The sequence below is a fragment of the Pongo abelii genome, chromosome 15 (genome assembly GCF_028885655.2).
Source record: "Pongo abelii isolate AG06213 chromosome 15, NHGRI_mPonAbe1-v2.0_pri, whole genome shotgun sequence".
Taxonomy (NCBI): Eukaryota; Metazoa; Chordata; class Mammalia; order Primates; family Hominidae; genus Pongo; species Pongo abelii.
This window is the reverse complement of record NC_072000.2, coordinates 24434181-24495128: the sequence shown is the minus strand read 5'-3', so window position 1 is coordinate 24495128 and position 60948 is coordinate 24434181. Positions and strand designations below refer to the sequence as shown.

General features: G+C 45.1%; 6 protein-coding genes across 18 annotated transcripts in view; 2 read left to right on the top strand and 4 right to left on the bottom strand.

The window, feature by feature from the left end:
• Positions 1–3446: 3446 nt before the first annotated feature.
• On the bottom strand, positions 3447–4578 carry LOC134760033 (ribonuclease 8). Its single transcript, XM_063715445.1, has one exon. The coding sequence runs from the start codon at positions 4414–4416 to the stop codon at positions 3859–3861; it is 558 nt and encodes a 185-aa protein (XP_063571515.1). The 5' UTR covers positions 4417–4578; the 3' UTR covers positions 3447–3858.
• Positions 4579–16904: 12326 nt separating this feature from the next.
• On the bottom strand, positions 16905–20164 carry RNASE7 (ribonuclease A family member 7). The gene has a single exon (XM_063715322.1). It carries the CDS (start codon positions 19245–19247, stop codon positions 18777–18779), a length of 471 nt encoding a protein of 156 aa, XP_063571392.1. The 5' UTR covers positions 19248–20164; the 3' UTR covers positions 16905–18776.
• Positions 20165–27926: 7762 nt separating this feature from the next.
• RNASE13 (ribonuclease A family member 13 (inactive)) lies at positions 27927–28397 on the top strand. Its single transcript, XM_063715469.1, has one exon. The coding sequence runs from the start codon at positions 27927–27929 to the stop codon at positions 28395–28397; it is 471 nt and encodes a 156-aa protein (XP_063571539.1).
• A 1643-nt stretch (positions 28398–30040) lies between these two features.
• TPPP2 (tubulin polymerization promoting protein family member 2) lies at positions 30041–32059 on the bottom strand. Of its 2 annotated transcripts, none has more exons than XM_063715467.1 (4): positions 31912–32059; positions 31462–31703; positions 31055–31208; positions 30041–30325 (listed from the first exon to the last, which is right to left on the bottom strand). In XM_063715467.1, the coding sequence occupies exons 2-4, from the start codon at positions 31632–31634 to the stop codon at positions 30140–30142; spliced, it is 513 nt and encodes a 170-aa protein (XP_063571537.1). In that variant the 5' UTR covers positions 31635–31703; positions 31912–32059; the 3' UTR covers positions 30041–30139. The 2 variants fall into 2 exon arrangements, with proteins under 2 accessions (XP_063571537.1, XP_063571538.1); XM_063715468.1 differs by having other exon boundaries at positions 31871–31958.
• A 4124-nt stretch (positions 32060–36183) lies between these two features.
• Positions 36184–45127, top strand: NDRG2 (NDRG family member 2). 12 transcript variants are annotated; one of them, XM_063715289.1, is made up of 18 exons: positions 36280–36636; positions 37825–37890; positions 38606–38686; positions 38991–39032; positions 39384–39489; positions 39699–39819; positions 40002–40064; positions 41037–41097; positions 41296–41382; positions 41919–41975; positions 42153–42256; positions 42735–42779; positions 43081–43132; positions 43232–43268; positions 43374–43438; positions 43656–43691; positions 43858–43909; positions 44133–45127. In XM_063715289.1, the coding sequence occupies exons 1-18, from the start codon at positions 36553–36555 to the stop codon at positions 44297–44299; spliced, it is 1326 nt and encodes a 441-aa protein (XP_063571359.1). In that variant the 5' UTR covers positions 36280–36552; the 3' UTR covers positions 44300–45127.
• Positions 45128–60764: 15637 nt separating this feature from the next.
• SLC39A2 (solute carrier family 39 member 2) overlaps positions 60765–60948 on the bottom strand; it is a 5013-nt gene continuing 4829 nt past the window's right edge. Inside the window, exon 4 of the mRNA XM_063715470.1 lies at positions 60765–60948. This exon is cut by the window's right edge and continues 1010 nt beyond it. The gene's annotated coding sequence lies outside the window, so the exon portion shown is untranslated.

Here is a 60948-nt window from a genome sequence, read left to right as displayed (position 1 = left end):
GTCCAACAAAGAGTATTTAGAGGCCATTTGGCTTTTTAACATTTATGTTTCCTATGTTAAAGTTATAAATCAGCTTCCTTAAGCTTTTATGTTTAACTTACATAGAAATATATTCTAATAATCACTTTAAAGAATTGTATTCACTGACTTTGATCTTATTTGTAAGTAGTTAATGAAACTCTTTAAATATTAAAAGAGATATTTTATAAATTCAATATATATTCCATATCCTTATAAAGTAATTTGGCCATTTGAGCTAACCAGCAAAACATTCCTGAATACCTAAAAACCTTTATAAATCTAACAATTTATAAATAGGATGATTCAATTTCTATGTTTTCTTAAATGATCCAAAACTAATTTTAAAGGAAAGTCTCATTTCAAATCATGTGCATTTTAAATTAGAATGACAAGCCTAATACAAATTCCTTAATACAAACATGTTAATGCTATGTGTTGATCCTTTTAAACATTTCTATACTTAATTCTAAATTTTCTGGATATTAGAACATACTTACCCACTTGAAAATACTTATGTCCTCCCAAATGGCTGAGGAGCCCCTTCTCAAGTGATTTTTGGGAAACACGTTCTCAGGGGCCCAGAGAACATATCCAGTAGAGATTCTGTCCCAAGGCTATTGGGCAGCTCTTCTGTGGCCCCAGCTGCCCCACCGAGCCCTGTTTTATGGGCGCTGTGTCATTACCTTCAGAGTGGGCCAGTTTTACAGCCCATGACCCCTAGATTCAAGTTACACTCCATCTAATTCTTCAGCCTACACAAGGAAGTCAGAAACTCCTACCCAGGTTGCTACCCCCACTTGTTTGGATATAATTAGTCTACTTAACAATTCATTCTATTCTGAATTCTTTTCACACTCTTCCCAGCTTCTGGGGCCACAACTCTTACAGATGTTGAATGGTTGAACTTCTCCTGGTGTTGCCTAACCCTGGCTACAGACCTAACGCTATGCCAGAAATATGCAATGGGAAAATTAACATTCAACGGAGAATGAAATTTAGGTTAGGATAAGTGAACTTTAGGATGAATGAAACCCTAGGGGAGATGGGAGAAAAATGTTACAGGATCCATTTGGTTTCTTCTTCTTTTCTATCTTATTACTTGATAGTTTCATATGTACTATTTAATCTTGCTCTCTAAACAAGATAGTGAATCTGCGGTTGTACCAACCTACGTATATTTGCCTAGCTCCAAATCACGGCCCCCTCCAAGGCCATAATGTGTATTGAGCACAGGTTAGGAATCCAGTGCTATTTGGATGAAAGAAAATAAAACTCAATAACTTTTATGCCCTCTTGAGGTAGTTCCTGGGATAAGGTGGGCAATTACTGGAGAAACAGACAAACAAGCACACGGAGTTGACACAGATGTGTCTTAGATTAGGACTTTGAATGATTGAGTATGATGTTTCCACTAACGAACACTGAGAGACTGCAGGAGTAGAGAGGGGCAGGTTTGGAAGCCAGGCAGATTATGAACTTAGTTCTGAGTGTTTTGGGTTGAGATGCCTGTGGGACACTGACTAGGCTAGTAACAGTATGAAGATGGACATGTATGTCTGGACTTTGGGAGTTCTGGGCTGGAGATATACCTGTCTTTGGGAGTAGGTTAATGGTGGTTGGAGCCATGGAAATAAATCAAGTCACTCAAGTAGAGTACAGTGTGGGAAGCAAACAGAGCTCAGAATAGGACCCTGGGAAACACCGTCATTTAAGGTGCAGCCACAGGAAGTGGAGCCTGCCCGCAACACTGGGAAGAAGCCAGGGGATGAGAGAATGCTGTTTCTCTCACTTCCAGATGTCTTCCAAGATTATAAGCACAAGGGTGGGTAACACAGTGGTAGTGATGGGTAGAGCAGTGTGGAGGGGGCTGGAGGCTGTGGGGGAAACTACGCTTGGGGTGAGATGGTGTTGGTGTGAGAGGCTACATTGAGTTCTAGTTCCAGAAAGCACAGAAGGGGGCTGGGATTTTGAATTTCTGGATTCTATGCTTTCTCTGCCACTTCACGTTTCACCAAACATCCTTTCCTTACTCTGAATCATAGCCTGTGTAGGAAACTCTCTTTCTAAATATGGGAAGGGAGGTGTAATAAGGAAGCAGAGACAGCATGGGGAAGAAGAGGGGGTGTCTTGTTGAGTGTGAGTATATGAGTAGGTGTGGCTGTTGTGCACACAGGCGCACATTGTGACTATGTGTTCCTCTGTATGTATATGCATATGGGGGTGTGTATGTGTGTGCCTTATCTTGGTATGTAGGTATGTATGTGTGTATATGTGTATAATATGTGTGTTTTTCTCTCTGTGAATATCTATTAATACAAGTACAGAAATTGAGAGGAAACATTAAGAAACTCTTATGGGCTGAGCGCCATGGCTGACGCCTATAATCCCAGCACTTTGGGAAGTCCAGGTGGGTGGATCACTTGAGCCCAGGAGTTGAGGGGTCGCTTGAGCCCAGGAGTTTGAGACCAGCCTGGGTAACATGGTGAAACCCTGTCTCTACAAAAAAATGCAAAAATTAGCCAGGTGCGGTGCCATGCTTGCACGTGTAGTCCCAGATACTCAGGAGGCTGAGATGGGAGGATCACGTGAGCCCAGGATGTCGAGGCTGCAATGAGCAGAGATTGGGCCACTGCACTGCAGCATGGGCGACAGAGTGAGACCCTGTCTCAAAAAAAAAAAAAAAAAAAACAGACAAAAAAACCCCCCAAAAAACCCAGTAACTTTTATGGCAATTTGACAGAGTATTTTGTATAAATTGAATCTAGTAATAAAACAATTGGGCTTGTATTTTCTATAGTTATATGTTCTATTTCATTTTCTAGTAATTCATTGTATTGTATTTTACAAAAGTATTGGTCTATGGCCGATTGCATATAAAACTGCTCCTTTACCACAGTTAGTCTTCAGCAATGATTAAGACCAGATCAGGATTCTTAGTAGGTCCTGATTCTGAAATTCCCCAAGGAGGGAAGTTCACTCCAGAATGCTGAGGGTCCTGCTCTGGGTCACGTTGATGAAGCATGAACTCTGGTCTTGTGCACACACAAGGGGGTCAGGCCTCAGACCTGACTGGCATCCCAGGGCTCAGCCTGTGCTTCCTGTCACTCTACCCCTTCACATGAGAGGGGGCCACCAGAGAGCCCTCAAGGGGCTGGAGGACAGAATCAAGCCAGCTTCCCAGACTGTGCCTGCTCAGGGTGCTGCTCTCCCTCCGGCCTGCAAGGCAGGTGGAGCTGATGCCTCACAGAGGTAAGTGTTTCAGGGCCTTTTCAGGGCCTCGGAATTGGAGCTCCAAACCTCTCCACTTACCCCAAGACAGTAACACAAACTCCATCAGCAACAGCAGAGTCTTTATTATAGCGAGATCATATGCATTTCTTTGCCCAACACAGGGAACACAGCAGAGATTCCCCTTCCTTCCTTCCTTAGACAATTACCCCTGTCTGGGATCTCCCTGAACTGTCCAGCCACAGCCCTTCCAAGAATCTGACTTATTTACATTTGTAATTTTATATTCTTTTTCTTTAAGAGGGTCTTCAAAATTAGATAAGCCACAGGCCTCACCAAACCCAGATCCATCCCTGTGGGAATCCTGAGTGCTTGACTCTGGAAGGGCTGCAAAGTAAGCTACAATGAAAGGCTCAAGAGAATCTGCCCTCTTCCCTCATCATTTGGAGCATCTGTAAAACTCCCTAAGAAACCAAGAGTATGTGAGGTTGGGTGTGTGGGAGGGAAATGGCATTTGCAATGGGGAGCAAGGATTAATAACGAACTGGAGGGAGGAAAAGCAGCAGCATACAGTCTGCAGAGTGTGAGGTGGAACATGGGCAACGGGCGTTAGACAACTTTATCCAAGTGCACAGGAACAAGTGGGTACCCTGGGTCACCCTGTTGTGGAGGGTCACAGGCCGCTATGTAAGGTGCGTTCAGGTGCTTCTCTTTGTACCTGCAGTTTGGGTACTTCCCTGAGGTGAGCTCACACATGGTCAGGGACATGGGCCCGTGGCTCTGGTGGCAGTTTTTACGGCTATTCTTGCAGGCTATGTTGGGGGTCTGGCAGGTGGTGGCCACACTGGAGAAGAGCTCATGCAGGAAGGTGTTGAGGTCTTTGCACTGTTCTGTGTACTTATTGATGTTGTTCATGGCTGAGTTGCATGCTTGAGGGCTGGGCTGCATATGCTGAGTTTTAAACCACTGAGATGATGTCATGTCCTTGGGCTTGGCACTGACTGGGATCTCTGCCACCCACAGCCCCAGAAGCAGCAGCAGCAGGGCGCAGCATCCTGCTCTGGCTGGTGCCATCTCTCTTAAGGGAGACAGTGGAACAGAGTGGGGAGGTAGGTGGATGAATAGGTTGTCATGGGGGAGCCTTGCTAGTCCTTCTAAGAATTTCATACCCTAAGCCAGTTATTGCGGGGCAACGTGCAGCCTAAGATATTGAACATCCCTGGCATTCTATTGTTTAGTACCAGCAGATAATGTGCCTTTTTGTGCCTCTAATAAACACTTACCTTCTTTACCTCTCACAACAGTTTTATGGGGTATGATTACCCTTCTCATATATATATATATATATATATATATAATATATATACAAAATGAGGCTCAGAAATATATATATATATATATTTATATATATATAAAATGAGGCTCAGAAAAGTTAAGAAAATTCCTATTATCCCACAGCTAGAGCGTATCAAATACAAGATTTTAACCAGGACCTCTCAGGTTCCCTAACTCCTATTCTTCCCACACTCCCAGGTATCTTTCCTGAGACTGTGAGAAATCACAAAGAGAAACTAAATCTTTTTTTTTTTTTGAGATGGAGTTTGGCTCTTGTCGCCCAGGCTGGAGTGCAATGGCGCGATCTCGGCTCACCGCAACCTCTGCCTCCCAGGTTCAAGCAATTCTCCTGCCTCAGCCTCCCAAGTAGCTGGGATTACAGGCATGCACCACCATGCCCAGCTAATTTTTTCTATTTTTAGTAGAGACTGGGTTTCTCCATGTTGGTCAGGCTGGTTTCGAACTCCTGACCTCAGGTGCTCCACCCGCCTCAGCCTCCCAAAGTGCTGGGATCACAGGCGTAAGCCACTGCGCCCGGTTAAGAGAAGCTAAATCTTGAAGAAAAACCTGTGAAAGGTCAACACCCTACTCTGCTGGGCTAGCTTAGGTGTCCCTGAAAGAGTTGTTATTAAGGTCGTGGAGTCAAATGCTTTGCTCCCCATCCCATAGTCCAGTTTCTCACTGAAGTTAGAAAAAATGGTCACTCCTAGTGAAGGGATCGCAGCTCCAGCTGGCAAAGCAGCACGGCCAGTTGGGTTCTTTCCACGCCTGACATTTTGCCCTGCTGGAGAACGTCTTGGAAGGATAGAGGGTCAGGGCTGGAAGGGACCTTAGAGATCATCTCAGTTGACTCCCTTATTTTAAAGATGAGGGCGCTTGAGTTCCTGAAAGGGCAAGTACCCTTTCCAAGGCCGCTGAGTGAGTGGCAGAGCTGGGGCTAAGAGCTTCCTGATGTTCAACCCATCCCTTTGGGCTGGCGCCAAGCTAAAAGGGAAAGAGGAAAGAGTTTCCCATAGGAACAGAGCATAGTGAGTGCGTCTCTGTTTGTGGTTTTAGGTGGTGTGTGCTCATTGCCTTAATTTCTTCAGACCCTTGTAAAAACATTTAAGAGAAAGTCTCCTCTTAGAGCAAAGGTGAGTTCTTTTACACTTTCCCGTGTTTGTTTCTCCTCCTTTTCAATAACGACAACAGGCCTCAGGCTGAGTTTTCAGCTGAAAACAATATCTGGATAGAATTTTTAAAAGTTAGATGATATTCATTATATTATTTTTACTTCTGTTTACAAAGTAACACTAGTATTCTTTGAAAGATGGCATTACTCAGTTTCATTTTAAAAGAATGATTTAAAATAAATGAGTAAATGTATATTTAGCGTATTATTAATATAATAGAGGTGGTAAGCAGATATTGTGAAAATTGTCAAGGGTTAAAGCAAATGACTGCAGTTGGGGAACTGGCTCTGCACTGCAGTTTCTCAGGTCGGTGACAGTGTGTTGGACTCCACTCAGTCTCTCAACCTCTGGGATTTGTGTACCTTCTCTGCCTTTGGGTTAAAGTGCTCTCCAAAGTGGCAAAATTCACCGAGGCTCCTAGTATCTGCATTTCTGAATGTAAAAATTCTGAGATGTTTGTCATCTCAGGCAAACATGGTGGAGGAGCCTTGTTTGCCAGTAGAACTCACCTTTTCCACAGCAGGGATCCCTTCGTGCACTCCTCCCCACAAAGCAAACAAAACATTGATTTTTGAACCCAGGAAAACATTACCCAGAAAGCAGTTGACTTGGGTACCCTCCCTCCCTCTGCACTACTCCCTGCCACCACCCTGGCCCGGGAAGTCATTTCTCTCTTGCAGGCCCTCAGCTGAGCCTCTCCCATTGGGATGGAAGGGCTACCAAGTGATTATTCATTAACGGTTATAGACCCAAGCTGCCAAGCTTTGAAGTGAGAGGGTGGGGACGGTAGCAGGAGCCCAGGGCTGGCCTAAATGTTTACTGCCAACCAAGATGACTGACCAGAGACTTTGCAAGCTCTGATTCCAATTAAGTTGCAAACATGCTTTCCCTGAAGTAGGTGCTGGCCCATGCAGCTGGCCAGCCTCACTCAGGGAGGCCTGGGGATGGGGTTCCTTTGATTGTGTATTTTGATCCTAGTCATTCATCATGAGTTTTCCCCACTGCCACAGCCTCAGGGCTGTTTTATCCATTAAGCACTAGAGGCTCAGTGCTTAGAATCTGGGAGGTTTCCAAGGGCCTACAACATTTGAGACTGGGAAAAATATATTGGCTCCAATACAGGAAAAGTCAAATATAGAATCAAATAAAAAAATATTTACTTACCTGCTACTAAAGTAACATGAAGTTGATTTCAGTTATTTTGAAATTTGGGACACAAAAAGCTCACTACATTGGAAAACAATCTTTGGTTAGTTTTCTCATTTTGTAGGAATTCCCAAGTACCTGGAAACCTTGAATGCAGAAGGAACAGTGCCAATCACAACTTACTTGCCGTCAAATAATTTCAAAAGTAAAACTTTAAAAGTCTTTTCAGATACATTTCTGCAGAAACAATATTGAATGAGGAAGATATATCTTACATATTCAATGTAGTGTGGCGAGTGGTAAAATGCTTAGGAGTATGGTAGGATAGAGTATACTATTTACTACCTACTAAAGGCAGCCAGGATAACATACACCACATTACTTATGGTTCAGGTCAGCACAGGGCTGTACAGCAGCAGCAGGAGGAAAGAGATGCTACCAACCATCATTTAATGAACATCTAAAATGTGCTCGGTACAGTTCTAGGGTCCTGGTGGAAAGTAAAGAACCTCATTTTAAAAGGTGCTTCATGAGCCAAGGCATTGTGCTTTGTGTACAACTTTTTATACAAACTGTATTGTGTGTTCCACAATATTATCCCAATTTTACAGAAAAGGAAACTAAGGTTCTGGCAGGTTAAGATCCACAGATTTAGTAAGTGGCAGGGCCAGGGTTTGAAATTCGGTCTGTTTGGCTCCAAAGTTCATGTTATCTTTCCTTGCCACACTGCTTTCCTGTTTATTGATAATTCATTAACAGTTACAGACCCAAGCTGCCAGCCTTTGAAGTGACAGAGTGGGGATGGCAGCAGGAGCCCAGGGCTGGCCTAAACATTTCCTCCTCTTGTGGGCTAAGAGTCACCTTGTGTGCACTGGTATGGAGATGAGCCAGTCTTGGCTCTGATTGGTCAATGCCTGTTCCCACCAGATCACAAGCTAAGAAGACTGAATGTCATCTCTAACGTCTACTATGTTCTTGACACTGAACTCAGCAGTGTGTGTGTGTGTATTATCTCTTTTGTGATCAATCTATCTAAAAACATCTCCTTACTTATCTTGCAGCATCCCCATGAGATAGAAATATTTATGCTTATTTTATAGATAAGGAAACAGTGTCTATGTGTGTGGAAGTTGAGTAACTTGCCCACAGACATACAGGAGTGAGTGACAGAGCCACTTCGATCTGATCCTCAAATTTACAGTCTGTACACTGTGTCAGGCCGTGCTGCAGCTTTGTTTCGTTTCAGAGCCAATTTTTACTGATCTTGTTTTTATATGGGGTTTCTGGTCACCCCTGAGAGTACAACTCAGAGTACAATCAAAGTTAAAATAGTTTAGTGGTAAGAATACTGAACCAGACACGAATAGCCCTAAATTTTGGTCCCACCTCTTTCACTAATTAGCTGCATGACCTTGGGCAAGGCACTTCACTAGCTTACATGGACCCAGTTTCATAGAATATCAAAGCAGGAAGACACTTCTGAGTTTATTGAACCTTAGCTCTTGCTCTGATCAGAAGCATATTTTTTTTTTATTTTTTAAGGCAGGGTCTTGCTCTGTCACCCAGGCTGGAGTGCAGTGGCACGATCATGGCTCCCTGTAGTTTCTACATCCTGGGATCAGGTGATCCTCCTACGTCAGCCTCCTGAGTAGCTGGGACTACAGGCCTGCACCACCACGTGTGGCTAATTTTTCTTTTTCTTTTCTTTTTTTTTTTCTGAGACGGAGTCTTGCTCTGTCGCCTAGGCTAGAGTGCAGTGGCGCGATCTCGGCTCACTGCAAAACTCCGCCTCCTGGGTTCAAGCGGTTCTCCTGCCTCAGCCTCCCGAGTAGCTGGGATTACAGACGCCCGCCGCCGCACCCGGCTAATTTTTGTATTTTTTAGTAGAGCTGGGGTTTCACCATCTTGGCCAGGCTGGTCTCGAACTCCTGACCTCATGATCCACCTGCCTCGGCCTCCCCAAGTGCTGGGATGACAGGTGTGAGCCACCGCGCCTGGCCAAAGTGAGGCTAATTTTTCTATTTTTTGTAGAGATGGGTTTTGCCACGTTGCCAGCGCTGGTCTCAAACTCCTGGACTCAAGTGATCCACTCGCCTCAGCCTCTCAAAGTGCTGATATTACAGGTGTGAGCCAATGCACCTGGCAACAACGTTACCAACAGATGGTTTTTGGGCTTGAATACCTTCAGGGACATGAATCTTCACTACCTACCGGTTATGTCAGGCACCCAGTTCTGTTGTCTGAGAATTCAACTTTTCTCAAAACCTGATTATCCCCTTGTAAGGCCCCGTTTCTGTTTTTGGCACTTCCAGTTGAAAATATTGGTCTCCTTTGACTTTTTCTAGTCTTTCATCCCCATATCGATTAGTAGGCTAACAGACTGAAAACTTAGCATGGTCAAAGCATGGGGGCACTTGAGTCACTTAGTCTTATTGGTTCTCTTGTATATATTTCTCTCCCTTTCCACTGCCTGTCTGGATGACTGTCACGACCTTCTAAATGCCTCCTTGCCTACCCTTTCTCCTGAGTTTAATTGAGCATGTATAATAACGTTGGATGGATCTTGTTAAAATATTCCTTCTCCTGCATCATTTCTCTAAAGAACATCTGTTTATCTCCAGCGGTTCTCTTGCTTGCCAGGTAACATCCAGCCTTCCCAGCCTGGAATCAAAGCCTTCTCCTACTCACCTTGTGTCCAGTCTACCCATTCCGTATGAGTGACCCCCCTATCTTCCCTCCGAACACAAGCTATTCTAACCAAATTCTATCCTAATAGCCTGATTTTCCTTTTGTCTCCAGCACATGTTTTGCTGTCTTCAACTTTGCTTCTGTTTCCCTCTTCTCTGCGAGTCCTCCCTCAAATATTATTCATCCTTTAGAACTCATCTTGACCATATTAGCTTGCTCATGATCACATTTACGAACCATCCCATACAGCTCCTAACCTCCTTTAGCATTAACTGTTTCATAGTATCACTCCTTTGGGTTCTAAATCATGTACTACCTTGTTTTGCTATTTAAATCTTTTATCCAGTAAGAGCATCCAGTCTGCCCAACCAGACGGTAAACTCGTGGGACAGGAATCAGGTACTTCCGTGCTTCTCTATCTTCATAGTGCCAGGCACATTGCTAGCTCTCAGGAGCACTCAGTAACCATGTGTTGAACTCAGTCATCACTCTGATCCTCTCAGTCTCCTTACTATTTATAACACAAGGAGTTTCAGTTGAATAATTTCTAAAATGCCCCCTGGTTCTGACACTTGTGTGACACAAGAAAAAACATCAAAGTGCTGGTAAGTAGCCAGCACCTTACTAGAATGTAAGGAGAGGCCTAATAGTAGACTCTGAAGGTGCCTTGAAAGAAGGGGAGCAGAGAATAAGCAACTATCCCTCAAAGACCCATTCTTTCAGGATACCCCAGGAGGGGTGAGCGAGGGTGCCAGAGAAGTTTGCATGGGTTGCTGGCCTGAAGGACAGCAGCACTATGAGGGTAGTCTTTGAACTACAAGTGCCACCCCCATAGGGTTTTTCAAGCTTCAACCTTCAAACAGCCTCCTGGTGGTGAGAGACCTGTGGTCTGAACCCTGGTTTATGGCTCTGAGAAGCAGAGCTCCATCACATGGAATCCAGTGGCCACACTCCTTTTGGGAAGCCCTGCTCTGTTTCCAGTGGCTAATCCTGTCTCCTGCCAGGTCCATTTTTCTTTTCTATGTAGTTCTTTGAGGCCTTCCTAGGGTGCCCATTTGCACTACGAGCTTGTCTCTGTGGGAGGACTGTCTCCCTTTGTTCCTCACTCCTGGATTCATCTTCATGAGGGAGAGGATGTAGTCTTCAACCCAACCAGAGCTGAGGCATATGGCTCCCTGGGTACGCCAGCTCTCCTCATAGGCCAGCTGCCCTCCTAAGACCTCTGACTTACTACAACAAGCCTGCATGCAGCCTTCAGCCCTCCTAGGAATGATAAGGGTCATAATGATAAAAACAATCATAGTTAACATTTACTGAGGATTTTCTATGTTCCAGTCACTGTTCCAAGTGCTCTTGTCTGTTTTCTCATTTTTCAGCATGAAAAGGACTTTTCCAATGCCCTAGCCACATGACTATCCTATCGTCCTCAACCAGTTCTCGAAAAGAAACACTGGTCAGAGATAGAAACCCACAAAGAGCAAGTTAAGGAAAACATTAGAGCCAGTGTACTGCTACCCTAGGTGGAACACAGATGTGTGCAGAGGGTACACAAAGTCACAAGATAAATGTCTTCTTTACAATTTTACTAAAACTATCTTTTTAGGGGATTGGAAGTAATTTAAGGCATTATTTTTATAGAAAATAACTTTGTATGATAGAAAAATTCAAATGAATTACATTAATTTTTTTTAACATTTTCACTTTGAAATAATTTAAAATGTATATGTTTCAGAAAGCATACACAGAGCTCCCCTATATGCTTCACCCAGTTCCCCAATTATTAACATTTCTGAGCTATTTGAGAACAAGTTACAGACATGATGCTCATTACCCCTTAATACTTCAGTGACTATTTCCTAATTACAAGTAGTCTTGCGTGCATAACCACAGTACAGCCACCAAAAAGAGGAAATTGACATTGATCCGTTATTATTATTACCACAAACGAAATTTTAAGATAGCATATAAAACACTCCTATGCACAGCTATTTTATGAATATTAGTTAAGTGAAAGAAGGAGACTTCAGAGAAAGCCCAAGCTCGTTGGGCACTACTTTGGGTGTTTTAGTTAATCTTCCTCTGTGGTTACCAGCACTTCAGGGGAAATTCTGGGAAGCATTGCTCTGCGGGTTCTAGTTGACCATGAAGATCCTGTTCTGGAAATACCAACTTCAAGGGTAAAAAGTGGTAACCCTTACCAAAGATAAATGCTTGGGATATCTCAGGCCCACCCGGAGCTCCACCAAAGAGGATCTCTGTAATGTTTTCACCCTGGTCCCGAATAGCAGATGGGAGGTCCAGGCCCTTTTTCTTGTTGCATATCCTTATTTATGTTTCCAGCAGCCAATGGCGTGGCCAGGGACATGCTTGACTAGTTTGCCATCAATTCCTCATGTACTATTTTTTTTTCCATCTCGATACAATATGAGCATTCAGGTGAAGGTCAGAAATGCAACGTGTCAGGATTGTGGGCACTTAATACTCTTTTGGATGAACATGCTTTTGTCTCAAATCCAGGGGTCTGCCTATTTGCAGATTGATTTGCCAGTACATGTATGATTCAATCTTGAAAGATATCTGGGCCGGGCGCAGTGGCTCACCTGTAATCCCAGCACTTTGGGAGGCCAAGGCAGGCAGATCATGAAGTCAGGAGTTCAAGACCAGCCTGACCAACATGGTGAAATGCAGTCTTTACTAAAAATACAAAAATTAGCCGGGCATGGTGGTGCATATCTGTAATCTCAGCTACTCAGGAGGCTGAGGTAGGTGAATCGCTTGAACCTGAGAGTTCCAAAAAGCTCAGCAAGGTTGCATTGAGTCGAGATCGTGCCACTGCACTCTAGCCTAGGTGACAGAGCAAGACTCTGTCTCAAAAAAAAAAAAAAAAAAAAAAGAAAGATATCTGAGATCCATTTGATATTGAATGCCACTTTGGAAATATCACAGGGCTTGTTCAAAAAAGCCCGAGTTCTTCCTTAAATTATTCATGTAATCTTGGGCAAGGTGTTTAAGTCCTCAGGGTTATTTGGCTCATTTGCAACATGAGGAAGGCATGACTAGATGATCTCCGAGAACACCGGACAAGATGTCTTGCAGCATTATAATGTTATGCTTATCTACTGGAAGAGCCCTAAAGCTATGGAGATAGGAAATTTTGTCTTGTGCTAAATGCCATGACCCAAGCAGGAATTTGTACTAATTCACACCACAGTTAGTTTATGTTTTACATGTGTAAGTTCAACTAAGTTTCTATGAAAAAACCATAGAAAGTAATGACCACAATGTTTTTCTGCTATAACCAATCCACTGGACGTGATTCACAGGCATTGGTGGAGGTTTTGAGTGATGAAAAATGAAGCAGAAAATGGAGCTGAATCAGAGGGTGGGAAAAGTATAAGAGGTTTCCACGATGGAAGTGGGGGGATAGTAAGCCTTCCTAAGGACTAATTTAAATATCTCAGGAGGGGAAGTCGGAAATGTCACTAGAGCCCTGTCTCCATCAATTGCTGCAATAATCAAATCCTTTGGATGGGAGGGAATACAGAGGGCACCCTCAAAAGTTAGTGGTCCTAAGTCCTCCAACTTATTTTCATATCTTTGGGTTCATAAATTCACAGAGGTTGGAGTGAGAAAAACTTCCCTTAAGTAATCTTAACAGAAATTCTCCAAAGCCCCCTTTTACTTCTCCTTCAACTCAAAGTACCCATCCATTCCTCCCAAATAACCTTATCTAGAGAAACTAATACATATTGTCCTTTTTGTCCGACCTTGAACCTTACCTTATCTACTCTTGGCTAGGAGCTTTTTGGCAAGGGGCGGATGAGGAGGAGTTTGGCCTCCCTTGTTTAAATCCTTTGTTCTTCTGTCACGGAAGTCAGGCCTGCTCCATTCATCACAGGTTTGGCCACTCAACATTTGACACCACAATGATAAATAGAAATGCTAACACCATTCAAACTTTCCCTACATGCTAGTCACTGTACTAAGTGCTTTATATGTATTGTTACTTTCAATCCGCATTATACTCTTGTGAAGTGGTAGTGAAGATCCATGTCCCTGAAGGTATTCAAGCCCAAAAACCATCTGTTGGTAACATTATTGCCAGGCGCATTGGCTCACACCTGTAATCTCAGCACTTTGGGAGGCCGAGGAGAGTAGATCACCTGAGCTCAGGAGTTTGAGATCAGCTTATGTAGATGGGGAAACTCCCACCTCCCTAAGCTGAGAGGCGTGCTATCACAGTGTGTATTTTCATCACGAGCACACATTTTTCTTTACCTTTCCTCTTATGAACTGTGGACTTCTTACAAGATCTCATTAGCAATGTGGGCTTTCTCATGTCCCTGTGGCTCCATGGATGTTCCCAACACAGGTAAGCATCCTGATAAGAGCTATAACTGCTCTTCTTTTTGCCCATTCATGGTGGGGTGGGGGTAGGGGGAAGATATTAGAATGAGGCTCTGAAGTCTTTGAAGCACTTTTGGAAGCCCAGTTGTGCAGGCGCATGGAAGAAATGTGATGAAATGAGTTGAAGCTCTCCTAAGGAGAAGAGAAGGCCCCCTGGATGTTGTTGCTACTGGTATGTTTTTTGGTGCCATAGCTCAAGGGTTACCCCCCAGAGCCCCAGACACTACGAAGAGGGCCATAGGGTCCTGATCTTAAGGGCAGGGTGTCGGCAGAGGAAATCCCTGGAGCTGAGGATCCTTCTCTTCACAGTGATTCTGTTGGCCCTCTTCATGGTGTCTAGGGCTCATTTACTTCAGTGTGTGGAGACTTCTGGGAAACAGAGTCATGTAGAAAAGTCTCCTCCCCAGTCTACCTCAGATAGTCTCCCTTCTAGGAGAGCCAGCTCATCTAGCTCCAGTTCTTGGGTTACTTTCTTTACTGAACTCCATTTCCGCTCCTTTACTCCATGTTGAAACAATTGAAGTCCATCTGCACAAGAGTGGGCAAAGCTCCCCTGGACACCATCCTCCTCTCTCCAAGCTCCCAGCCCTAGAAACATAAATATCTCATAATTAAGCATTCTCCTTTTCCCATTCTTCAGCTTTCAAGTAGGAATGCATCACGGTTCAGCCAGCCTTGGTATTTGGCCCAAATTATTATCTTCTGGTATCTCAGCTTTGGCTTTTGGAAGGCTGAATAGTCAAATTCCTATTTCATCACTATTCCTGGCATCCTTTAACTTGGCTGTGATCAAGTTCACACCAAGGATTGAGTGACTGTCAAATCTATTCAGGTAGGGCACCACTAATGAGACTAGGCCAGGCCGTTCGGATTTATTATTAATATCTGAATAGTTACTTCCAAATATTGGTGAGTATTCTAGATGTAACCTGGAGTGATATTTTCCTTGTGAACTTAAAAAAAAATTCTTATGTTGAAATTCTGCCAGCCAGTGGAAGTATAAATGGATATTTATTATTATTTATTATTTTAAGAAAGATGCTATTATTAATGGTTGTGAAAGCTTATATATGAAACAATTATTTAAAATTTCCACATGGTTAAAAAATAGGAAATTAGTTGGCAGATAATATAAATAATAGGAGAGGGTGTGTTAGCTAGATAACTTTAGGAAGAACCTTATGTCCCTTGATCAACAATGATTTGAACTGTGCAAGTCCACTTACATTCAAATTTTCGTCTGCTTCTGCCATCCCTGAGACAGCAAGACTGACCCCTCCTCTTCCTTCTCCTCCTCAGCCTTCTTAACATGAAGACAATGAGGATGAAGACTTTTATGATGAGCCACTTCCACTAAATGAATAGTAAATATATTTTTTCTTCCTTATGATTTTCTTAATGACAATTTTTTTTCTCTAGCTTACTTTATTGTAGGAATATGGTACATAATACATATAGCATACAAAATATATGTTAACTGAATGTTTATGTTATTGGTAAGGCTTCAGGTGATCAATAGGCTATTAGTAGTTAAGTTTTGGGGGAGACAAAGGTTATACTTGGATTTTCGACTGTACAGTAGGCACCCTTAACCTCCATGTTGTTCAAAAGCCAACTGTACCTTCTGACACCAAGGTATGTATATATGTATGTATGTATTTATTTGTTTTGAGACAGGCTCTCATTCTGTTACCCAGGCTGGAGTGCGGTGGTGCCTAGGCTGGAGTGTTACCCAGGCTGGAGTGCAGATCATGGCTCACTGCAGCCTCAACCTTCTGGGCTCAAGAGATCCACCACCTCAGCCTCTGGAGTAGCAGGGACTACAGGCATGTGTCATCATACCCAGCTAATTGTTGTATTTTTTGTAGAGATGAGGTTTCACTATGTTGCCCAGACTGGTCTCAAACTCCTGGGCTCAAGTAATCTGCTCTGGTTAGGCCTCCCAAAGTGCTGGGATTACAGGTGAGAGCCACTGTGCCCGGCTGAGCCCAATGTATTTACAAGAATTTAATAAACACCACAAGTAGTATTTAATTTAACAAATAGTACAGAACAGAACAATAGAAATTAGATTATATCATAATTCTATCTATGATTTAATTACTCTTTTTAGAATTGATTGGTGTATTATCATTTATTATGTAAATAAAATATTCCCTTGAGAAGTATACATATCTGAAAGACTTTTTTGAAAATGAGATATAACTTACATAAAATACACAAATCTTTTTTTCCTATTTATTTTTATGACCACCTGCTGCCTCTTGAAACAAACCTTAAGTGTACAGTTCAATGAGCTTTCACATAGGAAACATATCCAGACCAAGAATAGAATATTTCCAGGTCCTCAGAAGGCTCCCCCATGCCCCTTCACAGTTAGTACTTCCCCAAGGCTACAACTATTCTGACCTCTATCGCCACAGGTTACTTCAGACCTTTCTAGTTATTTAATGCTATTTAGGTCAACTTTTAATGCTATATTAGGTCAACTTTCAAGAAAAAGTTTTATTTGGAAATTCTTATTTTGGGAGGATGCATTGAAGGCATACTTTTAGGCACTTTAAATTTTGTGAGGGGAATGTCTCTAAAACCATATTATCCATAAGAAAGATCATCAGTAAAGAAGATAGAGTTGTGAAAAAAGAATAAAATGAAGAGAAAAATCAGCTGCCCCAAGTATCTTGCTTTTCTATGCTCCACAAGTGAAAAATCATCTCTTTAGGATGATAAATGTAGTATAGTGACCACAAGAGTCCAAAACAAATTCAGATTTTGGATAAACTTCAGATTTATTCAAGAATCCCAGAAGTCCATTCGATGATGGCAATGTTCTGTTTTCAGGTAACAGTTATTTTTACACTCAGTCGTTTGGCTGTGGTGACCAACTCATCCACTTATTGGCCCTCATTCTGTTAGAACTGTTTAATAATCTGCTCTCCTTTCTTTTAATCATCCTTTCCTTATTTTCTCTCCTCATCATCTCAGACAACCTGGCTGCCCTCCCAGGACTCTGCCTGCGGGCTTGTCCTCTAACCCACTCATGATCATCACTCTGGCAGAAGGAAGTCTCTGGGGAGACCTTAGTGGGGGTGTTTGCCTTGGTCTGCGTGTTTTCCAAAGATGGATATTGCTACTACTAGTTATGGTCTAACACCTATCAGTACTTGGGGCTGACAAGAGTTTCATAGATATCATTTCCACATCTTTACCTGGAATCCTATTTGGCAGGTAGGATTCCTCACATTTTGCTGTAGAGAAACAGACAAGCCAATTGCTCGAGCTCATGTAGACGGGAGTCAGGATTTACACCTGATTCTGTCTGGCTCCAAAGCTTACTCTGACTCTGGTCAGTAGTAAAAAAGCACAGGAGTTGATGGGGAGGGATAGGTAGAGTGGAATCCTCAGCAGGGTCAGGAATGTCTTATAATGAATTTGGGTTTGAAATAGAACAGGCATAGGACACAATGCAGCTTGTTTGGGACTGAGATAAAGGAAGAAAGAAGGGGATGGTGCTGGTCAGGCAATGCTGGAGAGACCATCAGGACTGGCCAATACCAAGCCATACCTTCTCCAGCTCCACTCACCAGAGCGAGAGAAATTGTATCTGTAGCCCAGGGAGACAGGGAAATGGCATTTTTGCATCTCAACCCCTCAGGCCTAGGCAGACTGCCAGAGTGGAGAGCCAGGGTAACATTGAGGCAGGGGAGATCATTATCAGGAGGAAGGAAGCTCTGGCAGCTCCCACCAGCCTGTTTGTGACAAGCAGGCTCAGGGCCACGGAAGTCCCTTAAGGTCAAAGGAAATGTGATCCTGGATCTGGGGGATGAAGCTGAGACACTCCCTTTACCTTATGTCTTCAGGCCAAGGGGATCTGGCCAGAGCCAGGCCCAGGGCCTAGGTTGGAAGAGCAGTGGTCTAGAGAAATGGGAGGGGCAGTTAGAGAGGAAGAGAGAGAAGGAATAAGATGCCAGAGCACCTCATAAACAGTCTCTTGGCTAGAGAGGTAATGACCTTTATTGCAGCCAACACAGGGTAACTGGCTCTTCAGAGCACTCATTTCTTCATGGGTGAACTCTTACCTAGTTCACCTCTTGCCTCTATAACAGTGACTTCTTTCTTGTCCAACTGGTAGAGTAGAAAGTACACTGTATTTAGAGTAAGGGGACCTAGGTTCAAGTCCAGGTTCTGCTACTAACTAATTAGACAAGCTCTTTAATTAATTAAGCTTTCTAAAATCTAAATTTCCTCATCCATAAAGAAGGCATACAATCCCTGTCAAGTCTATGTCACAAGGGATTAGAGGATTCACGTGGAAGCTCTATACAAATATGAAGTGATATTTATTTATATTTTTCTTTGCTTCAGGTCACCTCACTGCCACGTCAGAGCTGGGGAAGACTTCTAGTTCAGGAACAGAAACAGCTGTGTCCACAAATCCCATATGTCCCCTTTCCATTTATTTCCTCTCCTTGTCATGCTGCCCTAATGCCAGGGGGCAGGGGAGACATGTGCAAAGGCATAGACCAGGGAACCCACGGCCCTGAGCTTGCTCAGCCCCTTTCTTGGGGATAAGCATCTGGGAAAACAGCAACAAAAAGATGAAAGGCCATCCCTCTAGAACTCAGCTCACCAGAGTGTCAGCTTCAGCCTCCCAGGAGAGGCAGAACCAGGAAGAGCCCCAAGAGATGAGGGGAAGAGAATGCTCTGGGTGTAGCAGAGTGGCGCAGAGGCCTGGAGAGGGAATTGAAGCTCAGCCAAAGAGCAAGGCAGTCTGGAAACCTAAAGGACTCTGTCCAAGTGCACAGGAACCAGGTGGAATTTCTGAGAGTCGTTTTTCTGGGGAGGCTTACAGGCCACTATGTAAGACTTGTTCTGTCGCTTCTCTTTGTACCTGCAGTTCGGATACTTCCCTGAGGTGAGCTTACACATGGTCAGGGACACGGGCCCGTGGCTCTGGTGGCAGTTTTTCTCGCCATTCTTGCAGGCTTTTTTGGGGGTCTGGCAGGTGGCGGCCACACTGGAGAAAGGCTCGTGTAGGAAGGTGTTGAGGTCTTTGCACCGTTTTGTGTGCTTGTTGATGTTTTTCATGGCTGAGTTGCATGCTTGAGGGCTGGGCTGCACGTGCTGAATTTTAAACCACTGAGATGAGGTCATGCCCTTGGGCTTGGCACTGACTGGGATCTCTGCCACCCACAGCCCCAGCAGCAGAAGCAGCAGAAGGGGGCAGAATCCTGCTCTGGCCGGTGCCATCTCTCTTAGGAGGAGCAGTCAGAATGGAGGGCAGGGGTCGCTGGGACAGAGGTGTTCAGTCGAGAAATTAGTCCTCGTATACCTGCTCATATGAGCTAATCACCCATCTCCCTACTCGGTTGTCTCCCTTCTTCACTTTGTGTCTCATCTCTGCTTCTTCTTCTGTGTGTCCACATCCACCGCAGCCCCAACATCAACCCTGTGGCCCCATCTCTCATCTTGTATTTCTGTTCCCTTCATTCTGTCCCTGTTGCCTGTCACTCTTTGTCCTCTCCCCTTTCCCTTAAGTCTCATCCCTTTTGTGTCTCCATGTTCCTGTGTCTGTGTCTCATCCTCTCCCCATTCCCATCTCGTCTGTGTTCCCATTCTTTTTCATTTTTCACCTCCATCCCCAACATCACTCTCCCCTTTCCCCAATGCGTTTCCTCATCTCCCCTAAATCCAGTCCCTCCTTTATCCATTTTATCACTCACCCGAGTGTACTCTCAGGATCAGAACCCATCCCTCTTTCTCTGTCCTCGCTCCTCCCCAGATCCTGCCACAGCCTCACCTTTGCGCTTGGTCTTCGTGCTGTGACCGCTCAGTGGGCTGAGGTGGTGTCCACGCACTCCTAGGCTGTCAGATCTCTGAGGGCCTCTTCTCACTCCTGAACTCCTTAAGAGCTGGCCCGGGCTATGTTGTGTCTGTTTGGGGGCGGGCTGGGAGCATCACTGGATGAGGAAATGAATCAGGTTCATGCCTCTCCACTTACATGTCCCAAATACATGGACACCTAAGGATGCCTGTACCTGCCTAAACATGTTCAGCAATGAGGAAGCTTGAATTGTCACATTCGAAGACTGTATTTGTTTCCTGGCCACATGGTTTTAATGACTCTTTAATAGAGCACCTGACCCAGGTGTCAACTGAAATCAATTTCAGGAAGAGTTGTCATTTATATCCTCTCATATACACCTCTGGCCCATGATCCTGGGAAGAGTCAATCACTGTGGTGTTAATGGTTGCTTTTTCTCTGACCTGAGGTACAGATAGGACAGCCTAGAAAGATGCTTTGTCTGGTTCCTTGTCATCTGGAGATACTGGTTATCTTTCAGAGGAGATGGAACAGACACGAGGGAAGTGGGTGAATCATCACTGTCACGAGGCCTGGCACCATCCCCAATAGTGAAGCCATTCCACAATGATTCATGGGCCTCTCCAGTTCCAGGTACCAATCAAGGCCACATGGCTTTAGCTGGAGAAGGCAGCCAACACCTCTCAATTTCACTTGTTCCCTCCCTTTTTTATTGAAAATTGCAAAACTTTAATACTGCCCAAATGTTTGCGTTTAAAATGCTGTTGGTGTTGCTGCTCTCGACATCCTGCCTTAGTGCTTCCTTCACCTTGTATGTCCGTTCCTTGTGGTGGTTACAGCTGTGTGGAGCATCTGGGTCAGTGCTACTCCAAGCTCTTGTGAGCTTGGAATATGACACTCAGGAGAACCGAGACGCCAAGACAGAGAAGCATCACCCTCTGTGGGTGAGAAGGCCTGTAAAACTGAGATGAGTAATATTTTTGTTTTCAGAATTTACCTGTAAGTAGTAGGTAATCTCAGAATCTTGGGCATGCTTCATTCATGTGGTCAACAAACATTTATCGAGCACCTACTAAGTGTCAAGATACTTGGGATGTATCACTGAACAGAAAAGGCAAAAATGGCCAGGTGCGGTGGCCCACATCTGTAATCCTAGCACTTTGGGAGGCCACGGCAGGAGGATTGCCTAAGGCCACGAATTCAAGACCAGCCTGGGCAATGTGGCGAAACCCTGTCTCTACAAAAAATTTGAAAAATTAGCCAGGCATGGTGGTGCATGCCTGTGGTCCCAGCTACTCCAGAGGCTGAGGAGGGAGGATTGCTTGAGCTTGAGAGATAAAATCTGCAGTGAAAATCATGATTGCAATCACTGCACTCCAGCCTGGGTGACAAACAAACAACAACAAAAAACAAAGACAAAAGTCCCTGCCTTTGTGGAGCTTACATTCCATTGGAGAAAGACAGTTAAAAAAAAAATATGTATACTTTGCTCAAAGTGATAATTGCTAGGGAAAAAAGTGGAACAGTATAGCGGTTGGTGGTCAGTAATTTTACGTAACATCGTTGAAATCGCTGACTCTGGTGCAGAGACTTGAAGATAAGAGTGAACTTGTGATTATCTGGAGGAAGAATGTTCCAAGTGAAGAAACTAGCACTGCAAAAGCCCCAGAACAGACAGATGCCTAAGGTGTTGGAGGAGCAGCAGTGTGTCCAGTGTGGCTGGAGCAGGTAACCAAGAGTTCAGAGAGGGACCAGACACCAGGTCATTGGGAAGACTTACAGACCATTTGAAGGCCTGTGACTTTTACTCCAAGCACAGTAGGGAACCCTGGAAGGGTTCTAAGTAGATGAATAAAGAACTTGTCTGCTTAAAGGATTACCTGGCTGTTGTGTGGATTATAACTGTGGAGAAGTTGCGCAACCCATCCTGATCATAAAGTTTGTGTTCCGGTCCAGAATTTATGATGCTGAGTCAGGAGGATGGGGAGTTTGTTTTGAGGCCAGGAGGACATCATTTTAGTAGCTGGACAGCACAGCTGTGGGTTGGGGGTCAGGATGAAGGATCTTTAGAAGAAAAAGTGGTATTGGAGATGAGAAATGCCACTAGATGGCAAAAGAGAATCAAGAACAAGTTCACACAGGCCTCTGGCTCTTCTGGTTTGTCCTCAGCGAGGCCTTCGTTGGGGGAACAGCTGTTAACTTCTTTGTTAAGGTATCCCAAGCTTTGCAGGCTGAACTTCTGGATAGAAGTTCTGGATAGAGAATTATGCCCCTGCTGCCGTAGAAACATGAATGTTAGGAGATAAAATCCACGGTTTAAACCAGGCTGTGTATCAAATGTGTATCAGCACAGGCCAGTCTAGCCCTTGGAGTGGAGGCTTGGTGGAAGGCTGCAAGCTCATTTGAATGCCTAGCTTGGTCTCCTTTCTACTTCTTATTATCCTAGAGTGGGATGTTTTCAAGCCACGATTTAAACTTCCCTCTGCACTTGTGTTTTCCTGACATTATAATTATCCTAGTTTGCTCTTCAACTCGAGTATGCTGGGCTGCGTAGAAGGCTGCCTTAGGACTGTGTGAAAGTGAAATAAACATGGCCCTACTGCCTCAGTCCAAAGGGAAAAGAGAGTAAAGTTTTAAGTTTGCACATGAAAATCGAAATAGAGTCGAACCTGCCATATGTACAATTCAACTGAAATCTTTGTTTTGCCTCAATTATTTGGATAAGGGAGGTGATTTTGTTTGTGTGCCCAAATTATCCAGCTTCCAAGATCTGCTTCACCTTGTACTTGGTAGGCTAATTTTGCTATTTTGGCTTCACTGCATTCATGGGGCAACAGAAAAAGATGGAGGAAGGGGGACAAGTTTAGGAAGAACAAAAAGATTCAGGCATCAGGCCAGGGACTGGTTCAGGAGTTTCACAGGAGGAGAAGAAAGACTTAGAGAGAGAGAGCAAGAGCAGAAGACAAAACGGTGGGAGAGAAGACAGAAGGGAAGAAAAAGTCCCTTACACCAGCAATCTCTACACCTGCTTCCTTCTCATTCTATCGTCGAAGTCACTGCTGTTGGCCCAGCTTCTCCTTAGGCTGCTGTTGTGTGTGTGTGTTTAAGTTGGGGCGGGTGTTGTGAAAATCCCAACAGTGCCAGGTGGACCTCTGCCTGTCTTCCCCACAGGACAACAGCTGCTGCTTCCTCTCGCCTGTGCTGGGAGGGAGTGAAGGGGGAAGGGAGAGACGAGGGCCGGGCCTGGATTAGTGCCTACCCTTCAGAGCCAAGCCTCTCTGCTTTCCGGAGTTCCACACAGCCTCTGGATACCAATGGAAAGCCCGTGAGAGTTTCCTTCCAAGCAAAAGCAGATCCAAGCTCTGTTATCCTAATTTTGCTGGTCGTTTGATAAATAAAGGTAATGGGCACATTTTTGTAGACTGAGAAAGTGAAACATACAGCAAGTTGAGGTCAGATGTGGGACTTTCTTCAGGTCCTTGAATTCCCATGACCTTTCCTGGAACAGCTGTGGGTCAGGAGGAGGCAGCACTGACAGAAATTTGGAATCCTTGGCTCCCAGACCAATGCGTTTAGACAAGGCAGGATGGAGGAAGAAGAAACTGATTTGGGGGTTCACTGGGGCCTTGTCTCACAAGCCCTCCCAGCTCCCCATTTATCTACAGAGCAAAGTATCCTTTCCTTAGCCTGGTAATGAGGGTCTGCCACAATCGGGCAAACCTGTCTTTCTAACTTTATCTCTGACTTTTCTCCCACTGAGTGCCTCAACCCCGGCCAGACTGGTTTCCCCCCATTTTTCAAGCAAGTCTTTCATAATCCTCTTTATCTCCACTGAACTTCTAACTTCACCGTGAGATCCATTTCCAAGCCAGGGTGACCCTTCAGGAAAACTCTTTCTCTGACCCTCCCAATTCAGAGACGTCTTTCTCACCTCTAAATTCCTACAGCATTTACTGTCTTCAGAATGTATAATTTTCTGCCTTGAATCACTGGTTATTTCTTCATGTGTATGTATTATTTTTCTCTTAGACTGTCAATTCCCACAAGATGAGGACCACCCGTTACACTTCTTTTGCACATTTCACAGTATATAGCATAATGCCTTGCATATAAGTGACCCTAACTGATTCAACTTTTAGAATGCATTCCGTCTGCTCCTGAATGATCCCAGTCTGAGGTGGGATTGCCTCCAGCCCACAGAGATGGTTAGCAGATGAGGAACTGACAATGCAGCTTCTAGACTTCAGCCCTGGGTTTGAGGTGATGCTATGAGAAGAAGGTTGAGATGGCTGAGGCAATCCTTCAGGTTCAAGGACAGCCCAGGAACCGTCCATGACACAGTATATTGTTTGAGCAACTTGAATTGGACAGGGCAAAAGATAATGCCAATGAGATCATGGTGAGCCCACTCAGGGCAAAATTTTGGGGTTCTCCTCAGTCATAGGGAGTCACCCTTGCACCTTGCCACCCTAGCCAGTTGTTCTATAAATGCTTACCACTGGGGAGGGGAGGGAGAGAATGTGTAAACGATTACATGCAGAGGGTCATCTTTACAGGAAAAACAACTCAGTTATTGTTTCAATGGTGAACTATCAATACACATTTTTCTGGTAGAATCAGCACCATTACAATCAACATTTGCTTAACAAAAATATTTTGAAGTCCCAGATGTTTATCATTTTTTTAATACATAAGATACAAGTAAGTCTGCTTTGGTTAAGAAATTTGATTAGCTAATTATTTAGACCAGGGCTTCACAACCTCAGTGTTATTTACATGTTGGTCTGGATAATTCTTTATTATGGGAGCTGTCCTGTGAAATGTGGGATGTTCAGCAATATCCCTGGCCACAAGCCAGTAGCAACTCCTGGTTGTGACAACCAAAAATGTCTCCAGACATTATCCAATTGTCCCTGGAACTACTGAATTAGACATATGACCTTGAGCAAGCCACTGTCACTCTAGAACTTAGTTTTTCATCCCTAGGGTAATGCTTGTGTATGTAAAACCCGGTGTAATGGGGGTAACAATCCCACTAATCTCAGGCTTACGGAGCACATGACACCATGATGAGGATGTCAGAATGGATGAAGTAATCTTTTGCATCAGCACCTCTAGGATAGGATTTTAGGGAACAGATCACCAGGTTTGCAGTTGGGAAGCCGAAGGCTCATCATCATTAAATCATTTAAGTCCTGAATGCTTTCCTCTATAATGTGCTGTTCAGTTTCTGTAATTGTGCGGCAGAAGTGAGTGGTGTTGGGTGGGGGAGCGAGGAGCGGTGATGGATGGGTGGGGAATGAAGGAAGAGGAAGACCAAAAGGTATAAAAATCCCTTTCTATTCTCAGGGAAGCTGCAGCCTTGAGGGACCAGGGAAGAGGTGGCATGATTCAAGGCAGGGACCACAATGTGGTTGGCTTCCTCAAAGCAAAGGCTTGAGTCAGCCAGGCTCAGGCAACACCCTGCATTGGCGCCCACTCAGTGTTGTCTTGTTGAGCAGCCTGAAGAATACAGATGAGCCACCTGCCCATGTGGGCTCTACCCTCACTTGCTTGACTGTGCCCACTTCCTTGGCGAGGTCTTCCCAGCAGAGGCTTTCTAAGTGGGACCTCTGGGTTGAGTCTTTCTATGAGCTAGCACCATGGAATAGATGGAGGCGAGAAGGAGCGGTGCAGCAGCAGGATTCCAGATAGAGGAGACAGCAGGAGATAGGACACGGAGGAGGTGGGGGACAAGGTGGGAAGCAGGCAGGGATGCAGATGCAGTTGTACACATGGGCAGGTGCAAGATCATGGGAAGTCTTATGTCCTGTGAGATGTAGTTTGGACTATACCCTACGACAAACTTGTCCAACCCATGGCCCGTGGGTCACATGTGGCCCAGGATGGCTTTGAATGCAGCCCAACACAAATTCGTAAACTTTCTTAAAACATTATGAATTTTTTTGCATGTTTTAAGCTCATCAGCTATCGTTAGTGATAGTGTATTTTATGTGTGGCCCAAGACAATTCTTCTTCCAGTGTGGCCCAGGGAAGCCAAAAGACTGGGCACCCCTACCCTATGAGAAACAAGCTATTGCAGAGTTTTAGACGAAAGAAGGGACCACAGTTTTTCTCTTGAAGTTGTATAAGAGATATATTTGAGTAGAGTCTTACTGGAGTTGGAGTGTGTGTGGTGTCCAGGAGAGACGAGAGCATCCACTGAGGAAGAAATAAGAATGGAAGAGATGGGCTTGGGAAAAGTTTAAGATTGTCAGGGCTGTGTGACTGATGGACTCAGGCTCATATTGAAGACTCACCATGTGCCAGGCACTGGTCTAAAAACTCTTGATATACATCTTAATGGATCCTAATACTGCCATGAGGTAAAAAATACTATCCTCATGAACAGATGAAACAAGGAAGCTTTCAGTGGTTTAGTAAACAGATAGATGGTGTGCAGCTTGTAAGCTGCAGAGGCAGGATTCAATTCCTGGTCTGTTTCACTCAAAAGCCTTGATCTTAACCACCATGCAGGACCGCCTCCCCATAGCTGGGATTGGGGAGGTGGAGGGGTCTAGGATCACTTTCCGGTTTCTCACATAGGTAACCGGGGAAACTGAGATAGACAACACAGGAAGAGAAACAAGTTGTGGGGAGGATGGATTCCATTTTGGACTGTAGTTTGTGCTGTCAGAAAGTGCCAGTTTAGGGGGCTCTACATGAGGAACATCAATCTGTCTCTCTGCGGCCTTACTCCCTCCTCCTGAGCTATAGTGGGGGCATTGGAGCACTCAGCTTTCTGTGTTCTGACTCCCCTTTTCTGCTGTCCAGCAAAGGTAAAAAGGCTCTCCTAAGAGAAGGCCCCAAATCTGGAAGACACCTTGCAGACTGACAAGGCTGAGTGACCTGTGGAAGTCAAGGGCGAGAGCTAGCAGGTTCCAGGGAGCTAGCTCTTTGATTCTGATGAAAGGGAAGATGTTGATGAAAGAGATAGGAGTGTGGCCCTTTCCCCAGCATGACAAACCACTCAGAGACCAACCAACAGTAAGAAACGGATCACGTCAGGCTCTGGCATCCACAGCTTTTCATGTTCAGGTTATGCTTTCAAATCCAACCTGCCAAGTTTGAGGCTTCAGAGTCAGCATGCAGAGATTTTCAGTAGTGCTCAAACTCTGACAGGGCCTGAGGTCACAGGTGAGGGCTGTGGGTGTGACAGGAGTAAGGCTGATAGGGACTGTGGGGAGTCCACAGGGAGGTCTTTGATTCTCAGCCCAGCACTTTGGTGGGAGGCCCCTGAGTACATGCCCTCCTGGGCTCCCGTGAGTGGGATGACAAAGTGGTGAACGCTCTGTTCTCTGAGGGTCAGGAATAAGAAGTACTTTGTTCCTCAGAAACATAACAGTGCTTTCCTATTCACCTTGCCACGAGAGCACAGGCTATGGAACAGAGAAAACATCAAAGAAAGCCCAGGCACTTAGGAACTTTTGGCAAGGAGATTGGAAGTAAGTGTTCCAATGACACTGTAGAGGAGGAGACCAGATAGTAATGCCTCTTTCCTCCCACCCATCCAACCCTCTTACCACAGGGGCTCATCAAATTCAGGGGACATTCCCTCCTCCCAGACTGATTTTTACCTAGAAACCTTTCTAGCCTCTCCCCATCTCTTGACCGTCTTGGCCTCGGCAAGAAGAATACACGTCCCTACCCAGCTATCTTCAGCGCCTGTCCTTCCTCCCAGCTGCCAGAGAATTGTCAGGTCAGCCTGCTCCTTCTTTCTTCTCTGCATTTTTTACTAGCAGGAGTGCCAGGGGCCGAAGGATAATTGGGAAGTCTCTCTCACCCAAGGACCAGTTAGAGCTCTTATTCTGCAAATGCAGCTCACAGACTCTGCAGAGGCCGAGATTCTGTGGTGGACCAGGGGAGCAGGGGTGGCTGAAGGTGGCTGGTTGTCTGGGTGGCCTTGGGCAAGCCTCTCCTCTTTCTGGGTCATGAGAACTTGGTTATGGGTGAGATGATCTCTAAAGTACTGTTGGGTTGGGAATGCTGGAGGCTCTGGGATGCGGCAGACAGCCACTTCAGGCCCACTGCTGCCCCCAACCACCTTAACTCTACCAGCAGGAGGAATGGCACCAGCTGTGACCCGGCTCCTTTTCCTCCAGCTTGTTCTAGGGCCAACTCTGGTCGTGGACATCAAGATGCAGATTGGCAGCAGGAACTTCTATACCTTAAGCATTGACTATCCCAGGGTTACCTACCCAAAGGGTTTCCGGGGCTATTGTAATGGTCTGATGTCCTATATGCGGGGCACGACGCAAAATTCAGATTGCCCAGAGATCCATTATGTGATACATGCCCCTTGGAAGGCCATCCAGAAGTTCTGCAAGTATAGTGACAGCTTCTGTGAGAATTACAATGAATACTGCACACTCACCCAGGATTCCTTCCCCATCACGGTCTGCTCCCTGAGCCACCAACAGCCACCCACTAGCTGCTACTACAATAGCACCCTAACCAACCAGAAGCTCTACCTACTTTGCTCCCGCAGGTATGAAGCTGATCCAATAGGTATCGCTGGTCTGTATTCAGGAATTTAATTCCTGAGCCACTCCCCAACCTCTACCACCACAGGCCAGCCTGTCTCCATTTCCAACACTCTGATCCCTGTAACAAGACTTCCTTCCTGACTTCTGAGGCAGGCAGGGTCCCCTCCCAAGAGACCACGTGGGTGCGAAAATGTCCAGGGCTTTGATCACCATGCAAAGTGGTGCTATCTTCTAGGTTCTTTCCAGCTTGTTTACCTCCTCTTCACCCCCACTTCCTCATCGTCCTCTCTCTCCCAGAGACAGTAAAACCCACCCAAGAAGTTGACTGTGTCCAGTTGGCAGTGACTGTCCACCCACTGGGCCAGATCCTAAGTCCTGGATAGAGGCCCAGGGCCTCAACTCACACCATGGCAACAGGCACCAGCTCCGAGTCTCACCTCCCCATCCCCACCACCCTTCTCATCTCAGCCTCCCCCAGTTCCCTTATAATTCCCTCCACTCCCCCACCTACTCAGGGGATATGGCTAGCTATAGGAACCTCCCTGAGGCCCTCAGACTCACGTTAGCCTCATTTCCCCACAACCCCCAGTTTCCAGCCTGCTTCTCTCTGTGAAATCATTGTTTCTCCCTTCATATAACTGTCCTCTCCTCCTTCCTCTTACCATGGAGCCTAGGACTGTCTCCCCCACACTCCCAACAACCTTAGTCACCCTGCCTTCCTTTTTCCAACATCTTTTTCTTCTAGTCTTCTTACCTTGGCTCACTGGCATTTCAAGGTATCTTCTCTCACCCATTCCCCAGAGGTTCCTGCTTCCCTTCTCTTCCAGAAACTCCTTCCAAATCCCCCAGACTCCAGGGTCTGCCTCTGACCAGGCAGGGAATGAGGCAGGCCCAGCGCTAATCGAACATAAATTTCTAAAACCACATCTGAGTATGTAAGATGTAACTATTGGGGGAAACTGGGTGAAGGGCACACGAGACCCCTCTGTACTATTTTTTGTAACTTCCTGTCAATCCATAATCATTTCAAAATAAAAAGTTAATAACACACATCTGACTCTGTTGTGATTTAATTCCTTTTTCTTCAGTGCACCAGAACTCCTGCTCTTGGAATCCTGGCAGCCTGCCTCATCTAGCCATCTTCCTGAGCTACCCTTAGCAGTCAGGAAGCTCTTCTGTCCCATGTGCACCATGATGGACGTGATGTGGGGTAAAACTTAGTGCTGGGCTGGGTGTTGAAAATAGACTCTCCCCTTACCCCAGCTCTGGAACAAATTTGTAATAGAAGTCAGGCCACCTTAGCTGGCTTCTACTCCTCCACCAAAAAAACCTGAATTGCAACAGATGAGGAAGGTGGAGGGACAGGGAAGAATCTAATATGTGGTATAGTCATAGTCCATCACATGAGGAATTGCTACACCCTTTTGAGGGGTGGGGGTGGAGAGGTGAATATCAGTAATGTGTGAACACAAGTAGCAGATACTTTTACCTCCACACCTGGTTCATCTCTTTACTCCAAATATATTCTTCCACCCTGTTCTTGGAAGCAGCTGTTGAGGAGGAATACCAACTGATGGCTGGTAGGCATAAGGCTAAGCAGAGTGAAGGGTGTGTGGGTTGAGAACCCACACTCCCGTGCTGCCTCTTCTCCCTCTCTCTACACTAGTAGGCTCATGTGTCCCTCTTAGACAGAGTTTTTGGCTGCTGCACACACAGATGTTTATTGTTTTCCAAGCTCCCTGGTGTCAAACATGCAGGCTCAGGGGGCTAGCAGGCTAAGATGAAGCTCCTCTCTACTTGGTCTTCTTATCATAGGTGCCAGAACCCTTGTAACCACTCACATAGCCTGTGTTGTCAGTCATCTCTTCCCGTCCAGCAATGCCCTTGCCCTTGCCACTCTCATCAAAGCGCTCCTTGTGGGTGCCGGTGTACTTGTTGGTGTCTGTCAAACGGTCCACTGCACCCACTGCTGTTGCTTTCTGCAAGCCAGAGGATGGATTTGAGCCCTCTTCCTTTCCTTACACTGTCATATCCATTCCCCAAAGATGGCCAGAGATACTTAGAACAAGTGCTCGGAGCTCTTGCTCTGCCACTGGCATGGGGTGCTGCTTTCTTAGGGCCCAGATACAGCTGTGGGCAGGAACTCTGGTAAGAGCCATTCACTCATGGGGGAGGAGGAGTGTGGTGTGGGAATGAACGTGGCATGTGCAGAGGGAGGGTGGGTTTTTTTTGTTTCCAGAGGAGTTATTCTGACTAGGCTACTGCCAGAGGACTTCACTCCCAGTCCCTGACCCAATATCCATTGTAGAAAGAGCTTTTAGTTCAGATGGGACAATTAAAAAAGGGAGTAGGTGAGAGGCAGGAGGCCTGAGATTAAACCCTAAATAAGAACTGGAAGAGGAGTGGGCATCAGGTACCAAATCCTCTACACTAATGTCCTCCAAAAGCTACCAAGTCCTAATTGCCTGGCTCAGATACTGGACACTTGGAAGTTAGTCTAAATCTACTATTAAAATAGCCATGGACCTTGGGCAAGTCACTTCCCTTCTCTGGGCCACATTTTCCTGACTTCTGGAATGTCTAGATGATCTCTAAAGTCTGTTTCTGCCCTGTCTCCACAGTCACACAGTTGGCAGGGTTAGGGAGGGTAGACTGGAACAATGGGGATTTAGGGAAGTAGGGTCAAGGGGAAGAAGACTGTCACTCACAGTAGCGCCAGTGGTGGCTGGGTCCTTGCCCTCCATGAGTCCATAAATGTTCTCCAGGACTTCATCTGGACTCTTCCCTTTGAAGCGCTTCTGGCCCAGTTCCTTCACTGCCTCTTTGAACTGTTGAAACGTGATGGTTCGGGCGTTCTTGGCCCTGGTCAGTTAGACAGAAATCCAGAAACTTTGGAGCATGAATGCATTACCTTCCAAAGTCCAACTCTTGCCTCACTCAGATTTGGCCTCTTTTGTCCTATCAGTGAGTGTCTTGAAGACAAAGAATAACACAGCACCAGGTACCCTGTGGTGCTTGGTAGGCCCACTGCAAATGTTGCACCACATGAACCCTTCCGTGGCCAACTACCTCACAGGTTCTTCTCACCCCCACCCCCATATCTTTGGCTCCTCACTTGACTTTGCTGAACACGATGTCCACATCCGTGGAGGTGACTGTCTTGCCATCCATGATGCCACAGTCTTTGCACAGCTTGGAGAAGTTCTTGTTGTTCATTTCAGTGCCACTGCTTGATGATTCTCCAAAGGCAGCAAACCGATGGAATGTTTTCTCTGCCTCTGAAGCCATGGTCAGCTAGAGGTGGGGGAGGGCAGTCGAGGGAGACACTTGGGGGTGAAAGAGGAGGGGGAGGGAGGACTGTGGAGTAATGAGGATGAGTGTTAAGGTAAAATCAGTCAGCAACAGGAACAGCTCCCCTCTTCCCTGTTGCTCTCTCCTCTCTCCCTCCCAGCTCCCATTGCACCTACACAACTACAGCATGAGTCTCCCATTCCCAGCACTGGAGATACCAGTGTGGATCCTACCTACTGAATGATCCTCTCTTTCCCCCACCTCTTTTATGTACCTTAGAGTACCCAGATGGTGGTCTGACCCTTCCCTGCCTTTGTATTTAAGTGCATGCAGATATGTGGGAGCCGGTTGGCTGTGGCAATGAGGAGACAGAGGGAGGAGAGGGAAGATTCTATGACCTCAGCAGTGGTTATGTGACATCACTTCTGGCCCCAGCTACAGCCCTTGCCTTCAAAGGAGGGGGCTTTTGGTCCCCCTACCTTGCATGCCGAATTGAGCAAACTGCCAACTTTCCGACCTTTTCAGATGATCACATTTCCATCATTTCAGCCAAGCTTACCCATCCTCTGGGTCGTAGTTAAATTGCCTTATGCTCTGCCCCACAACAGAAGCTGAGGCGAGCCCAGGGAAGGTGTTTTAGTCTGTCTGGGCTGCTAGAACAAAATATCACACTGGATGGCTTATAAACAACAGACATTTATTTCTCAGAGTTCTGAAGGCTGAGAAGTCTAAGATCAAGGTGCTGGCAGATTCAGTGTTTGGTGAGGGCTGCTTTCTGGTCTATAGATGGCACCTTCTTGCTGTGTCCTCACATGGTAGAAGGGGTGAATGAGTTCCCTTGGGCCTATTTATAAGGGTATGAATCCCATTCAGAAAGGCTCTGCCCTCATAAAACTTAATCACCCCCCAAAATGCCCCACCTCCTAATACCATGACTTTGGGAGTTAGGATTTTATTTTATTTATTTATGTATTTATTTTGAGACGGAGTCTCGCTGTCTGTTGCCCAGGCTGGAATGCAGTGGCATGATCCTGGGGCACTGCAACGTCCAGTCCCAGGATTCAAGCAACTCTCATGCCTCAGCCTCCCCTGTAGCTGGGATTAGCCCAGCCACTATGCCCAGCTAATTTTTGCATTTTTAGTAGAGACGGGGTTTTGCCATGTTGGCCAGGCTGGTTTCAAACTCCTGACCTCAAGTGATCTACCTGCCTCAGCCTCCCAAAGTGCTGGGATTACAGGTGTGACCCACTGCGTCCAGCCGGGAGTTAGGATTTTAATATATGAATTTGCGGACAACATAAACATTCAGACCATAGCAGTTAGTGAAAACGGATTAATGAAAACAGGCTGTCATTTTTTCTAGTCTCCAGGCTCAAGTGTAGCATGGAGAATCCCACTGGCTTTAAAAGGCCAGTCGCGGTAGAAACTTTAAATAGCTTCCAGTGTTGGGCCCAGCAAGCCTTGGAGTGTAACAGATGTGGACAGGTCAGGATAAAACTGGGATAGACTGAGGGTGAGGCTCAGATTCTGAAAATCTTCAGATAAGTTTCTATGCAGGTCAAAGATGTTCCTCAGGGTTTTCTCTCTTTGGCCTTTTCTCTGGTCAGAAGCACTACAGATAGATGAACCTCATGGATCCTAAAACAGAGCAACGAGACTGGTGACTTTCCTCCTTTTCCTATCTAATAATGCCACCACTTTCTATTTTTTTTCTTTGTCTTACAAATCTATGCCTTTCTTTCCATTCCTATTACTTCCACCCTTATTCAAGTTCTTATCATCTCATAGTTGGATGACTACTCTGGCTTCTTCACTCTCACCCACCCATAATCCATCTCTATTGCCTCCTCCCCATCAGATTAATTTTCACAAAACAGTGTTTTTTATTACTCCTGCTCAAGAATATTCTATGGCTCAAGTTATACTATAGCTTCTCATTGCTAAATCTTTTTGCTTAGCATTCAAGGACCTATACAATTAACTAGGCCCCAATCTACCCTACCAAACATCACCCACCTCTCATCAACATTATTCTTGGGCAGGGCACAGCGGCTAGTGCCTATAATTCCAGCACTTTGGGAGGCCAACAAAGTGAGACCTTGTCTCTAAATAAATAAATAATAATAAAAAAATTAGTTGGGAGTGGTGGCATGCACCTGTAGTCCCAGCTACTCAGGAGGCTGAAGTGGGAGGATTGCTTGAGCCCCGGAGTTTGGGGCTGCAGTGAACTAGGATTGTGTCAGCGCACTCCCACCTGGCTGACAGAGTGAGACCCCATCTCAAAAACAAAACAAAAAATCCCCAAGAAACAAAAAACCTAAGAACCAGATTATTCTTCAGCTGGGGTCATATGGCCTCATTGCTATACACTTGACAGGCTACTTGGTAGCGGAAGGAGCATAGTACCTGGAGTGGAATGGATCTGGGTGGGGAAATGAATCCTAGATATGTCGTTTACTAGCTGAGTGGACTTGGGAAAGTCACTAAACATTTCTGAGTTTCAATTTTCTCATCTGTACAGTGGAGACAATAACACTAACCTTAAGGTATTAGGGGATAATATATGGGAAGCTACTATTCAGTTTCAAAGGGCCCTAGAATCTCTATGTATAAAGAGTGAGTGTGAACTGAGTAAATAATATGCCTTGCATGTGTAGGTATTACTGCATTTACAGATGTTGTGACAGAAACTTACTTCAAAGTATTGATGAATTCATAGTTTGTATTTTCTCCATCGGGGATACTAAAACTATTATGTGGGGTTGGAAATCTCTGATCTCCCACTTGAGAAGGGTGGGAAACTACCGCTACAGGACTTACTGTCCAAATGATTGATCTTAAATATAACTTGTCCCGTGTTTGTACCTTCTCTTGACAAATGTCAAAATGTCATTTCTCATCACAAATGTCTAGAGAGGGTGTGACCAGACGCACACTTTGAATTTCATCTACACAGTGGCTTGCACATAACAGATACTTAAAACTGTTGCTTACTTGAAGGTATAGTGTGAAGCTGCTCTGGCCAAAGGGAAAGAGTTTAGAGAGAGATTGTCCTTGCAACACTTACACCTTGGCTGGGCTGGGAACTGCCCTGACATGGAAGAACCGTATCTTAGGGTAGAACCGGCCTTACTTCTGCCTGCAGCAGGCTGGGTGGGACCCCAAGGTCTAGGAAGCCAATGGATGTCAGTGGAAATTTCCCATCTCCTGCCTTCCCTGCGCCCCTGCGTAGGCCCCTTATCAGGTTCCCCCTGAGTCATCCTGACCCAGAGACGAATTTAGATGCTGGAACCTTCAGGTCCTTCCCTCCCCCACTCCAAGTAAGACTACTTTTGACAAAGAAAATCCTGCAGGCAAAAGTTCTCACTCGAGGCTCTCCCTCTCCCCAGGTTCCTCTGGTGCTGATGAGATCTCTCCCGTCTTGCGCACCTTTGGCTGTGACCCTTATTCCAGCAGGCTTTTCCTTGTCCAGGAGAGTGTTAAACTGGCATCCAGAGGGAAGAGGGGACTAGGAGAGGAGCCAGGGTGCCCAGCTTCCGTGCCAGTTTCTGGGGAAAAAGTTATAAAGGGAGTGGGAGAAAGGAACAGAAGAAAAGTTGGGTGCTCCAAATTGGGGGATGTAGGGGGAGCTCCTTAGATTTGGGGTTGTTGAAGGCTGGGTTTTAGCCCGACCAGTTCTCCTACTGTGGGTCACCTCCTCCCTCTTGGCCTCTTCTTCTTTCCAGTAGACCCTGCCAAGTGGGGATGAAAGGAGCATTGATGTTCCTTGGGTGGGAGGGGTATTGCGGGTGGTGAGGGTGGTGGGGGGATGGTGGTTCCCAGGCAGGAGGGGGCAGGGAAACTTGGGGGTCTTGGGGGGGGCAGTCGGTGCTGGTGTTGCAGTTGGCAGCTCAAGTTCCATTGGCCATTGTTCCTGACTGGCCTGGCGCCCAGCCCCCGAAATGGCAACTGAGGAACCAGCCTGAAGGGGGTTGCGGTGGATATGATCCTGGGATTGGGGGAGCTACAAGGGGGGCAGGTGGGGAGAAATTCAGTCAGGTTTCCCTTTGCCTAAACAACTTCGAATTCCCTTAAGCCACATTGTCTAATCAACTATCTCATTCCAGGGAGCCTTCCTCTGAGGGGCACAAGGAGAGCTCATTCCAGGGTGTGTGTGTGTGTGTGTGAAGTCTACAGTGGCAAACCTACTCAGGCACCGAGAGGGACGCGGCAGACCCTGAGACCATCGCCTGGGCATTGCGATTCAGCGGGTCTGAGCTGGTCTCCTTTTCTGGGCCGGACTGGGAGGGGTTAGCGGCGAAGCCACAGGGTCTCTTGGGTCCCAGCCCGGGACACTGCGTCCTCCCCAAGCCCCTACTCCACCCCCGCAGGGTTAACTCCGCCCCTGCGCCTGTTTACCCAGGAGTCAGAGCCTCTGGGGGTCCCCGGCCCCTCCCCCGCGCCCCTTGAGGCATTGACCCCAGAGTCCCTGTTGGCCATTCTCTCCCCACCCCCCGCCCGCCCGCGATCGCCCTCTATTTATAGCGGCCCCCCGCATTCCCCGCCCCCACCTCCCCGCCTTGTTGTCCAACTTCTCTCGGAGCAGCCGGAGAGCAGGCGTCCGGACGCAGCAAAGAGAGGAGAGGTACCAGGACTCTGGGCACCAAGGAGTCGAAACTCCTGCGCCCTCGACGTTCCCCCGTGCCCCCTTTCGGCGCCGGCACACCTGCCCTTGCCAGCCGGCGAGACCCCCGCCTCCTCAGCGGCGGTCCCGCCCACCTTCTCCTTTCTTAATCTAGTTCTCTGTGTTCGGGCGGGGGGAGTCGAACTCGTGGGGTGTCAGTTTCCCGGGTTCGTCTCCCCACTACCGGTTCCCACCACTGAGTCTGGGGGCGAAGGAAGGAGCCAGAGTGCGAATTGCAGATCCAGGTCGTGGATGGGGGCGGTGCTGAGGGCAGCCGAGGGATCCCCGCACTCCCCACACCGCCCCAATGCGGGGAGGGGGTGGTGGAATGTTTTGGTGAGCGCGAGCGGAGCCTGGAGGCGTCCAGCCGTCCGCCCCTCGCCCCTCGGCCCCAGCACAACCCCTTCCTGAGCGGCAGTTTGGGCGGGGTGAAAGGGGGGGCGTGTTTACTGGGGGTCTGGGGCGGGTCTGCGGGGAGCCTAGCGCCCGTGGGCGGGCTGGGGCGGGCCGGGGGCGGGTCTGCGGGAAGCCCGAGCCGGGGCGGGCCCGAGTCAAAGGCAAGTGAAGGTGGAAGCGGCCGCGGCGGCAGCAGGTAGGGGGAGGGGCAGGCGAGGGGCCGTAGGGCCTGGAAGGCGCCAGCCGGGCCGGTGGGCGGTGTGATTGATCCCCGTCCCCTGGAGCTGGAGGCTCGGGGGAAAGGGCCAGCACGGAGGGGGCGCTCGGTTGCTGCGCACAAAGGCTGAGGCTCCCAGAGCGGCAGGGCGTGTTTGGGGTGCGCGCGAGGTTGTGTGCAAGGTCCGGGGCGCTTGGCACCGGCCACGCAAGGGTGTCAGTCTCCACGCGGACGGGCTGCGTAGGGACTCGTAGGGACGGGTTCCGGGTGCTGGGCCCGGCCGGTCTCCTCTGTCCTACCCATTCCTTCCCGATGGCGCTTGCCTTCGCGGGCCGTCGGGGGAGAACGGGAGAAGATTGTGGGACCGCCCTCCTCTCCCTTTCTCCACTCGTGGGACCTACACGGAGACTGGGTAGAGGAGAGAAGCGACGGCACCAAGCTTTGTGTTTGTTTTTAAATTATGGAGGGAAACAACCATGCTCTGCTACCCTCCTCTTACTGGAGAGCTGTCAAAAATTTTGGGGATCCCCTATTCCCCCGCGTTTAGTCCCCCTGCAGATAGAAAATTGAGGCCAAATGTAGTAACTAACTGGGGCAAGGTCACACTGGGAGTGGCAGAGCCGGGATTCGAATCCGGAGGTTCTGACAGGGCCACCCTCTTACCTCCACATCAGCACCTCCTTCTCTCCTCCGCGCAGCCTGCACTGATGCTCCTGTAGCCTATATTGATTCCGGCTCGAGCCTAGAGAGGACGTGTTCTCTGGACTCAGGGGTAGACAGACACTGGGGAGGGTTAGTGACCCGGGGAGGTTGATGACCCTGGGAGTCTGGGTTTTGGCTGAGGCTTTCCGTCCCTAAAAGACCCCAGGTCTGTCTCCCATGTCATTCACCTCGTTGCTGTGTTTTCTCAGACCCCAGAGTCAGAAGGCGTGAGAACCCTGACCCCTAACCCACTGCATCCAGCCAATAGGAACCCAGTAAGTGACCCCACCCCGCAGGCTGCAGGCTCCTTCCTGTGCAGGTCTGTCCAGGTGCTCTGCTCCTCACCCGCTAATGGTGAACTTGCGGAGTTTATTCAGAGTTGGGAGGAAGAGTCTTGGGAGGAAGAGAGGCACTGGGTTGGTTGGACAGATGTCCCTTTTATGTTGTTTTCCCCACCTGCCCCATTGGTCACGTTGCTTTGGTCATTTTTAGCCCCCTTTCCTTTGAGCTGCCGACTTTGGGGCTTTAATTGAAGGTCGTGGTCAATTGTGAACTCTCACAATCCTGTCTTTTGGTACCCTGTCCTTTAGAATACTCAGTCACTGAGCTACGGGTTTCACTCCCTACCTGAGAGTGTGGGGTGGCCCCTAAATATAGCCTGGGAAATCTGAGCTACACTTCTGCCCCACCCTGGTATTTTGGTTCAGGGCAGAGGAGGGAGAGGGTCTGGAGGTGTGGGTGTTGAGGGTGGCAGTGGGGATGGTGAGTATCAAGAGAAGGGGTGTCCTGATTCCTCTTCCCAAGCTTCCACCAATCAGCCTGGAAACGGAGCTGGGGGCAGGAAAGGCCCTCTGCGTGTTCTAGAGTAGTCTTCAACCCCTGGGTCCCTCTGTTCCCTGCATCTTCCTGTGCTGAGAGAGAAAGCCTGGTGTTTGAGGAGATGTGGGGATGTAGAGACAACTTCCCAGTCTCATTTCCTCATCCTGCCAGGCCACCATGGCGGAGCTGCAGGAGGTGCAGATCACAGAGGAGAAGCCACTGTTGCCAGGACAGACGCCTGAGGCGGCCAAGGTTATTAGAGACCGTTTGACTCCCATGCCCAAATTCCAGACCTCAAAGCATCCCCCTTGCCTTCTAACTTCCCAAGCCTACTGATCTTATTCTAACTCTCTCCCCATACACTATAATTGGGAGTCAGGCCCTTGTCTTGTCACTACACTAACCTTCATCCTTTCCATGTCTCTCTTTGTCAATCTCTTTCTGTCTTTGGTCTCTGTTGGTCTGTCTTTACTTGCTTCTCTTTGTCTGTCTGTCTCTCCATCTGGGATGCCACATGGTCGTGTGTTTCTGTGTGAATCCGTGTGTGTCTCTCCAGGAGGCTGAGTTAGCTGCCCGAATCCTCCTTGACCAGGGACAGGTAACAGTGTGGGGGCGGTTCCAAGGTGGGAGGAGGGGCTCTCCTCTTCCCCAGTAGAAGGATGGCCTCTGCTTGGCCCTCTCTTCTCTCTTTGCTTTCTTTCCTTCTATTCTAGTCCTTTCCCTTCCTTATCTCTCTCCTCTCCTTCCTTCCCCTTCTCTTCTCTCTCTAATCTTCATTATTCTTTCTTATCCTCAAACTCATCTTCCAGTATCATGTTTTCCTCAATTCTTGCTGATCCTGTTTTTAATTCTTTGTTCCCTTTTCCCCTTTGCCCACCCACTCCCAGCTCCCTGACCTTGGTGTTGCTCCTTTTCTGAGCCTAGCTCTTGGTGCCCTGTTTTCCTGCAGACTCACTCTGTGGAGACACCATATGGCTCTGTCACTTTCACTGTCTATGGCACCCCCAAACCCAAACGCCCAGCGATCCTTACCTACCACGATGTGGGACTCAACTGTAAGGACCTTCATTCGTCTCCCACTCCTGTCTGGGTAGAGGCTGTGGGGGAAGGGTAGAAATGAAACCCAGAGGGAGGGGAGGGATCAGAGTGGGAAGGAGAAGTTCTCTCCTAGTCTGACTGTGGCATGAAAGGAAGGGTGAGTTCTGACTGGGGGACACGTGTCCCTGTCTGATTCTATTGTTAAGGTGATGTGGGTTCTCTTTAGATAAATCTTGCTTCCAGCCACTGTTTCAGTTTGAGGACATGCAGGAAATCATTCAGAACTTCGTGCGGGTTCATGTGGATGCCCCTGGAATGGAAGAGGGAGCCCCTGTGTTCCCTTTGGGGTAAGAGTTAGGTCATTACCACTTCACCAGACTGTGAGGAACAGGACAGGTGCGGGAAAGGTTCGACTGGGGAGGAGGAAAGGGACGGCAGTGGTGATTCTGGGAGAGAATGAGTAGGACATCCTGAGGTGGGGGGTGTGAGGGCAGGTTGGTATCTTCCTTAACATGCCTCTCTTTTCCAGATATCAGTACCCATCTCTGGACCAGCTTGCAGACATGATCCCTTGCGTCCTGCAGTACCTAAAGTGAGAGGCCTGGGAACCCCCCCAAACCAGAGTTCTCTTTCCAGCACAAGGAGACCCTTAGAACTTCCAGGTTCACCATGGTTCCTGAGCCAGTTTCAGCTTCTGAACTCAATATATCTTCTTCCTTCATGCTCCCACCTTGATTATTGAGAAAAGGTGGTGGGTTTGGAAAATTGGCCAGAGTCAGCAGAGTAGCCCTAATGGATGGAGGGAAGGAAAAGGGTCTATGCTTGGCCCTGCCTCAGGCTAAGGAGGGCCTTCTCTGATCAGAAAGTCAGGGAGGAATAAAACGGGGTGACATAATCCCTGAGGAACCAGATAGACCTGTCTCTTTCTCTCCCACTCCCCTCTCCTTCATGTCCACACCTGGTGGATGGGGAGCTCTGTGGGTGAGAGAGAGTAGGGGAAGGAAGAGAACACCAGACCAAGTGTCTTTGGTATTCAGAGGGAGGTGCTGACCCCTGGGTGCTGTTCTTAGCTAAGCTTCTCCTAGGCACCAGGGCTCAGCAGCTCTGGTTCACCACTTTGCCGCTCTTTTCCTCATTCTCCCCATTGTTCACTAAAGTTGTGTCTGTTTTCACATTTGCTTTAAGTTCCATTCTTCCCGTTCCTCTAGAGGAACCAGGAACTAAAGCAGAACAAGTTGAACTGGCTCTTGAAAATTGAGAATGGACAAAGAGCTATCTATATAGGAAAACAGTGTGTTGATTGGCTGGTGGATGGGTGTTTGTTTTTAAGACACTAGCTCTCCGGCAGAAAGCTGGGGATAGACTTCAGGGATCTACCCTGACTACCCGTGCCAACCTTTGGCTCCTTGGGCCTTTCTTTTTCGCATCCTCCAAAGAAAGGTCCATGTCTGCCTTTCTTTGTGCCCAGGGACTCAGGAGGGAGGGTGAAGAGTTTGAAGAGATGGGCTGTGGCAGGTTTTGGACAGCAGAGCCCATGAGGCATATATTTCTTTCCCTTTCACAGTTTCTCTACAATAATTGGAGTTGGTGTTGGAGCTGGAGCCTACATCCTGGCGAGATATGCTGTAAGAAATAAAAAGCCCAGATGAGGGAAAGGAGGGTCCAGATTGATTAGAATACTGTTTATTAGTGCTGTTTGGGGGAGGAAGTGGGCACTAGGTGGGGAGTCAGGCCCTGTGGGAGTCCAGGAGTGGGTAGAACTTAGCGGGGAGGGGATAAGGCCATGCCCTGTTTCTCATTTCCTTCTTTCTGCTGTTCCTTAGCTTAACCACCCGGACACTGTTGAAGGTCTTGTCCTCATCAACATCGATCCCAATGCCAAGGGTTGGATGGATTGGGCAGCCCACAAGGTTTGGAGGGGCGTGTGTGCTGAGACCTAGGGTTGGGGATCCCCTCGTATGGATCCAGTTAGGCTGTCTACCAGAGCCTAACTGGATGGACTCCGAACTTCAAGGAGGGAGTAAAGGGGCAGGAAAGTGAAGCTGTCACTTTGCCTGAGTCTCTTATAATATCCTGAATTTTCCTTTTTTCTTTTTTCTTTTTCTTTCTTTTTTTTTTTTTTTTTTCTTGAGATGGTGTCTCACTCTGTTGCCAAGGCTGGAGTGCGGTGGCTTGATCTTGGCTCACTGCAACCTCCGCCTCCCGGGTTCAAGTGATTCTCCTGCCTCAGCCTCCCAAATAGCTGGGATTACAGGTGCCCACCACCACGCCCAGCTAATATTTGTATTATTAGTAGAGATGGGGTTTCACCATCTTGGCCAGGGTGGTCTTGAACTCCTGACCTTGTGATCCACCCGCCTCGGCCTCCCAAAGCGCTGGGATTACAGACGTGAGCCACTGTGCCCGGCCAGTATCCTGAACTTTCTCACCTGCCTTCTCCTCCTAGCTAACGGGCCTCACCTCTTCCATTCCGGAGATGATCCTTGGACATCTTTTCAGCCAGGTAAGTGGGTGTAGGAGATGTAGAAGAGTCAAGGGGAGCAGCAGGGAACTTGAATGCTTGGGCTAACTTCCTTAGCTGGGACAGGATTTGGGGAAGGAAGAAGGCTTACCTCTTTTCCTCCAGTAATTGTTGTTTTCTCTTTCCATCCCTAATTTTTCTCCTTGTTCTCTCCTTCAGGAAGAGCTCTCTGGAAATTCTGAGTTGATACAAAAGTACAGAAATATCATTACACATGCACCCAACCTGGATAACATTGAATTGTACTGGAACAGCTACAACAAGTGGGTGGGCTGTGTGTGTATGCATGTGAGAGAAATGCAGAAGCAGTAATTGGGCATCATGGGGAGGCACAAAGGAGGAGAGGGAAGTCCGGGTAGTGTGCAATGTGCAAGGAATGCAGCATTTAGTGTGCAATGGGGGCAGCTTCAGGACAGAGCCGGTGGGAAGGATTGCAAGGGGCTGTCCCCCTTCTCTTGTTTACTTCCTTTAGATTATTGGACTCTCAGAAGTAAGATGATCTTGTGTCCTGTGTCCTTCCTCTCCTTTTGCTGCCCTCTGACCAGGGATCTAGGGCACAAGTGACTATAGGGGCTGTGCTTGGGGCCTGCCTGCCACCTTCTCCTTTGGTTTCCACCTTTAATAACCAAGATTTGACTGTAATTTTTGGGACAAAGATAGTTCCATCATGGGGGAGATAGCTTATATCTGGTTAGATAGCATTGCCCACCTAAAATTCCTACTCTTTTAACCCCTTTCTAGCCGCCGAGACCTGAACTTTGAGCGTGGAGGTGATATCACCCTCAAGTAAGACTTTAAGAGATAATGCATTGCCCGTCTCCCTGGATCTTCCCTAGGAGCTTGTATCCCTTAGAAGAAGGAGAATCTTTTGCCAGGGAACTTCCTTGTCATGTCCCACCCCATCCTATTTGGTAAATCATTTCCCTCTAGGTCTTTCCCCTTTGAATCCTCTTGGTGGCATCAGCAGGGAGACACAGAAGCGTCTTTCCTCTTTGGAGCCAGACATTTTTCCAGCTGCACTCTTAGGCAGAGGCCAGTGAGGGAGTGCCAGGGGCTCACTGCCTTCTCCCCAACACTGTGTCTTTAGGTGTCCTGTGATGCTGGTGGTAGGAGACCAAGCACCTCATGAAGATGCAGTGGTTAGTAGGGAATTTTGGGGTGAGTGAGGGAGGAGGGTTGGGGTCCTAGAGTGGTGGCCAGAAGAGTATCTTGCCAAGGGGATGTCCTGTTTGGCACAGGGAGATCAACTTTGGGGCACTAAGAATTTGATTCCTGGTAAGGAGGAACTGGGTAGGGAGCTGATAGAAAAGGGACTGGGGTCTGGGTTCCTGGGTCTCTTATGGGGGACGGGTCACAGTGGGCGTGACCTTATTCATTCAGCCTCCTGCTTACTCCAGGTGGAATGTAACTCAAAACTGGACCCCACCCAGACCTCGTTCCTCAAGGTCAGTAACCTGTTCCTGGGCCCCTGTCCACAGTCTTATATCCTCTCTAGATGCAGCTGCTAAGCCTCCAGGGCCCTGCATGGGAGCAAATGGGGTGAACGAAGAACAAAACAAAGGGGCTAGAGTGAAGAAGCTAGGGAAGAGAAACCCTTTCCACCTCTCCGCATGGCTCATTTATGTATGTTTCACTTTTTCTGGGTGGCGCTCTACTGAACAGATGGCTGACTCCGGAGGTCAGCCCCAGCTGACTCAGGTGAGTACCCCTGCCGTCCATGGGATGGGGAAGTGACATAGGATACTGGTGGCACTGGGCTCTGCCCTTTGCCACACATCCCGTCCCCACAATGCTGCAGCCTCAGGCTCCAGCTCTGCCTCTAACCTCATCTCACTGTCTCCCTCGCCTCTTCTTACTTCCGCAGCCAGGCAAGCTGACCGAGGCCTTCAAGTACTTCCTGCAAGGCATGGGCTACAGTGAGTATGGGGACAAGAGCTTGCTGCACTAGAGGAGAGATAGGCACTGACGGGGTGGAAGCATTTTAGGTGAATGCCTGGACTCACCACTATCTGCCCAATTGAGATCATTGATCCCCTGGCTTAGTTATAACTAGTCATAATCGAAGGACCACAGCCTGAGTCGCCAGCCCCCCTTCCCCACTTTCTCTCTGACTGCTCGTGCATCCTGCTCTCTCCACAGTGGCCTCATCCTGCATGACTCGCCTGTCCCGGTCTCGTACAGCCTCTCTGACCAGTGCAGCATCTGTTGATGGCAACCGGTCCCGCTCTCGCACCCTGTCCCAGAGCAGCGAGTCTGGAACTCTTTCTTCGGGGCCCCCGGGGCACACCATGGAGGTCTCCTGTTGAATGACCCTTGTTGCCCTAGTGCGGGACCCAGCCCTCACCTCCCCCAGAACTAACCTGGGAGGTGCTGAAGGGACATTGGGCCACAGTAAGCAAGGGAAAAAGGGCAGATCATGTGGGGAGATGACCTTGATCTTTGATTGCTACCCTAACCTTGACCTTTAACCTGTGATTCCCCCCAGCTCCTGGAAGAGATGTCCTAATATCTCTTAGGGACCCAGACCCCTAAATTCTCCTCCTCCCCCATTTTGGTGTTAAGGTGGAGAGGGCATATGCATCCTCTGTCCTGATCTAGGTGTCTATAGCTGAGGGGTAAGAGGTTGTTGTAGTTGTCCTGGTGCCTCCATCAGACTCTCCCTACTTATCCCATATTTGCAAGGGGAGGGGATTTGGGGCTGGGGCTCCATTCACCAAAGCTGATATGGCTTCTTAATAACCCTTTAGGACTCTGAAGGGTATGGACCTATGTGAATGTGTGTCAGGGGGAGACTTGCTGGTGGGTTAGTGGTCCTCAGGATGTGAAAGAAACATCCAGTGTAAAAAGGAAGTTGGAATGGGAGTTGGCGGGCAATGAACGAGTGTCGGGGAAGGATTGGTGCTGGGGCAACAGGAAGGGGCCTGGGGCCATTCGGCTGCACTAACTTTGGTAGCTCTCAGTGTGCATCTAGAGTGGGACTGGGGAGGGAGCTAAGCTTGGGCTGGGCTGCTTGGGGCTTGGCATAGGGGTGGAAAGGGCTACCCTGGGGCTCTGACCACACTGTATTATGTGTGGAGGGTGCCCTCCTGTCTCCCACAACTTCTGCTATAACAATAAACTGTAGAGGAATCTGAGTACTGTTATTATTCTTTGTCTAGGTATGCCTGCATCATGCTCCTCTTCCTATCTTCTCCCTGTCCACGTCTCATATTCTCTTCTCAAAGTGATATAAACCCTGGGAGAGGGCCTTTGTGGCATAGGCACTTCACAAAATATGACCACATAGAAACTGGCTCTTTTCCAATACAATGGTGTTGCCTTGATATTGATAGTATTTTTAAGCCTGGGAGAGAGGAACCATTTAGATCTTAGGAGACTTCTTATCAACTATGGGTAACTGAGAAAGGCCACAGGATTTCAAAGATACCACCAACATCACCACCTTCAAGAAAGAATTGAAGAGGCTGAGCAAGGTGGCTCGCATCTGTGATCCCAACACACTTGGGAGGCTGAGGTGGGCAGAACACTTGAGCTCAGAAGTTTGTGACCAGCCTGGGAAACATGGTGAAAACCCGTCTCTACAAAAAATACAAAAATTAGCCGGGCTTGATGGTGTACACCTGTAGTCCCAGCTACTTGGGAGGCTGAGGTGGGAGGATCACTTGAGCCCAGGAGGTGGAGGTTGCAGTGAGCCACGGTCACACCACTGCACTCCAGCCTGGGTGACAGAGTGAGACTCCATCTCAAAAAAAAAAAAAAAAAAAAATTGAAGAGGGCTGATGACAGAAGTGCCCAAGGATATCTTGAGACCCACCTTCCTGTAGGATCCTCCCTAGGGGGTCACCTAGATTCCATTTTGGATGTTTTAGTGCAATCAGTAGACCAGGGTGCATGAACTTAACTGTAAGGGTTGGGCTGCTCATAGTTCATTCTGATCTGAAGACTCTTTCAGGAGGGGTACAGCAAAAAGGATTTCTCTTGAGAATTCCTCTTCCCTCATGGAATCCAAGGGATCTGGGAGCTAATTAAGTCTATGTTTGTGGTTTATTAAGAAGCTTTTTAACAACTATGAACAATCAAGAGGAATTCTTATTTTGCAGCTGTTGCAGACTGATTCTTAAGGTCTTGAGGCACAAGAAGTAAAAATGAGGAGGCACCTTGTAGCACTATTGGCAACACTACTGTGATGGAATATTACTAGATTGCTTTACAGAAACTCCACAGGCAATTATACCCTTTCCTTAATGAAACTGAGCTGAGGACTAATGCACTTGATGTCTGGTGCTGACACACTGATTGACATGGAAATAGGATATGGAATATGCTCTTGATTCTTGAGCATTTCATCACTCTCCTTCATAGAACTGGGTCTATTTTAAATGTGGTAGGCCAGGGTCAGAAGGGGAAGCGGAGGTATTGGGTAACAAACAGGGTTATGGAGCTCGCTATTGGATGGTGAGGGTGTTGGGTGACCACACGCAGGGCAGGCAGCAGAGTGCGAAGCACCACACTGAAGAAAAGAAGCGGCATAATTGGAATCATTGGGGACCAACTACCTTCTCGGAAAAACACAAGGAAAAGGCAAAAAACTATAACCAGCATCAATCTTTACTGGCAATAGCTGCTCTTGTGTATTATGGATGGGAAGGCAAGTCTTTTCTGCATATCTGCCTACATAGATAACACTGTCAGCAGGGCAATCTCTAGAAATGGGAGCACATTACATGTATGTGTACATAGGTGAGTGTGCGCATACATATCTATCATGTAGGTGGGTGTGTCAAATGGGTGATGACTGTGTCTTTCCTGTAGATGTCTCTGCATAAGAAATCTGAGTTTGGTAGAGAGAAAGATGCCCTCTGCTGGGAGCTAGTTGTGGGGTGGCGGTTTTGTCCTTGACTGACCTCCCTACTCTGTTGGAGAGTGACGAAAAGCTCAAGAATCAAGAGCATATTCCATGTCCCATTTCCATGTCAATCAGCTAAACATTCTAGTTTAGCCCATGGGGACACAGTGCCCCCTTGTGGTTGACATGGTTCTTAATAACTTTCCCCAGTTCCCAGGTCCCTTGGTGTTTCCTCGGTCTTACAGCTCCATTGTGCTTTGTGGTTCTGTGTAGCAGCTCTATAGGAAGAAGGTCCTAATATCATGGTTGGCCACTGATCTTGACCATTTTCAAGATTTTCAAGATCAGAGCTGGTCTCCTCTCAGAGGAGAGGAGAGGTGATTTTACAGAAGCAGAACCACAGACTCCCTACTTTTTGTCTCTGCTTCAGGTTTAGGACTCCTGTTTCTCTCTTCCCCTTATTGTCAAGGAACGTGAGTATTTCCCAGACTTTAGGGACAAAATCCCAAGATAGCTAAGAGAAGATTCAATGGGAAAGAGAGTAAAATAAGAACAGAGTGAAAAGAGCCTTATGGTTTCAGCTTGAAAATTCTGGATTTCACGAAGAGATTTTAAAGGGTGAGTCTCTGATGGTACACAAAAAACAATGAACCTGCAGTAGGAGGGATGGATGTTAGCCATTAGAGAGTATATGAATGGTAAGGGAAAATACTGGAGTGGGAGACACCACCTTCCTTCCTTCCTCTTTCTTTCTTTCTCTTTCTTTCTTTCTTTCTTTCTTTCTTTCTTTCTTTCTTTCTTTCTTTCTTTCTTTCTTTTTTCTTTCTTCTCTTTTTTCTTCTTTCTTTTCTTCTTTCTCTTTCTTTCTTTCTCTTTCTTTTTTTCTTTCTTTCCTCTCTCTCTCTCTCTTTCTTCCTTCCTTCCTTTCTCTCTTTATCTCTTTCTTTTCTTTTTCTTCTTTCTTCTCTTTCTTTTTTTCAGATAGGATCTCACTCTGTCACCCAGGCTGGAGTGCAGTGGTGCAATCTCTGCTCAGTGCAACCTCTGCCTCCTGGGCTCAAGCAATTCTCCAATCTCAGCCTCCTGAGTAGCTGGGACCACAGGTGCGCGCCACCACGCCCAGCTAGCTTTTTGTGTATATATATATATATATTTTTGTGTGTGTGTGTGTGTGTATATATAGATGTGTATTTATGTAGATATATGTGTATATATAGTGTAAATATATGTGTGTATGTGTGTGTGTGTGTGTGTATGTTTATTTATTTTTTTGGTAGAGACAGGTTTTCCCCATGTTGCCCAAGCTAGTCTCAAACTCCTGAGTTCAAGTGATCCACTCGCCTCAGCCTCTCAAAGTGCTGGGATTACAGGCGTGAGCCACTGTGCCTGGCTGGGAGACACCACCTTTCTAGAGCAATTAGAGCAATTTTAGGACTAACTAGAAAGTGAGACTCAGTTCTGACTAGAGGCCAGGGTATGGTGAGGGCAAATAGTGCCCAGAACAATGTCATTTGTTTGTACCCTCTCTCCTCACTAATATCAGAATTTCCCATTAATTGGATAAATACATAGTGAAAGTAGAATGTCCTGTGTATTTAACATTCAACAACTCTGAAGACACTAACAAAGAACACAATTTAAAATTTTTAAAAATCAACAACCAGCATTTCGTAAGCATTCCCACACTGGTGCCTGGGGTTTCAGGTGTCATCCCTCTCTGCACCTCTTTTGCTTCCCGCTTGCTAGTGGCAATGGGCTCCCCGCTTGGGTCAGTCGGGGGGAATGTGAGGGTGTCTGGCTGTTTGCCACACACACACATACAAACCCACTCACACTCTGGCGGCTGTTCCTTATACCTTATCAGACCAGAGGCAGGAGCAAGGGACTGTTTCTTGCGGTGAGGGTGGCAAGACATTCTAAAATTGTCCTTCAGGGTGAGGTGAAGTGGCACAAACTCTCATAAGAGTTTGTCTGGAGCTCTTTGGTTTTTGTTCCTGGATGTGTCTTGTCCTTGTGTGTTGATCTCTGACTGACCTCCCACACTACTCCCAAAACTCTGGTTTCTCTCTGATGCTATTCCTCATCTCTCTTTCTTTACACATTGTCATCCTACAACTGCAATATTCAAATCAAACCCTCAGCTTGAAAGCAAAGGGAAGATGAATTCCAAAGGATTACTTTAGAGAAAAATGTACTGGTGGCAGAAATGGAATGCTGGCTCTAGGAGGGCAGTTGGAGGTATCGTTGTTCTATATTCTTCCTCTTTAAGTATATACAAAGTACATGTGTGGAGTAGAGAATGAGGGGTAGGGACAGAGGACAGGGATTGGGGAGACTTGAGAATGCTCTACATAAATCCTCTCCTGACTATTCCAACTAGTTTTCCCTCATCCCTTTTCCCATCGTGCATGTCCTTCCTCTGGTTTTTTTTTTTGGAGACAGAGTGTCACTCTGTTGCCCAGACTGGAGTGCAGTGGTGCAATCTCAGCTCAGTGCAACCTCCATCTCCCAGGCTTAAACAGTCCTCTCACCTCAGCCTCCCAAGTAGCTGGGACTACAGGTGCGCACCACCACGCCCAGCTAGTTTTTTGTATTTTTTTTTGTCTGTATATATATATATAAAAATATATATATAAATATATTAAAAAAATATATAAATATATATAAAAATATATAAATATATAAAAATATACATAAATATATAAAAATATATATATAAATATACATAAATATATATAAATATATATATAAATATATATAAAAATATATATAAATATATATAAAAATATATATAAATATATATAAAAATATATATAAATATATAAATATATAAAAATATATATATAAATATATAAATATATAAATATATATAAATATATATATAAATATATAAATATATAAATATATATAAATATATATATAAATATATATAAATATATATATAAATATATAAATATATAAATATATATAAATATATATATAAATATATATAAATATATATATAAATATATATAAATATATATAAATATATATAATATATAAATATATATAAATATATAAATATATATAATATATAAATATATATAAATATATAAATATATATAATATATAAATATATATAAATATATAAATATATATATAAATATATATAAAAATATATATAAATATATATAAATATATAAATATAAAAAAATATATAAATATATATAAATATATATATAAATATATAAACATATAAATATATATAAATATATAAATACATATAAATATATAAATATATATAAATATATATATAAAAAAATATAAATATATATAAAAATATATATAAATATATATAAAAATATATATATAAATATATATAAATATATATATATATATAAATATATATATAAATATATAAATATATATATAAATATATATAAATATATATATAAATATATAAAAATATATAAAAATATATAAAAATATATATAAATATATAAAAAAATATAAAAAAATATAAATATATATAAATATATATAAATATATAAAAAATATAAATATATATAAATATATATAAAAATATATTAAATATATATAAATATATATATAAAAATATATAAAAAATATATAAAAAATATATAAATATATATATATTTTTTTTGTAGAGATGGGGTTTTGCCATATTGCCTGGGCTGGTGTTGAACTCCTGAGCTCAAGCGACACGCCCACCCTGGCCTCCTAAAGTGCTGGGATTACAGGCGTGTGCCACTGTGCCTGGCCTTTTCCTTCTTTTTTGTTTTTTCAGCTCTCATCATTCTAGTTACCATTTGTTATAAGCTATCTCTTAGGGCTGAGTGAATCAAGGCTTACTCCTGAATCAGGTTTGTAGTCACCATGCCCTGGGCATCTCGGCTGTCCTTCTTGTCCTAGGGTTCTTATGCCTGTTCTTATTCCAGCCTTTCTTGTTTTAATCTCATTCAGAAATCACATTCATCTTCTGCTTCTGTATAACCCTCTCTGGCTCCTTGCTGGGAATTCATATCTTCTGAAAACAATCAAAAGTTTATTTCAGTTTCCTAGTCCTGATATTCTCCCTGATATTCTCTACATGGAGCCATTCTCTAGCTTTATTCTAGCTCTTGAAACAATATGGTTCAAACTAAAGATGGTTCTGTTCCTGGTTGGTAAGAATTTTGGGAAAAGGAAAGGAAATAACCATGGAAAGGAAAGAAAGCATTGATGGCTGAGGACAGAGGAGACTAAAGCGGGAATCCAAGGGCTCCTGGGATAGAAGGAGGCAGAAAGTTCATGACTCATCCACCTATGCTTGACATATCCCAAGCTCTACCCCATTTACCTCAAATGCTGGTAGTGACCCAGAACATGGTGAGGAGCTCCAACAGTCTAATGTACTTCTCCTTAAGTCTCCTTTCTGTAGCCATACAAATCCTCTGTACTAGAAATAGCTCTCTAGCTTTCACACAAATTTGTACCTTTCAATTCATCCCTCCCAAAGTCCTAGCAAGATCACTCAAGTTGAAAGTAGCAGAGAATGGATGGTATGTGGAACACCTTCTGCTTGCCCCTTTACATCTGGGTATTATGCTCTGTGCCCCGTGAGGCTTACCTGACTGCAATGCACCAACAGATATTTTTGTCCTCTGGCTTCTGTTTGGGCTTGGCAGGAGATCAAAGAGTAGGAGAGTAAATTTTTTCCCCTGGTTCCTCCTTGTTGGGTCCCTGCAAGTTGGCTGCATCCCTCCAGCAAAGGCCACAGCTCGTGTTGGACGGCCCTGTCTAGTTTCTGACAACTGCTCTCTTCTCTTCAGCCTAGGTAATAGCATTGTTTTTATTCAGTCCCAGGGTGTTGCCCCATGATTTGTTGCTTTGTTCAAACCCACACCTTCCTAAATACTCCCTTTATTAATATCACCTCAATCATCTAATGTACTATCTGCATTCTTCTGGGATCCTAACACATAGGTTGGGGAGATGGGAGGATGTGGTAAGGAAAAGGTAATGAGGGAGAAGAGAATCTATACATTGAAGTTTTCTTAGAATCACAGAAACACGGGCTTGAAACCCAGCTAGCTATGTGATCAAATTATTTAACTTTTCTGAATGCCAGTTTCCCTGGACTTACTGTGGAGATAATGTCTACCAGTTGAGGTTATGAAATATTGAGTTAATCAGGTACCTTCAGGCATTTGTTCATCCATTTACATTCCAAGCCCCCAGGGATTGTGGATTGTCTAAGGAAATTATTGCTTTCTAGGAGTTTCAAGTAGTCTTTGACTAGAGCTAAAGGCAACAAATGGGAGTGTGTAGCTGTGTGGTATTTAGCATTCTATACACAGGGGGTCATCCCCTCCTTTCACTATTTTATTTTTATTCTATTTTTTTGAGACAGAGTCTCACTCTGTCTGTTGCCTAGTATGGAGTGCAGTGGCATGATCTCGGCTCACTGTGACCTCCACCTCCCGGGTTCAAGCGATTCTCCTGCCTCAGCCTCCCGAGTAGCTGGGACTACAGGCACACGCCACCATGCCTGGCTACTTTTTGTATTTTTAGTGGAGACAGGGTTTCACCATGTTGGCCAGGCTGGGGCTGAACTCCTGACCTCAAGTGATCCGCCCGACTCAGCCTCCCAAAGTGCTGGGATTACAGGCGTGAGCCACCATGCCCAGCCTCCTCCTTTCTTTAAATAAGCACCCGGTTTGGTGTCAGTCTCAATGATAATGTATGTGAAAGCAATACTGTAGTGTTCCTGGACCAAACTGAGGGTCGGCCTGCTATTTCTTGTGGCCCAATAACGAGATGCAGATGAACTGGGGAGAAAGAGAGTTTTATCTCTGTAACCGGTTACAGGGAGACGGCCTGGAAATGATCACCAGACCAACTCAAAATTACAAAGTTTTTCAGAGCTTATATACCTTCTAAGCTATATGTCTATGTGTAAGCGTGCATTCATCTAAAGACATAAGTGATTAACTTCTTTTAATCTATAACTAAGGTCTGAGTCCTGAAAACCTACCTCTGGAGCCTCAGTAAGTTTACTTAATCTAAATGGGTCTAGATGCTGGGATGATTACCCTTATCTTGTCTCCTGCTAAATCACAGAGGTTTGGGGAGTTCCTTCAGATCTCCAATAAATTTGTTTGTGGAGGCCTGGGAAATTTCTTCAGACGTCCAATAAAACCTGTTTAATCCTAAATGGGTCCTGTTAAGAATTCCTTTGTTATTTTGTCATGCTTTAAGGCCCAAGAAAGGCCTAAGCAAAACTCTTGATGGGCTTTTGTTACATTACAGCCTTTGTATAAGGGCACTAGCTTTTAATATTTAACTTAACTACCCAGTCAGTACTGAAACAGTTGTGATGGAGGCCTGCATTAGTGAAGCCTGGCCTGCCACAATCCCCACTGTCAATTTATGCATGATTTCTATCATGCTTGTATATTTAGTTATCATGAGAATCGTAGGGAGATGGGGCATTGTAATCTTTCTGGCTACTTCCTGCTGAGAGAGGGTCATCGTTATGAGGCACCGAACGCAGCTCTGGGGTGGAAGAGGTCGATTTGTTCCCAGTAGCACTCTCTGTTTTGGGGGATTAGAGGCAGTGCCCGACGAAACATAATAGTATGCAACAGCAATACATATAAATAGGTTGCTGCTGTTTTCTGAAATGTAAGTTGTCTAGTCTTCAGTTCACAGGGCTTTAAGAAAGCACAGCTTAGGTTTCAATGATTTTCAGTTACGAAAAATGGGGAAAAAGGAAAAGCAAAAGTAAAAAATTGAAAACATTATTTGCATACTTGTAGTCAGAAAAATTAGAACTTAATCCAAACTGTAGAAAATAATAAAAACTGAAAAACATCAGGCAAGACTAGAATTTAACAACAGGTGTACTATAGTTTTGAAACAATTTTTCTTTCTCCAGTTTCCCATTTTTATTAAAAGACAAATCATGATAGGACTGGTTTGCTTTATTATACTTGGCCAGATTATTTGCATAAAGTGCAGCAAGAATAATTATTTTTCACATAGGCCTTTTAAACTGGCTTTCACAGAACTTTGTTCCATAGAAGGAATCTGAGATAAGACCTTTTTAAAGCCAAGCCCAGCCGTGGATTTGTACCATCAAATACCTATGAGTTGGGTGAATTCCTCTCCTCTTGAGGTTCCCAGATACCTTAGAGTTCCTGGCCTGTCAGAAAGTGACATTTTTTACTTACTACAGTCAGAAACCCTGTACAGGGACTGTGTACACAAAATATGAGGCCAGTTTCCCAAGAGCTTTATTGGGTTCATAAGTCAGGTTTGCTTCCTTAAAGGAAAGCGCATCATTCTAGTCAAAGCCTTGGTAAAAATAACCAGTTTTTCCAATTGTGTCCTGTTACAAAAGAAAACAGATTCTTACTGCACTTATGCAGTTAACTCTATTGCCATAACTTAAGAATACTCACAGATAGTTTCCAAATTCTGGAGAAAATCAGGTAGAGAGAAAAAAGTATGCTCTAAATTTTGTTCATGGGAGTATACTAAATTGTTAAAAGCTGTCAATAGCTCAAAAGAAAAGTTTCTTCGACTTTGAAAAGCAAAACAAAAGATTAGCAATATTGTAAGCAAAATGTCAACAAGATCACTCCAGTCTCCTGTTAATTCAGTTCATGCAGTTAATTCCTGTCCTGCTTGATATGAATGAACATTTTAGCTCTTCAAGAGTCCTGAACGTTTTTCCTCTATTCTGATGTCACAATCTCAAAAGTTATCAGAAATCTGCAATCAAGAGCACCTAGTACAGCTTATTTTTTTATTTTTTATTTTTTTGAGATGGAGTCTTACTCTGTCACCCAGGCTGGAGTGCAGTGGTGTGATCTCAGCTCACTGCAACCTCTGCCTCCTGAGTTTGAGCTATTCTCCTGCCTCAGCCTCCTGAGTAGCTGGGACTACAGGCATGTACCACCATGCCTGGTTAATTTTTGTATTTTTAGTAGAGACGGAGTTTCAACATGTTGGCCAGCCTGGTCTTGAACTCTGACCTCAGGTGATCCACCCTCCTTGGCCTCCCAAAGTGCTGGGATTACAGGCATAAGCTACCGCGCCCAGCCTTTTTAGAACTTTATAGCTGATTATAAAACCACCTTCAAAAGAGGATGAAAACAAGACAACAATTGTTTACGGATAACAAAAATTTTTAGGGTAGCCATAGTTAAAGACACAATTGACGGCCGCAGTGGCTCATGCCTGTAATCCCAGCACTTTGGGAGGCTGAGGTGGGTGGATCATGAGGTCAGGAGTTCAAGACCAGCCTGGCCAACATGGTGAAACCCTGTCTCTACTAAAAATACAACAATTAGCTGGGCGTGGTGGCGCGTGCCTGTGGTCCCAGCTACTCAGGAGGCTGAAGCAGGAGAATTGCTTCAACCTGGGTGGCAGAGGTTTCAGTGAGCCAAGATCTCACCAATGCACTACAGCCTGGGTGACAGAGTGAGACTCTGTCTCAAAAGAAAAAAAAAAAAAAGAGACACAACTGACAAGGAAATCTGTTACCCCTGTGGCACATAATAATTTAACATAACAATTATAATTATTACTGATAACATACACTAAGATATATCAGAATTATAGGAGTCTCCCATAACTTTGGAACACATACCAATAACATATTTACACAAATATAGCCCAAAGAAAGCCAAACACCATTTCATATTTGACAATGCTTCCTGTATAATTTTCATACCAAATAAGCCAAACTTCACCTTTACATTAGTGTACTATGGATGTTAAACCCAATTCTTAATAAATCCTTATAGACAAGTTTACCCAATTTTAATGTTTCACCACAAGGTAAGATTTTTATAGACTTTTTATAACCCTTTACAATTTTTGTTAAAGAGCAAGTTAGGCTCTAAGAGAAACCCATTGTGCTTTTATTTCAATGCCCAATTTACAGAAAAAACTGGATGATTCTCTTTTAACTTTAGCCAATATTTTACACACAGAATTTCCTCTACAATTAACCTTCCACAACTTGCTTAAACCTTTATCTTTATTGTATCCAATTTAAAACAATCCTTTAACCTTTTAATCTAGGCAAAAATCCACATTCTTATGCCTCCTTATAATCTTTTACCAAAAGTATATTTTACTTTCATTACACACCTTGCATGTAAACTGTTTCTTCAGTAGTCTTAAAATACATGTTACACCATTAACTCTTAGCAACCTTTACTTTTGGTGAAAACCTTGGTAAGTTTGGGATTTTAACTGTGTACTAGGTGTGGAGCCTAGGACCTAGACAGAAGTGCAGATAAGGTCTGAATTATTCCAGCATCTAACTCCATGTGTCTCAGGCCTTACCTAGCTGTAAAGCAGGCAAGTTGTACAGCTAAGAGTCATAGTAGCATTTTATAAAGCATTTAGGAGGCCTAATCACCTTTAAATTGTACAACATTTCTTGCATAAATTCCCTTTCATAAATTCTTTCACAGGCCAGGTGCAGTGGCTCATGCCTATAATCCCAGCACTTTGGGAGGCCAAGGCGGCCAGATCACCTGAGGTCAGGAGTTCAAGACCAGCTTGGCCAACATGGTGAAACTTCATCTCTACAAAAATACAAACATTAGCTGGGCATGATGGCGGGTGCCTGTAATCCCAGCTACTCGGGAGGCTGGGGCAGGAGAATCACTAGAACCCAGGAGGCAGAGGTTGCAGTGAGCTGAGATAGTGCCATTGCACTCCAGCCTGAGTGACAGAGCGAGACTCCATCTCAAAAAAAAAAAAAAAAAAACCTTTCATGACTTACACAGACAATCTCTGACATGTCTTGACTTTCTGACTTGTCCTAAACATCCCTCTCTTTAAACAAGCAGTTATTTTACTTTAGGACAAGAATGTACCATACAAGATCCTTTTTTTTTTTTTTTTTTTTTGAGATGGAGTCTTGCTCTGTCATCCAGGCTGGAGTGCAGTGGTGCGAACAAGATCCTTTCTTATATAAATTCTCTTTTCTTTAATATCTTTTTGCATAGCTAGGGGGCATGGCTAATTTCACATGTCCCCAGGCCTTATCTGGAATTTAACCCGCTAAAATAAATTGAACAATTTTTAAGTCAAAGAAGCAGTTTATGGACTAAAGCATTTCGCAAACCTAATATTTGACCTGCATAATTTAGACCAAAGGCTTACATTTTGAAGATATTTTTATTTTACCAATAATCTTTAAAACTCTATTTATTTTTATAGCTTTCTTTATATCTCTTTTATTCCCTGGTTTCTTTTACCTTGTTTTGTGTATAATCTTTAATCTTTGAATTAGACAAAAATTAGTTACCCTTTAAAAAAGACACAATCTTTAGAAAGAATGTTTTCCTATAATATATTGTTATTGGAAAATACCCAAATAATGAGATATCTGTTGTTTAATATAATTTTGGATTCTAAATTTTGACAAGTTATTTACAAGTATTTATCCAATTGCATTTATCTAATTATTTTAATCATTTACCTGGATTATTTATGAAAACTACAATAGTCATCATTTAAAGTTTTGAAGCCGCCATTGCAAAATTATAACTGAGACAGTGAAAATGATCTGACCTGACTCCATTTTGCTTCTAATCTACAAGCTATTCTTGTTTATTAACTTAGTTTATAGTTTAGCTTTGAAACGAAGATGATAACAGTCCTTTCCCAGAACAAACTTTCTTCATGTTTGTGGAGTAGACTACCTAAGGCCACAAGATCAGAAGTTAGAGTATTTTACTAAATAATTCAAGATGTAGCTATCTTCATTAAACCAATATTAATGTTTTATTTTTAAAAACTACACAAGCAAAGATCATTCTGTTTTGGGCTGAGTTATAGTTTTGTAGCCTCCATGCCAAATTTTGACACTTTATAGTATTTGGCAGAGATAAGTATGAAATTGCTTGATCAATAAATGCAAACAAAAATGTATGCTGGCAACTCTTAAGACATTTCTAATATTACTTTACCAATAATTTTTAAAGCTAGCTTATGTCTTAAAGATTTTACTTAACTCACATAAACTTGAAAAAGCACTTGACTAGTCTTTTCTTTTTTCTGTTAAAGTTTGTAAGTGCTTTTATTTTTTCTTTGAGTCAGTAAATTAGAACTCTCTTATATTTTTCAGTAGTGAAACATGGTGTACACAAGACATAAATACCTAGACGTATTAGGCATGCCAGTAGAAGTACATTTTATAAATTCATAAGCCTTCCTTTTCCTATTTTTTAACTGGATCTCTGAGCTCTGGGCAGACCCCACACTGAATCCCCACACTGAATTTTCAAAAGGAGAGAATTATTATGAGGCTAGACTATTTGATGCTTTTACAGTGCACTTAATTTTTTTTTCCAAACAAAGACATTTCTAAGCATCTAAATTACACTTTTTCTTAAAAACCCTAGGGTAGGTTCTGTTGTAATAGCTATTAATGAAGAAAACAGGATTCAGTCAACTGTGAAGAAAAAACTTTTGCTCAAAAAAACAAGGTCCTAGGTGAGAAATAAACAAAAACATGAAGGCCTTTTAAATGCAAACATGCACACACACACACATATACGCATACACATTTTGGATGGTAGCTTTTAATTAATTAAGCTGACTCTCAACCATTGAGCTTCTAAAAAAAACTTTCTCCTTCCCAGAGGCCTCCCAGAAGGAATGGACCCAATACTTCCCGTTTTCAAGTTTACAGGGTATCAAAAGGAACAAGACAGACACACAAACAAGTGGAGACAGATGTCAAGGGGGAGTGCAGTCAGGCAAAAGAGACTCAAAACTAACTCAAAACCTGATCTCAACCAAAATGCAAAGCAGGTGTATGAACGAGCCCTATTGCTTCTCTTGGTGGTACCGGACAAATGGCTTAACAAGCCCAGATAGGAAAACAATAGGCTCCTGGCATATGATCCAGTTAACTCACCCTTTGAGCCTGTCCGCTCCTGACCTCTGTTCTTTGCCAGTAGTGAAAGGGATGTGCAGATTTGCACATGGAACAGCCCTCTGGAGGGTCCCCAGGAGAAACCTCACCCCACAGCTGCTGGGATCCTCCTGAAGACTGTCTCGTCGCAAGCTGCCGGCCATTGAATGCAGCACTATCCTTATCTTCTGGCTGGCTCACCAAATTTTGTTCCCAGACCAAACAGAGGGTCACGCTGCTATTTCTTGTGGCCTAATAATGAGATGCAGATGAACTGGGCAGAAAGAGAGTTTTAATTTCTGTAATCGGTTACAGGGAGAAGGCCTGGAAATGATGGCCAGACCAACTCAAAATTACAAAGTTTTTCAGAGCTTATATACCTTCTAAGCTATATGTCTACGTGTGAGTGGGGTGCATTCATCTAAAGACACAAGTGATTAACTTCTTCTAATCTATAACTAAGGTCTGAGTCTGGAAGACCTACTCCTGGAGCCTCAGTAAGATTACTAAATCTAAATGGGTCTAGGTGCTGGGGTGGTTACCCTTATCTTGTCTCCTGCTAAATCACAGAGGTTTAGGGAGTTCCTTCAGATGCCCAGTAAACTTGTTTGTGGAGGCCTGGGGAGTTTCTTCAGACCCCCAATAAAACTTGTTTAATCCTAAATGGGTCCTGTTAAGAATTCCTTCGTTATTTTGTCATGCTTTAAGTTTTGCCAGGAAAGGTCTAATCAAAACTCTTGATGGGCTTTTGTTACATTACGGCCTTTGTATAGGCACTGGCTTTTTTTAGCTTTTAACATTTAACCTAACCAGTTGCAGACTGTAATCCATGAACTGAAACGGGGCTTCTCTTCCATTGCAGCTGGCATATCTTGTTGTGTTTACGAGTCTGACAGGCAAACATATCTGAAGCATATCTCATATGCTGATCTGTGAGGGAGATAAGCCCCTTGTTTTTCTTGACTGGAAACAAAATAAGCAGGTGACAAGGATACTCCATCTAGAAACAAAAAGAAGTGCTGTGAGATGAAAATGTGATGGAGGCCTGCGTTAGTGAAACCTGGCCTGCCACAATAGTACCTGGCACATAGCCGTTGTTCAGTGTAGAAACTATTACAGTAGAAACTACTACACACTGGACAACTGTTCTGAGTGTATTACATGTTACTGCATTTAACACTAAATGGAAAACACAATACTATGGTGCTTTAGGGAAATGATTTCCTGCATTAGACATATCTATCATCTCTCTCTCTTTTTCTCTCTTTATCATTTTTGCCTGAAGCTTGCCTTCTCACTGATCTCTGCGTGTGTAAACTGGGCTTGTGAGGAGGCTTGTATTTCTTACTTTGTAGGAAGGGGAACAGGATCGAAAGGAGACACAGATTGAGAAGAAGAATGAATGTCCATATTAAGGCTACTTGGGCTTCCATGCTGAAAATACTAGAAAGGGCCAACTTGTGAGGGTAATTGAACTCACAGGGCACACTTTCTCTTTCCCCATTTCTCCACTAAGTTTGAGATATTCCACCACCTCATGAGTTGGGGGCTATGCAATAGCCATCCTGTTCCTACCAATTCCAGCTAACCTGCTTTTGTATTTGTCCTCAGCAGTTTTTAAGAGAAGCAACACATTGTAGGGGTTACTTAGATGGAAAGACAATTGGTAAGGCAGGCAGGAGGCAAGCCAGTAAGTCCTGCAAGAGCCAAGTAATCACCCCAGGCATTTATTTTAATATCTGGCACCTTTCTTCCTCTCCAAGCACACGGCTTTTTAATCCCTCAACACAAGGCAGCTGGAAGGAGATAGAAACTCAAAGAAGAGCAATAGTGTCCCTGAGGCCACACAGGGCTCAGTGTGAAAAAATAGGAACCTAATGGAGATAGGCTCCATTCTGCCTGATCTCCATTTAGCCTGGACATGTTATGGGTGGCTGATAATGGGTACTGGGAATGGGGTGGTTATGGTAAGTGTAGGAACATAATCGATCCACATCATTTCGGTTTTTAACTTTCTTTCCTTTTAAATGCTGGGAACTGGCTCATTTTCTCAACTACAGTGGGTAAGGTGGGAGGGGGTTGTTGGAATTTTAGCAAGGCTCCATGTCTAGGGGTGTGGCTGGCAACTGACAGAATGGCTAGGGGCCCTAATTCCAGAATAAAATACTGCATTCAACACT

Coding starts and splice junctions, on each gene's coding strand:
- LOC134760033 (XM_063715445.1), bottom strand. CDS start 4,416: ATGAAATTCTTAGAAGGACTAGCAAGGCTCCCCCATGACAACCTATTC.
- RNASE7 (XM_063715322.1), bottom strand. CDS start 19,247: ATGGCACCGGCCAGAGCAGGATTCTGCCCCCTTCTGCTGCTTCTGCTG.
- RNASE13 (XM_063715469.1), top strand. CDS start 27,927: ATGGCACCAGCTGTGACCCGGCTCCTTTTCCTCCAGCTTGTTCTAGGG.
- TPPP2 (XM_063715467.1), bottom strand. CDS start 31,634: ATGGCTTCAGAGGCAGAGAAAACATTCCATCGGTTTGCTGCCTTTGGA. Junction 31,209..31,461: donor ATCGTGTTCAGCAAAGTCAA/GTGAGGAGCCAA, acceptor CTAACTGACCAG/GGCCAAGAACGCCCGAACCA. Junction 30,326..31,054: donor CAGCCACCACTGGCGCTACT/GTGAGTGACAGT, acceptor TCTGGCTTGCAG/AAAGCAACAGCAGTGGGTGC.
- NDRG2 (XM_063715289.1), top strand. CDS start 36,553: ATGGGGGCGGTGCTGAGGGCAGCCGAGGGATCCCCGCACTCCCCACAC. Junction 39,033..39,383: donor TCCTCCTTGACCAGGGACAG/GTAACAGTGTGG, acceptor GTTTTCCTGCAG/ACTCACTCTGTGGAGACACC. Junction 41,383..41,918: donor TGGATTGGGCAGCCCACAAG/GTTTGGAGGGGC, acceptor TTCTCCTCCTAG/CTAACGGGCCTCACCTCTTC.